At 39.9% G+C, this 71,842-nt stretch overlaps 3 protein-coding genes across 3 annotated transcripts in view; 1 reads left to right on the plus strand and 2 right to left on the minus strand.

The window, feature by feature from the left end:
* The first annotated feature begins 1,701 nt into the window (after positions 1–1,701).
* ITGA2 (integrin subunit alpha 2) lies at positions 1,702–54,232 on the plus strand. Its single transcript, XM_054397737.1, has 29 exons — positions 1,702–1,853; positions 13,148–13,257; positions 14,381–14,472; positions 18,286–18,400; positions 18,772–18,899; positions 20,085–20,233; positions 21,270–21,420; positions 21,751–21,916; positions 23,133–23,206; positions 24,643–24,781; positions 26,763–26,908; positions 28,767–28,910; positions 31,272–31,475; positions 32,267–32,403; positions 33,863–34,002; positions 35,402–35,553; positions 36,588–36,698; positions 37,270–37,352; positions 38,079–38,220; positions 40,120–40,212; positions 41,271–41,347; positions 41,441–41,524; positions 43,503–43,605; positions 44,608–44,718; positions 45,226–45,330; positions 46,708–46,821; positions 48,957–49,046; positions 53,268–53,384; positions 54,143–54,232. Exons 1-29 carry the CDS (start codon positions 1,702–1,704, stop codon positions 54,230–54,232), a joined length of 3,519 nt encoding a protein of 1,172 aa, XP_054253712.1.
* Positions 54,233–60,302: 6,070 nt separating this feature from the next.
* Positions 60,303–66,830, minus strand: LOC128979489 (molybdopterin synthase catalytic subunit). Its single transcript, XM_054397732.1, has 5 exons — positions 66,794–66,830; positions 64,795–64,930; positions 63,918–64,071; positions 62,824–62,947; positions 60,303–61,643 (listed from the first exon to the last, which is right to left on the minus strand). The coding sequence occupies exons 2-5, from the start codon at positions 64,913–64,915 to the stop codon at positions 61,575–61,577; spliced, it is 468 nt and encodes a 155-aa protein (XP_054253707.1). The 5' UTR covers positions 64,916–64,930; positions 66,794–66,830; the 3' UTR covers positions 60,303–61,574.
* LOC128979490 (molybdopterin synthase sulfur carrier subunit-like) overlaps positions 62,913–71,842 on the minus strand; it is an 11,318-nt gene continuing 2,388 nt past the window's right edge. The window contains exons 2-4 of the mRNA XM_054397733.1: positions 69,327–69,451; positions 66,794–66,940; positions 62,913–62,947 (exon numbers count right to left, since the gene is read on the minus strand). Coding sequence (XP_054253708.1) covers positions 66,814–66,940; positions 69,327–69,451 — 252 coding nt within the window. The 3' untranslated portion in view covers positions 62,913–62,947; positions 66,794–66,813. The remainder of the gene's footprint in view (positions 62,948–66,793; positions 66,941–69,326; positions 69,452–71,842) is intronic.

The following is a 71,842-nucleotide window of genomic DNA, read 5'->3' on the forward strand; positions in this document are numbered from 1 at the left end:
TGAATGCAGTTCTACCTTGCATGTTTGTATGTCTAAGTTTTCCTGTTTGGACAACTGTTCAGACTGTTTGGACTGAAAACAAAGGCTTCTGGCATCATAATGAAATGACTAAAAAAATGTAGGTTTTCTGATGCAGTAGATAATCTGAGTTTTGTCGCAGTGCGTCAAACATTAAGTTGCAGAAAGAGACAAGAATACAAACAGTGTTAGAAGTTCATTTTCACTTTAATGAAAACTGGCTGGCTGGCCAAACCCGAAGAATTGTGGCGAATGGAGTTAAATCCAGTTGGCAAACGGTCACAAGTGATATTCTACAGAGCTCAATATTGGGACCAGTTCTACCTAGTATCTTTTGAATCATCTGGATCAGGGGATTGAGTGCACACTCCTAAGATAATACCAAGCAGGTTGGGAGCATTGATCCTCATGAGGGTAGGAAGGCTTTACCAAGGGATCTAGACAGGCTGGTTCCATGGAGTAAGGCCAGTTCTATGATGTTAAAAAAAGTTTTGCACTTGGACCTCAACAACCCTGTACAATGTTGTATGCCAAGAAGGCCAGTAGCATCCTGGCCAATACCAGAAATTTTGCCACTTAGTGGGGTATCACTTCAAATACTGTGTTCAGTTTTAGGCCTCTCACTACAAGAAGGACATTTTTGTGCTAGAACATGTCCAAAAATGGCAGCAAAGTGGGTAAAGGGTGTAGGGCACAAGTCTTAAGAGGAGTGGCTGTGAGAACTGGGTTTAGCCAGTTTCTCGAGGTTTAACTTGGAGAAAAGGAGTCTGAGGAGAGACCTTCTTCCTCTCCACAGCTACCCAAATGAGATTGTAGCGAAGTGGCTGTCAGTCTCTTCTCCAAAGTAACAAGTGATAGGACAAGGGGTAATGGCCTGAAGTTGAGACAGGAGGGCTTTAGATGGGGGGAAAAGCATCTTCACCAAAAGGGTTGTCAAGCACTGGAACAGACTGCTCAGGAACGTGGTGAAGTGAATTACTACACCTGGAGGTATTGAAAAGATGTGCAGATGTGACAGTGACATGGTTTAGTGGTGGACTTGGTAGTATTAGGTTAATGGTTAGACCCAATGGTCTTAAAAGTCTTTTCCAACCTCAATGACTCTATGATTCTAGTGTAGAAGCAGGCTACTGATGTGTTTGATGTGCCATAATCTTGACTTATGCCTTAAGGTAAAGGAGAATAACAGAACTTTAAATTGCATATCTTGCCTACCTTGTGCTAAAACATTTCCATTAGTAATGCTGCAGCTTCTGCTAAAGCAAACAGCAAATGAGTCATTGATCTCTGCCCACAATATTATAACATACGTAAAGAGTGCTAGACAGCTGTTATACATAGACAGATGTACTGTAGGGGAAATCCTGATTTTTAATTTTTTTCCTTCTCCTTGCACATGTTGTGAGCTACATTTCATTTTCACTCAGAATCATGGAATGGTAGGGGTTGAAAGGGACTTCTGGGGATCATCTGGTCCAAAGCCCCTGCTAAACCAGATTCAGCTAGTTCAGGTTGCACAGTAACTTTTAGAGGGAAGTTTTGAAAGTCTCTGTAGAAGGAGATCCTGCAACTTCTCTGAGCAGCCTGTTCCAGTGTTCCATCACCCCAAAACAGGGGTCAGGGAAGATGACACAGATGAAGAGCCTTTTTCACTGGGATCAAAATTGTTCTTTAAGTACTTCTATGATAATCATAATCTTTCTGTTAACAGGCTTTCTTCATAACTGCTGTGAAGCTTACAATGTTGGGCTCCTAGAAGCAAAAATATTTTCTGGTCCATCAAGAGAGCAGTTCGGATATGCAGTTCAACAGTTTGTTAATGAACAAGGCAAATGGTAAGCAGCTTGTTAAATGTCCATTTAAAAGGCTAAGGGGAAAATGTTGCAACTTGGTTTTGTTTAATACTTCTGCATTTTGTTTAAATGTGTACCAGTCAATTCCTTTTTATATTGGAATTACCTTTTTACAAATAAGTAACTGTTATTAAAACAAAAGTTGAAATACTGTAAATATGTATGCATGTGAATGTTCAGGCTTTTTACCTTTACTAGTGTGATCTGACAACTTTCTTAATTTTCTACTTTCCAATATATCAGTTTCCTCAGAGTCACAATTTCTGTAGAATTTTAACTTACTTCATTCCTTCCTGTACCAATAGAATTTTTGTTACGCATTACATGTACATGGAATATTTTTCCATTTTAACGTTGTTGAGATTAAAACAAATGAAGTTCTAGTTATTAAAATTAAGTGAACTTAAATCTATAGCATTTTGACTCTGATACAGTTTGCTTCTCAGGGACAGCATATTTGGATGGATATAATAAGAGTCCTAGCAGAGGCCTTTTGTCCACTGCATCTCTTCAGCCATGAAACTTGATGTGAAATCCACTATTGCCAGTACATTAGGCTTGATGAGTAATTAGTAAAATATTTTTTCCCAGTAATGTTGGTTTCAAAAATAATTTTAAATTAGCCCAGAGTAAGCCCATTTAGTGGCAAACATATTGTTTCCTCTTCTGCAGCCTCAGCAACCACAAAGTTTAAGGTGTCTTTCATGGCAATGATGTTATATCTATAAATAGTTCAGTGATAACTCAACTACTTTAAGTGGTTATTTACATTATATGATTTTAAGTCTGTAGTGGAAAGCTAGAGAAGTTGCATACATTAACATGAGCTGAGACAATATTTTAGATGTATCATTTTCCATAAACTGAAGCAGTGTCAGAACCTAAATATCCATGAGCTGGTATGTTTACTTAATTGATGATAGACAGATTGTAAGTAACTGAACTTTTTACAGTGGAAGAAATATGCCAAAATCTGAATCCATGGAAATGCATGTGAAAAGTGTATTTTACACTTAATGTTTGGAGAAGAAAAAAAAAAATCACCAAAAAGAAATGCTGAGCTAGCTGAGACATTTATGCATAGCCCCACAAAGAGACTATGCAGTTGCAATTGCTTGCATATGCAAATATGTAAGACTACCTAGATCTCACTGAATCTTCAGCATTACTGTTTACCATTGGTGATGAGGAGGAAGAGTAGAGCAGGTCTGTGTCCTCCAAACTGAGAGCTCAGTGTTTTCTTTCACTCCATTTGGTAAGCTCCCAACCTACCCTCATTCCTCATCTGATGTAGTAGCTTCTCACAGTGTTTCTGCCTGCGTTAATTATGTGTTTAGTCACCCACAGATCAGAGCTCTCTTTTTTTTAAAACTTCTGTGTGAAGCCATTGAAGGAGAACAAGAATGTCTGCTGAAGGGAATTGAATGCTTTGGCTTATACATGGAGATACTGTCTTGTGTTTTATCCTTCTTGTAAGTTTTTCTAAAGCTTGCATTAGCAACGTTAGGTTGCAGATTCACCCAAGCTATTTATGTTTAATATTTCCCTATTTCATTTTTACTTCTGATGGAAAAACTCCTCCACTACCATTTTATTGAATAATGCGTGGTAGAATTCAGGAAAGAAAGTAATTCTGGATTAACTTTTTTTATCTCCTCCCAAGTCTATGAATATTATGAATCTGGGAAACTTTTCTGTAGATAGGCACTTTATTATTTTTTCATTGACTGCATGATATCTGACCACAGCTCAAAAAGTCAGGGAAATTTTATTAGCTCTTGTTTGAGTAACCATGACTTTTTAGAGACTCTTCAGTGAAGAAAAGCTCTTCTCAATCTCCCTCTCAAGAAGTCATTAGGCAAGCTTAAATAAAAAAGCCAACCATGTCTGACTCTCTTGTTCTCTTCATTTCTGGGTTTTATTGCTTTTTTTATCTTTTTTTTTTCTTTCTTTAGGACAATACAGCTTTTTTCTTGTCTGCATTATTTTAAAAAGAAACAAAAACCAAAACAGCAACACTGAATCTGTTTAGCAGAGTTGATTCTAGTGTAAGGAATGCAGGGGCTGCAGCCTGTGTTCAGAATGCTTGTTGACATGGCTGACCTAGGATTTAGATAAACAGTCTGAGCTTTGCGTAAGATCAGGATGCTACTTTCTGCTGAGGGGGAGCATTTATCATCCTGTTTATCATCCAGTACTACTGGGATGGCATCTCTCTCCAAGGGAGAGGTTATCCAAAATCCACCAGAAGCTTCATCACATCCTAGACCTTGCTTTTGTTTAAAAAAGGACGTGGTACTGTGTTAAACACAACTTTAAAACCCCTCCTGTACTGTTTTAAAGAGCAGAAAGGAGAGATAAAGAAAAAAACAGCAGACACTGGTTGTATTATTCAGCTATATTTCTGGGAGGTACATCTCTGAGGCAATAAAGGCTATAAAAAATTACGAAGAGAGGAGAATTTTTGTAGAATTGGGGCTCCATGCTTCAGTATGTTATCAATTCTCTGCAGTGATGAGTTCAGAGGGAAGAGGGAAGGCAGTCCAGCCAGGAGCTCAGAGCAGCCGAAGAGAGAGCTGGTACATACTGAGAAGCTGTGACATAAATCAGCAGGGAGTTTGTGTCACACTTCCCGAACGGAATCCTCTTTCTGTGGAGTCAGATGATCCAGGATAATTGGACAACGGTGCATTGATGGACATTGTGAGTGTGTGATGCTCATAAAAAAGGACAAACATGCAAGTCAAGCACAGCTCAAGTTTTTCATGGTGTCTGGTGAGAATTTCAAAACAGGCACTCTTTAATGATCTCAACGAAAATTGTGAACACTAAAGAAACTTGTCAATTAGAAAAATTTAGGCGGTCCATCATAGAAGTAATTGGCCACAACAGAAACACTATTCTGTTTACGCTCTGGTTCTCCCTGTCATGAGATCATCTTTATTTGAACCTTAAATCAAGACCAAATTCTCTCTTACTTTGTAAATATAGTCTTTTAGAAAGGTGGATTGTACTGTGGCAAGTTTGCCTTGAATGTGCGTGCCCTGAACAGCAGGTGAAATCACGCTTTACAAAGGTCAAAGTAGAGTGGATTTGGTTATCTATCTATCTATCTATCTATCTATCTATCATTAGTTTCAGATGAAGAAGATTGAATAGCTATATATATCTGTTAAAATGCTTTTTCCTACCAATACGTGTTTTCCGTATGTGGACATATCCCACTACAGAGCTAAAATCTCAAGTCTGCTGTCAAGATGTTTGGTATCCAGTTGCAGCCACTCTTGCTCAGTTGCATCTGCATGCTTAGGATTTGGAAACTCTGGGTCTTGTTTTGCAATTTATGCAGTGGGATTTTTCTTTTTAAAAATATTTTGTTTCATTCCATACCATGTCAGTAATGACACCTTAATGGGCACTTCTGTTACTAATGTGTCTCATAATCATTGCATTACTTAAATAGCTTTAAAAATTACTACATACTCTCACTAGTCATCAAAGCCCAGCAGACTTTCTCATGGGGTGATGTATTGCCTCCTTAGACTGATAAGATATTTTGCTGAAAAGGCCACACTTCTGTAGCAACTTTTGTTGAAATCAATAAATTTTCAAAGTCTTCTGATTTTAATGAGGAGGGTAATTTCTGCCAACTTTTTTTTCTTAACAAAATGCTGCCATTGTTACAGCTCCATTTTTCAGTGCCAGCAACACTGTTAACTTTGAGTTCTTTGCCCAGCTTTTGCTTCCCACAACTGTATGTTTGCCTTTTTCCTGTGCAGCGAAGCAGCCCTGCACAGCTTCTGTGTTCTAGGCCTTTAAACTTTGACAGTCAAACTGTTTTGCAATAACTCACTGTAGTTTTTGAAGTTCTGAGTCTTTTGACTGAAGGATTCAAAGTTTTAGATGATAATAAGTGTTTTGTATGCTCAGAGAAGCCTCTATGAAAATGAGGAGTTTTCTGGTCTTCATATCTATTCACCACTTTCTGTAATTCTAGGGAAAAGGGCTGGATGATTTAAAAGGTTGTCCTTATTTGAATTAGAAGAAATTCTGTTAAGTGATCTCACTTTTCAGCTCAGTCTCTTCCAAGTAACTTCACTATCTGAAGTTAACAGCATGTTTTTGCAGACAGTGTCTGCTTCTAATAGCAATAGTGCTCAATGTTTCTAGTTAATAGCAAGGATTGGTACTCAGACCAAGGTCACTGCTAAATCTTGTGTACTATGTAGGGGTGCAGAGTAAAAGCCTGCACCTGAAGATAGGAGCAGACAGTTCAGGTGACCTCAAAGTGACCAACAAGGTGTTCCATTATATACACATCACATTCAGTTTAAAGCTGATTGATCACAAGAGTCAAACTGTATTCTCTTCTTCAGTGGCCATTGTCTGAGGATGACTCTCTCTATTCTGCCTTCAATCATAATCCATGTTTTACTGAGCCCAGTTTCAGAATCCATCTCCTGCCTCTCGTTCCTGGTGTCCAGTATGGGACTTCCGCTACAGCGTTAATGGTGACAGTGAATAATTGCAATTGGTGGGGGTTAGGCTCCATATCGCTTTTTTACACATTTGCATGTATTGCATTTTATTTTTATTATTGTTTTCATTAAAATAGATTTCATTTTCCAATTCCTAAGTGTCTCTCCCTTATTCCTTTTGTATTATGCTTTGGGAGAGGAGAAGGATTAATAGAGAGCCTGTCACATCTGTTGTAGCCCTAACCCTTGACAGATGTCCTTTCTACTTCCATTTTCCTATTTCCTATTAGCCATCTTTGCGTTTAAAGCAAAACAAAAACAAACAAACCAATAACAAGAAGCAAACCAATAAAAAAAGCAAACCCATAAACCCAAACAAAAAAAAAGAATACCCAAACAAAAAAAACTCCACACAAACCCCAAAAAGATGCCAACCAACTGAAAAAACCCCACAACACACTAAAGGGCAAATGCTTGTACAGAGAAAAGGAAACTACAAGCATAAAATATGCTCTGGCAACAGCTGGGAATTCATCCATTCACCATGAATTCTGATTTTGTTTTATGCTACATCAGACTTTGCCAGTTACTAGCTGCGTCATGGTGTAATTTTCCAGAAATAATTCCTATTGCACTTGGATCTGTCACTCCTACAGCCTGTGTGGTATGGCATTGCTGCTGAACTTTGTTTGACTTAATGTAGTTCCATTGCTTTGCATGCAGTGTGGGAAGCTGGGTAATAAAATTGGTGGTAATATTACATGGTAATTAGTACAGTTTTGTGTAAAGACAACACATAAGGAAGTTTTGTAAAATATTTAACTCGTTGCTGAAAAAGATCCTTAATTAATACACTATGCACTTGGAAACAAGCATTTTCAAGTATTTTAGTACTCATTTCTTGCGTTCTTTCCTGATACATTCAGTTTCACTCTACTTCATATGCATCCTATTCAATCAGAGCAATTTGGGGTTTTGGGGGGTTTTTTGGTGTTTTTTTTGGTATCAACATGCTAGCTAGATAATCTCTTGCTTTCTTCACCTCTGATGTTTTGTAAAGATACACCTGTATTTTCCCAGAGCGGTATTGTGTAATTCTGTACTGTAATGGTTTATGTTAATTTTCAAAGGCAAGCAGGATTTGCTTATTTCCAATACAGATTAAGTTTAGTAAGCTTAAAGTAAAGCACAGGATTGTTTTGATTGGGATTAAATTAACGAGGTGGGAATTATAAAAATGTAGTTATCTTTACTTTCCTGAAAACCCCACCCAAAATTACTCACAAAACTGGTTAAATTTTATTTGCAGGTTCTATTTGGTCACGAATGGTACAAGGATGCTTATAGGCAACTTTAGTACAATTTAGAGAATTCAGAAAATGGAAGAGGCCAAGCCACAAAAGAGCTTTACCCCACTTACAAAATCAGAGACAAGCCAAGACCATAGGGGAAGTCAATGAGTCGGATTTTACTCACGAGGATTGTGTAGGAATTTGGAGATGGTCCCTGGATCTCTCCTTGGTGGCAGCCTCCAGAACTGCAAGCTTTATAATCCAATTTGTGAATCATGTGGCATAAATCCAAAGGCAAAGGGACCCACCAAAGTTAAAGTGTCCTTAGACACAGCTCCCACAAGGCAAATCTCGTGGAACAGCACTGCCTGAGCAGTGCAAGAGAAGTCACACCGCCAGCCTGTTTCCAGCCAACAGCAGGCAGGGTCGCTCCAGCACAGGGCAGGGAGCAGGACCCCAGGGTAGGCACGTCTGGGGACAAGCCAGGTCCGGGTGCTGCAGGCTAACGTCGCAGTGAATCTAGCGAGTCCCAGCTCAAATCCCTGGAAACCAAGTCCAGAGCGAGTCCGAGACTACTTTCTGGTCACTCTATTTATGATTTCCCTAGACAATGTGTCCCGTGTCAATACATACCGGGTGTGAAGAATCCAGCCAATTACAATTCCAAATCCCAGTGTGGGCTTCCCCCACGAGTGAATACATGTGAGGGACTTCAGCTCCAGGACAGAAGAAAGGTGCCTTTCTACCTTTCCCCACCCAAGTCCCCAGCGGGAGGATAAGGCAATTTCCTACTTTTGTCTTCCCCAATTCAAATCTCTGCAGCTGGAGGTGGTGGAAGAGGGGGTTGGAGCACCCTACAACAGCGATACAAGAGACAGAGTAAAGTGATTTCCTAGGACCTTTAAGATTGGAAATGAAAAGCAGAGGGCTATGCTTGCAGAAATTGGTTAGTAACACTTCCTCTGCAGCTTACTGGTGGCACATCAGACTAGTTAAGTCAAACAAAGTAAGGGACTTAACAGCTCTTAATTTCTCAAAATCAGTGTCAGTAGTCACTTTCAGGTGTTAAATTCTGTGTATGGGGTAATGTTTTTTGGCCTACAGCACTGAGATTCATAGACCCTCCAAATCTACGAGTGAGGCTAATAGTGAAAGGGGAAATAGTATAACAATTTCAAAGTATAAGGAGTGTTAAACGAATGACAAATTAAGTTTGCTTTGGGTGGGGTTGGCATAGATTTAGTTTTGGGTTTAAAATTAGACAAGTTTGTCTTGTTTGGCATTTTCTGTTTGCATCATGCAACAGCTACGAAGTTAGTTCTAGAGCTAGTGAAATTAAAATACAATTAAAAATACTAAGGTCTAGAAGTAAATCATAGAGTCATAGAATTGTTAGGGTTGGAAGGGACCTCAAGGATCATCTAGTTCCAACCTCCATGCCATGGGCAGGGACACCTCACACTAGATCTGGTTGCTCAGAGCCACATCCAGCCTGGCCTTAAAAACCTCCAGGGATGGGGCTTCTACCACCTCACTGGACAGCCTGTTCCAGTGTCTCATCACCCTCATGGTGTAAAACTTCTTCCTAACATCCAATCTGAATCTACCCACTTCTGATTTTCTCCATTCCCCCTGCTCCTATCGCTGCCTGACATCCTAAAATAGTCCCTCCCCAGCTTTCTTATAGGCCCCCTTCAGATACTGGATGGCCACAATAAGGTCTCCTTGGAGCCTTCTCTCCAGACTGAACAGCCCCAACTCTTTCAGTCTGTCCTCATAGGATAGGTGCTCCAGCCCTCTGATCATCCTCATGACCCTTCTCTGGACACATTCCAGCACCTCCATATCCCTCTTGTAATAGGGGCTCCAGAACTGGACACAGTACTCCAGGTGGAGTCTCACCAGAGCGGAATGGAGGGGGAGAATCACCTCCCTTGACCTGCTGGCTATGCTTCTCTTGATGCGGCCCAGGATGTGATTGGCTTTCTGGGTTGCAAGTGCACACTGATGGCTCATGTTGAGCTTCTCATCCACCAGCAACCCCAAGTCCCTTTCTTCAGGGCTGTTCTCCAGCCAGTCACTGCCCAGCCTTATATCACTGCTTGGGATTGCCTTGACACAGACACAGGACCCTGCACTTGGTCTTGTTGAACCTCATGAGGTTGGCTTGTGCCCAGCTCTCCAGCCTGTCAAGGTCCCTCTGGGTGCCATCCCTTCCCTCCAGCGTGTCTGCTGCACCACACAGCTTGGTGTCATCAGCAAACGTGCTGAGGGTGCACTCAATGCCACTGTCCATGTCACCAACAAAGATGTTGAACAAGACTGGTCCCAGGACTGATCCCTGAGGGACTCCACTTGTCACTGGCCTCCATTGGGACATGGACCCATTGACAGCCACTCTTTGGGCTGTCTGTGGGTAACAGTCTGAAGGACTGACAAGGGAGGGAACTTTATGTATGACATCCTTTACCTGGGCACCAGGGAGACAGCAGGCTTCTCTATGAAGTGGGTTTGGTCTGCATACTGGGCCCTCTGCTCCCCTTAGCAAAGAGTCACCTACAATATGACCCTTTGCTTTTTCTTTTCAGAGTCAGTTTTTATGGCTGACCTGAGGCGAGTCAGCCTTGGTGGCACTTCTGGCCATTGTGGCATTTTTGGCTTTTGTGAGCCCTTGTCCTTGCTCACGACCAGTTCCTCCTGCAGAGCCTCGTACCTGTTCTGCAAGGGCACTGTGGGTGGTGCACTTCTTAAAGCAGCACGTTTGCTCTATTTGTGTCATTTGTTTCGTTGGGTAGCTACCTGTTCCCGTTGACCCTGCACATGTGAGTTACTACAGTTAATGCAGGAAGGCTGGCGGGCTTGCTGATGAGAGGATATTGACTCCTCTGCACCACTAAGAGTCGACTCTTGTTCTATATTTGTAAAGATCAACTTGTGAAAGTTATCAATTTTCTTCTCACTCTCACTGATGCTTCTTAGCTCACTCACCTCTTCCGCCTACCTAAATTAGGTGTCAAGAATGATTGTTCCTTGGTATAAATATATCTGGTTTGGAACTAGCGTTGAGGTCAGAGAAGAAAGGAATTTTGAGAGCCCACATTACTGCTAAGTGGCATAAAACTGATGGAGTGAGCACAAATAGGCACACTGAGGTGGAGAGAGTTGTGTTTTCTGAAGTCTATGAATGTGTTTATCTCTAGTTTTTGTCAATAGCATGGGTGATGGTTGGAGTTAGGCTTCGATTTTGGGACAGGTAGTGCTCAAGCATGCCTCTCTTTTCCCCACAGTTCTCACTTTGGGCCTCAGAATAACCCATGCCTGCAGAGCAATGCCAGTTCTGTGAAGAGATTTACTGTAAGCTTCACAACCAGACAGGATGGTGCAGAGGATATTTCCAAAATCCATTAAGGTCATTCTTTGAACAGTAGCTGTCTTCTTATAGGGTCTACAGATCTCTCAGGGTCTACATTTGCCTTCTGGGAAACTTAGGAAAAACATAAAAATATTTCTAAATGTACACAGTGCAACGTTCAGCTTGACAGTTAATGCTGAAAAGCTGTTCCTGTTTCAGATATTACACATGAAGTGCTGCCATCGTTTCTAAATTGTTTCCTGTTTCCATGTAAACTGTTAGCTCCCTCTCTCTTCCCCATGGCCAGCTAGCATTTTATAGCTGTAAAATAACTCTGTAGTACCTAACAAGGGGGATGACTGTAACACCGTGCCTTGCCCTGTCAGTCACTGTTAGCTGGCTCCAATCCTCTGTCACTGCAAGGCTTTGCAGATTGTATCTTTTGTTGGCAAAAGACTGATGGAGTAGTTTCACATGAGCTCTGGTTACTCAGTCCTGAGCTATGGTTGTTTTGGTTTCCACTGTGCAGAAAAGGCTGTATTCCTCAGAAAATAGCAAGAAGATTGGAGTCCTCCTCACAGCCAGTGTTAACATACACTGTTCTTATAGAGGGGCATGTTAATATGAACCCAAATTGCAAGTTTAGGGGTGCTGAAACTACATAAAATCCTGTTCATAGTGTCTGCATAATCACTGTTTCCAAACAAGGTAACTGAGAAAGAGATAAGTATTTTAAAAATGCTCCTGTACACAGAAAATAGATTACCTCCAACCAAACTGGTAAAAGAGTAACATTTGTGCTCTTAACTTTGTGTTTAATTGAGATGAAATAAGCTTTTTAAAAATGTGGTTAGCATTATTTTCTTTGAGAAAGCTAAAAACAACTCAGACTCTTGATTGTGATCTAAAACTGCATATTCTCCTAAAGCTATTTTATTTAAACTAGTTATAAGATTGCAGCAATAAAACACAATGATCTCCATAAAGTCAATATGATATACAGCAATTGCTTTGAAACATAATAATTTCATAACGTGTTCTTTTTATAGTGCAAGTTATTTGCATCAGCTACCTTTAAAATCTTAGATTGTAACAACTTTGTTTTTAGCACCTACTTAGAAATTTCTTATGAAACTTCATATTCTGTACTGGGTTCCTATTGCTTGTTGGTTTACTGTTCCATAAATGCATTAATTACTAGCACAGATTGTTCTGTATGAAAGGAAAGTCATATAGCTGCTGGAGCTACAGACCCACAGTCCCTGTTGTTTCATCGTTTATTTAAATTTTTTTGTTGTTGTTTAGCTCGTCTTCCTATGATCATGTTTTGTCTCCCTCTTATTTCACTGCCTGTTGAACTGTATAAGGAATTGTTGTTCTCTTCCAAAGCGTTGTTCTCTTCCAGCCCTGTGTGGCTTTATACTGTCTATGAGAGATGTGTTGAAAAATGGGTGTTCTGAAGCAGTATTCCCAGGAGGTGAATTAATCAGATTTGTGAAGGCTTTCAGATAAAAATTAAAGGGCTCTTGAGGAGCAGATATTGGAAGGGAAACCTTATGGCAAATGAAAGAATGAGTCAGAGACAGTAAGTCACTTCATATTGTAGGCATAAATTATTATGGGTCTTAACTTCCTTGTTCAAATTAAATACTTCGTGCAGAAGACTGTTAACACCTGCAGTGTTTTCTTTCTGACTCAGTGTTTTCAAGGTGTGGTAGTGTTCAGGCTCAGACATAAGGATTTAACTGTTTCTGAGCAGATCCTGTAGGAAACGCTTCTTATCAGCTGAAAGAATAACTTAAGATGAATCAGTTAACTGCCAACTTAGAGGACAATAAATTCTCAATACATATTTTTAACTTGTACGCCTCAGTACATGTTAATATCTTTGCTGTGTTTCTTCTGACACGCTACATAATGCCACAGAAACAATAGTACACATTTGAGCAGCCTAATCCCTAGATGTTTCTCCATTGCTAGAATCCAGTCTATTAAAGTCCCAATAAAGCCTCTGTGCAGCTCTGGAGAAGACTCCTGAGTGCTTTAGATGCTATGTGTGGTAAAAGCCTCTTTACCTAGAGTGTGCTATGTAGTAATGCTGTGGGACTTTTCCAGTATCATTTAAGACCTAATTAAGAGTTTCTCTTACTTTAGGTTGTTGGTTGGTTCACCCTGGAGTGGCTATCCCACTAACAGAACTGGAGATATCTATGTGTGTCCCATTGGTACATCCAAAACCACATGTGAAAAATTGAATTTACAAGGTAAGATGTAATGAATAAGGTCCTGTAACAATTGTTCACTTTTTCCTTGTTTTTATAACAGGACCCTTCTATTTTATTTTATTATACCATGTCTCTGCATATCTCAGTCTCTGTTGTGTGCCTATATGTGAGCGCGCTGCAAGGACTCAGTGCCAGATACTGGTCAGAGTTGGGTGTGTGTGAGCAAAAATTGGTGCCTGCCACTGGAGTCAGGCTGGAAGTGTGGGTGCCCCAGTTTGTAAGACCCCACTGCTGAAGCCACTAGGGTCTCAGCATTTGCTATAGGACCAGTTGGGGTCTTTAACATCTAGCCATAGGCTGTAAATGCTGTGTCTCCTAAAACCAGCTGCTAGTGAGGACAAGGGCTTAATGCTGGTGAGGGGTTGAGACTACAGGCCACAGCCCATGAAGCCTGGTGTTGGCTTGCTGGGGGAGTGAATGTTTCTTAAGTCTTCCTCAAGCCATGTGTGCATTTCTGTTCACTAGACAACTTTCAGCTGAACCAGCCACCTTAGTGGGGGCTAAGGTCCAGGTGTCAGGTGAGTGGGAGTTTCACGCTGCTATGTCCAGGGGAACTTGCAAATGTGGAGTGTGTGAGGGACAAGTGTGCAAGTGGATATAAAGCCTTCTCTGCCTCCGTGTGTTTGCAAACTAAGTATAAAATATTACTCACCTTTGAATGCAGTGAAAATATGGGGCAGCAGAGTGTTCTGAGATGCTGAATTTGTTTAGTAGAGGTGTGGAACATTTCTGTCCTGCACTGTTCCTTTCAGCGTTTTATCTAAAGCCTGATCAGAGGAGTCTGGTGTCCTGAGGAATGTAACAGTAGCTGCTAGGCTACTGCTATTCAATCAGCCAGAAGTACTCACTAGGTAGATGATTTCTCTCTTATACCTGCTCTCAAGAGAGCTGAAGGCACTTTAAATAGTCTATAGTTACTGGCTAGCAAATTTTTAACAAAGATTGTCTTTTGTTTGTTTTGTCTCAGAATTTTATGCAGCCATTTAGAAAAGGCATCTCTACATTCTGAGAAAGTAAGCATTCAAAAAGGAATTCTAACTTACTAAATTGCTTCTTCATATTATTTTCTATTCTGTCATTACTTAATCTCTTTTTATTTCAGCTTTAATAAATATTCCAAATGTGACTGAGATAAAGGAAGGTATGAACCTTGGCTTGACTCTGATACAGAACTCAAAAACGGGAGGATTTTTGGTACGTACCAAGGACTTACTCAGTACACATGGAAATTAATAAACAGAACAAAGAAACATTTTTTGATAAGTCCAAGCTGAACATACTTTATTATGCAGCATAGATTAATACATGTTTTGCATATTTTAAAATATTCCCTCTTCCTGTCATTACCTGTGGTCCAGAATCAGGAAACTTAAGAATTTTCTCCTTAGTCATTTATCTAAATATCCTGTGGAAGGGCATGCAATTAAAGATTCTGTAATATAAGTCAGATAGGACAGGCATGATTGTTTCCACCACGGACATCTTTAGGGTAGCCTTGTATAATTCTGATTATGCTTTCAAATGGCAGTGTGGGATCTCTTCACCACATGCACTTGCACAGTAACTATTCTCCAGAAATGTTAGGCTTCTAGTCCTGTGGATCTGTGATATGTTTTCTGTGGTTAATGAACTGGAGGAGCATGCATTTTGTGTGTGTGTGTTTTGCAGATCACTCTCCTTGGAGCCTGTAAAACAGATTTAATAATTAAAGGACATTAATGGCTGTTTAATATATTTTTTTTCAATCTTAACCATAAGCATGAAAACTGTTGCAGTGAAGGTGTATACCAGTTTGCATTTTAGGCCTGTGTAGTAATTACATGAAACAATAAACTACGGTCAAAAGAACTTTGAGGCTCACTTTAAGCTTCATTTTTCTCTATTACATTTTCCTAGTAATAGCAAAAGTATTCAAATGTTTATTATCACCATCAGCACATAGCCCAGATCATTGAAGTGCTTTAAAAGTATTTTTAATTCCAACCTTTCCAGCAGGTCTCTTGGAGTTAGAAACGTTAAAGATAACTTCAAAGTACAGCAACAGTGCTCTTCTCAACTGTTAGTTTGAGAAGATACTGATTTAACAAAATCTTGTTCTGTCTCTTGGGTAATACCTTTAATTACTAACACCTCATCCATTCCCCACTTTTAATCAGTACCACTAATTGCAGTAATTTAAAACATGTCATGCAGGAAAATTTTTATTTTCTAATAATAACTTGAACTTTTCTCAGGTAAAAATAATTCCCTGATCTATGCAGTATTGATTGTCTCTTCTTAAACTGCATAAAGTAGTAAAATAAAAAGCTGCAAAATAAAAAGCTGAATGTTAAGACATGAACAGATAGCCATATCTTTGGCAAGAGGAGTTCTTTTTGATATAAGGAGAATGGGGTACTGGAGGCAGGTGCTTCTCTGTGACTTAGCCTGAAGAAGTATCAAAAGCCCCATGACTTTGTTGTGGCAAGAATTGGGTAGCAAGCACAGACTGTCTGCTCATAATTGCCAGCTGCTGCTAAGCCAGGGCTTTGCTCTGAAATGCTGTTTCTGGCATCTGGCCTCTCTGATGGGCTCTTTGGGTTATGCGTTGGCTTCTTCCTTCCAACTCAGTGGGCTTCTTCCTCCTTTGGCTGCTTCTCTCTCACCCTCCATCCACTTGCACCAGTCTGTGCTGCATCCCTAGGCTGCATGGCTGGAGCATGACCGAGCCTGGTGTGTCTGTGCCACAGCTTGAGAGTCCTGCTGGTTCAGCTGTTGGATTCCCTGTGATTTCTTCCCACAGGTATCCTAAGTAAAGGGCAGTACTTTCCACACACTCATTACATTTTTCTGAGGCATGCTTAATCATGTTGCAAAGATGTTTAAGAATTTCAGTAATGGTTAACAACTTTTTTTCTGGATGTCTGATCTAGGTTTCTATTAGTTTGTTCTGGGAGCAGTGCTCTACCTTTACTTTGAAAGAACAACACCTGTCTGCTTACGTATAAAAGCATCTCTTCCATATTTTGATACTTGATGATCATTCTGCTCTGTCCTACATTTCAAAGCAAACATTTTTTTTGACTGAAACTTTTTAAAAAAATATACCTTTTTCACACATGAATGACCAGATCTGTGCTGTATTCCACAGGAATCTTTCCAGGGCAGTGTGTAGTATTTGATATTTCCCTGTCTATACTGCAAGTGCTTGATGTCAGATATCTTTAGGCCATATTTGGTTCGCATTCTGGCTGCGTGCTTATGGCTGCTCGGCCATCAGGCAGTGCCCAATCCGCCTACTTATTTCTCTTCCACCCAGTGAGATCCCAGTTTATGTCCATATTTCCTAACAGTCCTTAAGAGCAAGCCTATGCCCCTTTCTAATATTTCACTTTCACTTTTCAAGTTCATCAGTTGTTATGTGATCTTCCAGTTTTTCCCTGCAGTAACAATGCATATTAAATTTTTGACTGGAACAATGCTAGAACATTAGAGCTTTTCCTTTTTCTTAAAAGTGAAGATTAGCAAAATTTATTAGAATATTTATATTTATTGCTGTAGCATCACAATTTAGAGTTACTGCTAGAACAGAAAAAAAATCAGAAAATGGGAGAATGAGGTTGATGTAAAAAGAGCTGTAATTTAAAAATAACTTAAAATTAAAGGCTAGTAACTCCAGCTTCATAGTTCTGATATAGATGGTTTATTTTGTACCTTTAACTTTTGTAAATATCCAACTTTTCCAGTAAAATTAATCATGCCCCATATAGCAACTACAAAGAGCACTTATGATCAGATCTAGAGAAAAGAAGCATATCTACTTTAAATCTAGAAAATCTGCCATCTTGTCAAATAAGGTAGTTTGTTGTTGTCTACTGTTTGTAAACCAGTGTGTGATTTAGCTCATTTTGCATTTCTTTGGGTTTTTAATGATTTGTTTGTTTGTTTTCCAGTATTCTTCAGAAAGGTCAATAGTACCATTCACTCACTTTTCTTCCTATAGAGATGGTGCATTTTCTGTTTTCGAGGCTCTCTTTATAGGGCAACAAGGAAGTATATACAAAAAAAGCTTACCATTTCATTCAGAACTGTTGGACAGAGGTTATGCAGAGGTTATGTTTTTCCCTTGAGTTCCTAACGTGGTTTCCTTTTAAAAAATCCTCCCCCACTTCAAACCCCACTTCAAATATTCCCATGACAAAATACTCAGTATGTCTTTTTTTTTTTTTTTTTTTCAATCTGAGTACTTTTGTACCTGTCCTCATAATATCAAGGTGATGCTTGCATGCAACTAGCTGGTTCATACAGCTGAAAACGTTTCCTTTTACAGAGATAATCTTCAGCAAAGAAGCAAAATTATTTTCCCTGAAAGACAATGAAACACATTCTCAAGGGGCGCATGACACTGGGGCCAAATTTCTCCTTTAAGATGAAGCTCAATAGGATAGTTCATACTGCGAGGCTGCACCCTCACTGGGGTTGATGAAGTAAATATTTTGGCAAATTGAATTTTCCTTGGGAACAAGCCTTCCCAAATATAATAAATATATGTGTTTGTACACACACTGATCACAAACTCCTCAGCCTGGTCGCACTGTTGATGGCAGTCGGACCTACCGCAGGAAAAGCTCTTTGCAGCGACGTGCATGCTCATGGCTCTGATGCCACCTCCTGGTTAGTGGAAGTACTTCTGTGCATACCTATAAGCGATGTGCAAGTGCCGACCCTAGAATTAAACCAGCAGTTTGCTGAGCAGGTGGTTTAAAGCATCACGGATTCCTTGTGGATCGAGTCACACTCTCTAGATGCTGTAGCTTTCATAAGGAGGCGCAAGGATGACCGTGAATAGAACAGGCTTTCAACGAGAAAGCCTGTGGAAGTTCACCGTCACCATGATAGCAAAGAATTTGGCCTGATAACTCAAGAGGGCTCCTCTAATCCTGCAGTCCTGCTTACTGTGTTTTGTATATGGATAAGGTGAGATGAGTAGTGTTATTTTTATAGCTTCTTTTTGTTGTTATTTTTAAGACTTGCGGTCCTTTGTGGGCACAGCAGTGTGGAAGCCAATACTATGCAACAGGAATCTGTTCTGAAATCAGTCCAAGTTTCCAGTACCTAAGAAGCTTTTCTCCTGCTGTTCAAAGTAAGGCAACATGTGCAAAAGAGATTCAATTAGAAGACTTACCAAATGAAATCAACATATGTTATGTTGGGGACTCTTAATTTGGGATTGAAAAAAAAACGTGCAAAAAGCAAAGACCTGTGATTCACATGTAAGGACTGACAAATTTTAACCTAGTGCTGATATGAATTTGGACTTACTTCTCTGAAATCAGAGAGATTGCAGTAGTGTGGACTTAAAATCTGCATATGCTTTTATGGAGTCCTCATTCTGGCAAAACCTTCCTGATCTGAGGTGTTGCCTGTGTGAGACCTAAATAGACACCTCTGGATTTAACCAAAGAATTTTAAGTATATAAGGAGGTTTAATGCCATTTTTTGTTTTTGTTTCAGAGTGTTCCTCTGTCATAGATGTTGTGGTGGTTTGTGATGAGTCAAACAGCATTTATCCTTGGGATGCAGTCCGAGCATTTTTGAAAAAGTTTGTACAAGGCTTAGACATAGGCTTTAACAAAACCCAGGTAGGTCAAAGATATCTTTAAGAAAGACCCTGCCCTTCCCACCCTCCCCCAAAAAAGATGGGTTTTATTAGCAGTTTTAAAGGAAACCAAATGTGCTTTATCATTAATTACAGTACCTTCCCCAAAGCTGTAGATTACATGGTTGTCCTTTGTCTTCCAGTATTGGGATTTTTGTCTCACAGCCGATCTGTTTCAAAAGGGATTAGTAATTTGATTCAAAATATAAATGAACTGAAATAGAAGTCTAAATTGTATCTAGGGCAGTCAGACCTCTTTCCTGCACTGTGGGGATGTGGTAAAAGTAGAACAGATTTTTTTAATAGGCTTTTTATTTGGCTTTTACTTTCCAACTGCTGCATCTTTAAAGTAGAAGGTTTTGCTGCTTGATCAGTATCTATGATCTTTCAGTTCTTTTTTCTTTTATTTTGATAGTGGGCAGGAAACATATATTGCTTTTTTTTTTTAAAAAAAAGACCACATAAAAACAAACCCACAACATTTTCTGTCTTTACAGTTGTCCATTTTATATAAACAATTCTGGGAACAAAGACTGGGGGACTGGAAATCTCTCTCCCAAAGACTTCCTTCTTCCTTGGGCTACCTTGGTCTACTTTGGAAGTGAGGTGCCTAAAAGCTAGGCTTCCTGCTCAGTTCTTTCTGAACCTCACCTTTAGCATCTCTCTTTTTCGCTTTCATACAAATGTACATCTTAGCATATGTCTATAGCTTCACCTATATTAAAAAAAAAAAGAAAAGAGACTGCAGTGCTGTCAAGTAATTAACCTTGAGGATTTCCTTAGAAGAGATCAGCTTGAGGTGCTGTAAGCTTGACTGGGGTGCTGTAGAATTTTAACTATTTCCTTATTTTTCCCAGAGCTGCTGCCTGTATTTTTACTGTCCCTCAGCTCTTCCAGAATTAACCAAGTAATAATTTAATGCCTACTTTTTCAGACTATTTGCATTAACATATTGTAGTCCATAATAAATGACATAAGGTGCCAGAACATGTCGATTTCTTTGCTTTCCAAGCATGTTAATATTAATTGATTTTATATTTATTGAAAGAAAATGATAACCCCCACATGCATCTGCATATTTTTTACTCCAACCCAATAAATAAATAAACAACATGATTCTATGTAACTGTAACGCATGGTAATTTAATGTAATCTCTTTAATGCATAGGTGGGTTTAATTCAGTATGCTAACGATCCCCGTGTCGTGTTCAACTTGAATACATATCAAACAAAGGATGAGGTTGTTAAAGCAATGGAAGGAACATATCAGAAGGGAGGAGATCTCACTAATACTTTCAAAGCCATTGACAATGCAAGGTAAAACACATCAATGATTGCTGTGCAACAACTGTAACTTACTTTACAAGAAAATGAGCACATGCTGAATTTCATTCCCACTGGATGTTCACATGCTTGGACCCTCTGCAGAGGTTCCCAGTGCCAGGCAGAATCCTTCAGTTAGATTTACAGTGTCCCATGAAGAGAAATACAGGAATATGTAAACCAGGCTTGCTGAAAAGCATGTCTTTAGCTATTGAGTTAAACCCTGCACAAAAGTAGTTCTGGCATCCAACAGAATTGTTTGGACTGTCATAGATGTCTAAGCATGACAGTGCATCAGACACTATAAAGAAGCTTTTAGGAAAGAGAAAAAAAACACTGAACTAAAGTTTATGCAAAGATTCAGTGGAACCAGTAACACTGATGTTTGCAGGTCAGGTGTTGATTGATAGCAGAAAAAATACAATCTCTTGTCAGTTTGACAGCTGCAGCAGCAGCATGAAAAATAGCAAGCAATTAAAACAATGTGCTGTGTGTTAGTACATATGCAGCCAGGTCTGTTAGTCAATAAGAAGGTGGCATTTTGCTGTTCAGTCAAGGATAGGGCACTAGGCCAAAATATATGCTGAATCAATTGCCCTCAGGATTATGGTTAGGAAGAGACTTCTGTTTGCAGTTGTGTTGAGGAACATGTTTTAGTATTCTTCCTCTTTCAGTTAACTTGGTGCAGACAATTCCTTGCTACTCTGGTATTACAAAGCATTAATATTTCTGACAAAAAAAGCCCTTTTGTTTGGAAACACTTGTACAAAAAATATTGGTTCTATTGGAAACAGCATCCAGGCCTGCTTGGGGTTTTTTTTGTACTTCCTTGATTAGGTTTCTGATGGCCTTTTGAGCACTGCTTTGTGAAGAAGCTATCAGAAGTGTAACTGAAAATTCTTACTACAGATCTAATGTAAATTAATATTTACTACAGATGCACCTTGTTTTAAGTTAGACCATATTCATTATATCTGTTGAGTTCCATCTATTAGAAATTGATTTGTGATAAACAAAATATTTTTAACAGACAGTATGCCTTCTCACCTGAGTCAGGAGGACGTCCGACAGCCACAAAAGTAATGGTTGTTGTGACAGATGGTGAATCACATGATGGCTCCAATTTAAAAACAGTGATAGGTAAATGCAATGAAGACAATATAACCAGATTTGGCATTGCTGTAAGTAATAACATAATTATATATATTATTGCAATTTTTGAAATACTATTTTTGTTATGTATGTATCGGTTTTGTGTATATACTTTCTTTATACCTCTTATGGACAAAAATAACATACTATGTATATATATGTGTGTATGTAATGCATGCATTGTCAGACTGATGAGACTGAAACTAGGTTAAAATCTTTATGAACTAGTGAAATATCAATGGTTAACTGGATGAAAAAGCAAACCCGTTATTATTTGATCAGCTTTGGTGGCTTTCTTCTTTTGCCTTGGTTTATGTATTTTACCTTCACTTTTATCACTTTGTTCTTTTTTACCCAAGGTTTTGGGATACTTGATCAGGAATGAGCTTGATACCAAAAATTTAATTAGAGAAATCAAAGGAATTGCCAGTCATCCAACAGACAAGTATTTCTTCAATGTGTCATCTGAAGCTGCTCTATTGGAAGAAGCAGGAACACTTGGAGAGCGTATTTTTAGTATAGAAGGTAAATACTCATTGTCTCTGAAAAATTAGATCGGATTCTCCCTGCTGAAGAGCTAAGGACTTGATTTCACTTGACCTTATTCTAGTAGTGTGAAAATGACGGGCAACTGGAACTGCATCTGCACCCTGCTCCCCGCCCATCTGGATTGCACGGGTGTTCCCCCAGTTACTCCACCCTTAATAAATCTAACCTTCAAGTTAGTTTCTGAAATTTGTGAGAAATATTCCCCAGATGCTGAAAATTTCAGTCAAGTTATCAGCTTCAGGCATGCACCTGGGGCTTGTCCAAATACCTACAAATGTATTTGGAACAGAGGAGTAAAGGTATCTATATGCTTGTCAGATTCACCTGTGTGAATGCTCTGCAAGAGTAAGTTAGCAGTTACAGAACTGAAAAGCCCCAGTAGTGCAATCTGTGTGCTGCCTACCAGGCTCCATCCCTAGCATCAATCAAAGTCCTCCATGTACTCGTTGGAGGAAGGTGCTGTAGGGGTGAATCAGAACCACACTGTCCCTGCAAAAGCCGGATTTTTAAAACTGAAGTTTAGACTTGTGACCTGCACTCAGCCCACTCTAAGGAACTTTACATGGCCGCAGCTCAGGATGAAATTGTTCTTTGTATTTCACCTCCATCTGTTCTTCACTAGGCCCATGCTGCTAATCGAGGTCAGTTGAGCTCCTCCTCTTCAGCTTTGCTGAGTACTCCCATTGCTTAAGTCCTATCCATCTAGTTTAGGAAATATTCCTGGGTGTCACATTTCTTTCAAGATGATTAAACTGGGGTTTTTTTAAGTCCTACATAAAAATAAGCATTCACATTCTATTTGAAAGTTGTGAATATACAGTGGTCAAAGCTGCTACCTTTGGTGCTTTATTAGTGCTTTCTAGGAAACATAAACAAAGAGATGAGCTACAATGACAAGACTGTGCTGATTGATTGAAGCCAAATTTTATCATCATCATCTGCCTTTTTTTGGATGCAATTTGTAGCATCATGGCTCCATCTTAACAATTTCCCATTAAATTCTCTAAATATTCTACGGTTTATCAGCACTCTGATTTCTGTTGTTTGAAAAAGCTGGAAATACTTTAGCAGAATTGGTGGATTTGGAAAAAAACCCCATACAATCCATAAACAACTACATGCAGAGGTAGCAAGGTTGAATCTCTTGTGTGGTTCTATAGAGGGAATTAATCATATGTGACTGTTTTACCAGGTACAGATCAAGGTGATACATTCCAAATGGAAATGTCACAGGTGGGCTTCAGTGCGTATTACTCACAAAAAAGGGTATGTGAATTTAATTACTTAATGATACAAATAGACGTAATTATGTAGACATAAAGGTCTAGAAGGGCAACAAAGTAAGACAATTAAAACACAATGTCAAATTTTATTTTATTTTTTCACAAGCAGGAGAATGTCAAATTGTCCTTGGTTTTCTTTATTTTATTTTGGTTTTTTTTTTTTTTTTACTTGAATACCACAAAAATTACTTCTAAACATGGTGTATATCTGTAAAATGAAAAAAATATGCATTGATATGTGAAGTTAAGTAAGAGGTTTTTTCACGTCGTTATTTCAAGATGCATTTATCCAATGATTTCTGAGTTCACATAGCACGAAAAATTAATTTTGCTCCAAGTTAATGTTTTGCAGTTGAGTAACTCAGAAAAAATGAAAATGTTGTAAAATTGCTATATTTCTAGGCAGTCACCATGATATAAACAAATAAGTCTGAAAATATTTTCCTAATATGTATAAAATTAATACTATTTATTTAAAGCATATTTCACTTACAAATTGGAATAATAAATCATATACATTTTTTATGCTATCCAATTTTGAAGTTATCTTGACCAAATAGGTCCTCTTTGTAAAATTCAAGTGTGGTTTGAGCAGCCTTCAATTAAAAGTGCGAAAAGGTTGTTTCTTTCTTTAGCCCTTAAAGATGAATAGTTTTCAGGTAGTCCTTGTACCTGCACAAATCGTGTGAAGTTTTAATTTACTAAGCATTTGGTGCTTGGAAATGGCAACAATTAAGAAAAATTGGAGAGTTCTTCAGGAAAATTACACATCCTATTTTTATTGCAGTTTTCTATAACAGTATCTCATTTCAGTAAAGAATTCTAATACTGTGAATCATCTAAGGTGTTTTTTTCCCTGTGTACTAGTCTTAAGGTTAAGTATTTCTGTATTAAGTATTCTGTATAATAAGCCATATTATTTTGGATTTTAAATGTAACTGTTCTCTCAAGGATGTATTGTTTCTGAAAGAAGGAAGTTTTGTTTCTTTTTACATCAGCTTTTGTGAGCTGTTATTGGCACTTTGATTGTCAAAAAGGGGGCTTTGGCTTTTTAGTTCTGTTTGTGTGACTCTTAGTCATCTGAGGATTGTGAGTGCATGAAAACATAGACTTGGCAAGCCCAACCTCAGGGTGGGCAGGCTTAGGAAATTATCACAGTGTTTAAATAAACCCATTTTATCTTGAATTTCAGTGTCCTGGAAGCTAAAGCAGTGACTTATCCTCTTGCAGTAGAGAGGTGACAAACATTCTCAATACAGTAATAAAGTTCTGCATGTAAGGGGTAACGATAAGCAGCTCCCACCAACTGCTTGGACTGTACATTATTACCTTAATCTCAGTTGTAAATTTTGTATGTTAGCTTGACTCACACTTTCCTAAAATAGGTAGTTCTAAAATGTTGATTTTCATTTATTAAAGGATGTTCTGCTGCTGGGTGCTGTTGGGGCCTATGACTGGAGTGGAACAGTAGTTCAGGAATCTTCAGACAGATTCACCACCTTTCCAAGCCATGTGTTTGAGAAGATTCTAAAAGATAGAAATCATAGTTCTTATCTAGGTAAGAGGCTGCAATACAAATCAGAAAATGTATTAAACCTTTATTAAGATATTAAAAAAAAAATGGAAAATTTAACTTCAGCCTGACTCCTTTTAAGAACTGATTTAAGAATACAAAAAGAATTTGCATCCAAAAAGATTTTATTTACTGGTCAACAGATCATTGAATGAAATCTTCACTGTGTTTTTAAAATTCTATTCATATCAATGTGATAAACTGAAAAAAAAAAAATCAGGCCATGTCACACAAAGATAAGAAGTCATGGGATTTAAAAAGACTTCTTGCTGTATCAATTGACCATTATGGGTACACTCTGTTTTAATATTTGCATGTACTTCCCCAATTACTTATGGATGCAAAGCTGGTTGACTTGATATCATTTCATCCGTGGTTGTTCTTCTTTTGGCGTTTCTCTGTTCAGTTTATAGTTTCAGGAGTATTGCTACAGTTTAATAGTAGTTTTATTTATGACCCCCATATATTTTCTGATGCATGTTTTTGTGACCTAAGAAGCACAGTCACTTTGTCTTCCAAGTTCATTGAAATGTTTCCTGCAAACCTATAACATGCCTGCTTTGACAATTCATCCCTGAGTAGTGCTATGGCATTAAGAACCTATGACTTTCTTATCCTTGAAGTTATTTAATGTGTTGCTATTTTTGCAACTAACTTTCTCCTTTCCCTATAGCTTAGCATTGCTTGCATCCAACACAACAAATAAATCTAAATCTAACCTAATAAGCAGTAGCTCTTTTTCATGTCTGACTTTCTATTTCTCCCTTCTCTAGAATAATTCCTAAAAAGTAAGGGTATTTCCTTTCAGCACTTCTCTACAATGCACTTTTAAATTATTGACCTTAATCATTTTGGAAGAAACAATATTATTGCTTTTTCTGTCCCTTCATTTCCTTTCTAACTCCTTCTGTCTGCCTGTAAATGCTCTTCTGTACCAGCTTTCTTTCTTGGGGACCCCAAGCTGAAGGGCTGATAGCACATCACAGCTTGCTAGATAGTCCCTGTTTTGCGCTGCACCCTCTCAATTGAAATGGCTGTATGGTGTATTAATTAGGAAAAGGTGACCTTAACTTGCAGAATAAATTCTTTTTTTCTTGTTGCTTGCTGAACCTCTAGTCTAGTGTTTGAATACAGATGAATTAGATGGGTGTATGTAATGACTGAGGCTTACCTTTCATACAGTGCTCCTCACATTGTCTGCAGCTTGCTGAAGACCTCAGTATTCTGCCCAGTCACTAAGATTTTGTTACTCAGTTTTAGTCTTTATAAAGTATGATTTTTATCTCCATTAAAATAGGTTTGCTGTAATTAAACCACAGAAATGTAAGGTATGTACTTATATATATATACATAATAGACACTAATATAGAGTTGATACATGTTTAAAATATTTACAGGTATTAAAAGATGTTCCCTGAAAGCAAATAATGTTAGAGTAATGGGAATGAGGATTAAAATGTTCAAAGAAGTTCAATCACCCTAAACCCTTCCACTGACAAGTTAATAATATAGTCTGTTCTATTTAGCCAAAGCACTGGGATGTGATTTGGTGAACTGTGGGAAAACACACTGCAAGCTTTGCAGAAGCTAGGTGTTCCTCTCTAGTTTGAAGGGTGGCTCACATGTTCATCTGACTCTTGTCTGTATTTCTTCATTCCAAGGATGCTCTTCACACTCTTTTTCCCATCTCTTTCACAAGCATGACATTTTTGTGGTCTGAATAGGCTAAACTATTATCCATGCTATTCTGCAAACCTGCTTCAACTTGATTTGTGTGTCATTGTTCTCTCCAGAAGAATATTGCAAATTTTATGCATGTGTGACAGCTTAACTTTTTGTCTGGAAGCATCGTTCTCAATGACTAATGTAACAGATTGACTAATCCTCTGTTCATTCATGGATAACCAGTTGACAACTTGTAGTTAGCGGTCTCTCACACATGTTAAATGTTGATTTCTCTTCCCAGGTTATTCTGTTGCTGTTCTCTCGACTCAAAACTCTGTTCATTTTGTTGCTGGTGCACCAAGATCCAACTACACTGGCAGAGTAGTGGTTTATGATGTTGATGGTGATGGTACTATTGCAATTGTGCAGTCCAAAAGAGGCGAGCAGGCAAGTATATTTTGGTCATGAACACGGATTTTGCAGGCATCTGATATTATTGGCACAGCATTAAATTACAATGCATTTGTTTTGATAATTCCTCTTTCTTGCAATACATTTAGAATCCACTTCAACTTTTCTCTGCCACTAGGTACTATTTCAGTGTACCTGATCATTAAACATTTTAGGAAGAGTAGTGGATTGAAAACTCCATGGAACAGCAATGTGCCCTTGTGGCCAAGAGAGCCAATGAGATCCTGGGATGTATCAAGAAAGGTGTGTCCAGCAGGTCTAGGGAAGTTCTTCTACCTCTCTACTCTGCTCTGGTGAGACCACACCTGGAATACTGTGTCCAGTTTTGGGCTCCCCAGTTCAAGAGAGGCAGAGACCTGCTGAAGAGAGTCCAACAGAGAGCCACAAAGATGATTAGGGGACTTGAGCATCTCCCCTATGAAGAGAGACTGAGATCCCTGGGGCTGTTTAGTCTGGAGAAGAGAAGACTGAGAGGGGATCTGATGTGTATACATATGTGAGGGGTGGGTGTCAAGTGGAGGGGGCCAGGCTCTTTCTGGTGGTTCACGATGATAAGACAAGGAACAGTGGATTCAAACTGGAACATAGAAGATTTCACCTCAACATGAGGAGAAACTTCTTTACAGTGAGGGTGACAGAGCACTGGAACAGACTGTCCAGGGGGGTTGTGGACTCTCCTTCTGTGGATGCATTCCTGTGCAGACTACCCTAAGTGATCCTGCTCTGGCAGGGGGGTTGGACCCGATGAGCTCTTGAGGTCCCTTCCAACGTCTGATACACTGTGATACTGTGAAATTACCTCCCAACTAATTTGAGAGAATTATCCCCCAAAATAAAATTGCTAGACTAGCTCAGTGGGATGAAAACATAGGAAGCTATATTTACAAGCAAAACTACAATCTATAAATATAAAATGCAATGAATATGTACAAAATATACACTAGTTACATGTATTTACAATTTATAAACAACACAAGAACTCCCCTGGACAAAACCGGGGGTTACCAATAGCTTTTCCCTCTTCCCCCCTCTTCTAAGAAAAGAGAAGAGAAAAGCAGAGAGTAGCTTATTAGTACTTAGCTACAAGAAGAGCACAGCCAAGGTCAGCAACAGCCAAGCAAAAGCAACTAGCTAGTATGTGCTTGAGCAATTATCTGGGAAAGAGAAAAAGTTAGTTTATACACTTAACTTTGTTAGTTATCAGAACAATGGGATTATTTAGACCTTAGCATTATTTTTCTTTGGCACCCAATGGTAATTTATTTACATTCTTCCACTTTCTACTCAAGATCTGGGGAAAATTTCCTAGACATCACCCTAAAACTGCCACAGGAATTCATTCAATTAGTGGTAAAAGATCATTTACAAAGCTACTTAATGTGTTGTTCTGCCAACACTTCTAATTAGGAGAAAGTCAGCTTCACTCTGCCTGAGAAGATGTGAAGCAGCTGATAATCAAAACAGAGATTTGGAAGCTCATTCTCTTTTTCTGCATTTGGAAAAGAGCGGTAATCTTAGATGGTTTTGGTTTTTTCTGTTTGTAAAGTAAACCTGAGAGTAAATCAGAGTTTTGGTAGTTTCATGTTCACAGTTTAGTATAAAAAAAATTATACCTCCCTTATCTTATTCTGTGTTTGCATTCTTACTGCTGTGTGGTAGCCATAGTAGCAGCTAGTAGGCAGAGACGCTGGACACATGGTAAAGATATGGTTCTTCAAACACTGGAGTATGTTATGCAGTAATTTCATTCCAATGGGCAGTTTCAGAGTCAGATGCTAAAACGTTATGCTTTACAAAATCCATATACAAACATGACTCTTACTACTAATTTCAGATTGGCTCCTACTTCGGCAGCGTTGTGTGTTCGGTGGATGTTAACAAGGATTCTGTGACAGATGTGCTACTTGTGGGTGCACCGATGTTTATGAATGACCTGAAGAAAGAGGAAGGGAGAGTATACATGTTTTCCATCACAGAGGTAAAAATGGCATTGTAGCAAAGCTGAATCAGCTTCCTGCCTCTCTATCCATGACAAGTGCTACTATTTTCGTTTGTGTGTTCCCTGGACTACATTTTTACCAAGAAACAAATAGTCCAAATTAGTGACAGTATCTGTTCTGTTAAATCAGAGTTATAAGGAAAACAATCACTGGCCCTACACCCAAATGATGCAAGCAGAATCACTCAAGCTGTCAGTGCTTAGTGCTAGCTTCTTTCAGACTGGCCACATGCATGCTAAAAAGCCTTTGGCCCTGGATCTCTTCAGGGTTTCTTAGCAACCATTTTGAGTTTCTTTTTCAATGTATTAAAAATTATCACCAGTAGTGGTTTTTGTAATGAGAAATGGAACATGTATTTTACCCAAGGTGTGGCGTAAGGGTGGGTGTAAATACTTGCCAAGCCCACCAGTTAGAGGACTGTACATTTCTTAGCACAAAGAAGGTCATTACAGAATCCATAGGTTGGAAGGGACCTCTTGAGAACTTCTAGACCAACCCTCCTGCCAGAGTAGGTTCACCTAGAGCAGGTTGCACAGGACAGTGCCAAGGCAGGTTTTGAATGACTCCAGAAACTGAGACCCCCACCCCTTCCCTGGGCAGCCCATTCCAGTGCTTCAGCACTTTCAAACTAAGTTCCTCGTCATGTTTAGTTGTAACTTCCTATGTTCAATTTTGTGCTTATTACCTCTTCTCCTGTCTCTGGGCACCACTGAAAAAACAATGGCCCCATCCTTCTAACACCCACCCATTCTGCTTTCTCCTTTTTTTTCTAACACCTCACCCATTCAACTTTCAGAGGAAGCTGCAAACCTTCCCCACAACTGCTTGTATCACGTAGTGCGTGTAATTGGGGAATAAGGTAGCTGGAACAGACCAAGATGGAGTCAATAAGCAAGTTAGCAACTAAGCACTATTAGTGGCCAGGGTCCTGCTGCTCTAGGTGGCTCCATGGTCCTGGTTTTAGGAACTGTACGCAGGTCTAACGTTAGGCACTTCTCTGAAAAACTTAGCTCAAGGCTTTTGCTAATTAATTGTTCACCATTTGATTTTGGCAAATCTGTTCAACACCTAACAGATTTCCCAAAGCAGTTTTCATAAATGCTCTTCTGCCAGTTTTCTGCAATGTATGATAGAGTTTCACACTGGATGATTGGTATTACTCAGGTTGTCTCCTTTGCTCAGTGAAGCTTTATTACTTGTCTGATGTTACTTGATTGACTGTTTTTTACTCAGATCTGTAGTAGGTGTTTTCAGAATACCTGTATCAACAGTCCTGAAATCTCTGGCACTTTTGAACAGTCTCTTGATCAGTCACTGGATATGTAATTACAGAAAGCAGCAGAGCCTTTTCACTAGGTAAATTGCAATCACATAAATAGAGAGGAATGACTATCCTTTTCAGGAGCAGCTCACAGTCAGGTCATCCTGGAATAGGAAAATGTACCCTAAAGCAATTTCAAGGTAGACTGAGGTGCTGGAATTGGAACTGCTGGGAGCTGACATTGGTCTTTATGATTATGGAACTACCTAGGAAAACAAAAATAAAAGGATCTCTTTTTTTGTGTTTTGAAAACTGAATACATTATATGACTATCCTTACGACTTTCAGCATTTGTCAAGTGCTAGGCTTGAAATTATATAAAAATTTAGAATAATGAAATCATGGGGGTTTAGGTTTTTTTATTTCTTTTTTGCACAAATAATACTTTTCTGGTCATTTCTTAATAAATAACTTGGATGGTATTTCTAAAACTTTAAGCACAGAGTGATAATTAAAGTTATAGGTGAGAGTGGTATTTGCTAGAGACTTGAGTTCAAGCTGGTGTAAATGTGATTATTTTACTACAAAGATCTCTTAAGTTTTCTTTCTTTGTTGGCACCAGAGAGGTCAGGAGTTTAGCATTTGGACTCATGTTTTTTGCATTAGTTTAGTTAGGAAATTCCATTTCTGTTTCAAAGAATTATGTCCAGTTACATAATTTCCCTTTGCATAAAAACTGGTAATCCAAAACTGGAAACTGTATTTTTCAATGCATTATGAAACTTCCAGAACAGTCAGATGAGGACAGTGAGAGCATTTAAGTTTCATACATATGGTTATATTTGCTGCTAGTGCTTTGCATAGCATGCTTTGATTTTGCTGTGCACTGCTTGCCAAGACTCAGAGACATAATACAAACTGAATGGGCAATACAATGGGGAAGGAATTCAGGACTGAGCAGTCCAAGGGGAATGTACTGGAAAACAGAAACAAAAAAACAATGAAGATAGATAATCCTCCTGTCTAATCTGGTGCAATGAAAGCTGTGTTCTTGCTTTTTTCTTTTTCCTTTTCAAAGGGAATGTTGGATCAACAAGAACTCTTGGAAGGTCCACAAGGGTCAGAAAATGCTCGGTTTGGATCAGCAATTGGAACACTTGCAGACATTGATTTGGATGGCTTTAATGATGTTGTAATAGGTGCACCATTGGAAAACCAAAACTCTGGAGCAATTTACATTTACAATGGATTTCAAAAGACTATACTTAACAAATATTCTCAGGTAAATAACTTTGTTACATAATACATATTCAGTGCCTTTAGATCTGCTAGAGAAAAATAGAGGGATTTTTATATCTTTTTCACTGGTTACTGTTTTGTTCATCTTAAAGAGGATGCTGTTGTTCTCATGCCTATATTGAGCTTTGTGCCTCTCCTTAATTCAGTATGTCCTTGTTAATGTTGTGCTGCTGGTAATTGAAGCATATAGAGGAGAAAAGGACTTTCAAGATGCTGCATCTGAGCCTCTCATAATATTTGATGCTTGAGTATGAAATAATCAAATTTCATAAATATTTTTGACACCCACTATGCATTATTTTAGCATTGATATAAAGCAATTAATATTAGATAAATCCCAGATAAAATTAGATAAATTATAAGTATGTTGTATTAAAGGAAAAGACATTTAAGGGTCTTTGCATATCCTGTATATTAATGTAATGATAATTTTAATGTCCCTTTCCATGCAGACTTTCTGTTTGCAGAAAGTATTTGTTAGAAGTCTTGTTAAGCTTCCTATTCTTTTGAGTTTTTTAAATTCCTCAGTGTGAGATGGAAAAAGTTTCCAGTAAGTTAGTTGGTGTACTCACAAGAGAGAAAAATCTAGCCCATTTTCTGTTTCAAAAGAAGAAAAAGTCTTTTAAAAGCATCTGAGAAAATATTCACAGAAGCATTTTGTCCACACAACACATTGCATATACAGGGAATATTAATGAAAATCTATTGTATAGGCTGCTATCTGCAGACTTAAGCATACTTATGGCAAACTAGTAATTGAACTCTCTTTCCCAGAAAATCTTAGGATCGGATTCTGCTTTTGGACAGCGGCTCCAATTCTTTGGAAGATCAGTAGATGGCCATAGAGACTTAGATGACGATGGCATTACTGACGTATCAGTTGGTGCTGATGGAAATGTGGTTCTGCTATGGTTGGTAAACTCTCCTAGAAAGGAAGTGCTTAATGATTCAGATCCAAGCTGAGCATTTAGTTGATTAAACAGCAAAACAAACACACAAACCAAGAAGTTCTTCCACTACGTGTATTCAAATCTAACACACATATTGTCTCAGTGCTGCTATTGTAACTAGCTGATGAACAGCATTAAACTAAGCCACTTTTAAGCAGGTATCATCAAACCATCAATGGCCAAGGTGGGGGTGAGCAGATCCACGACATGCAGGAGAAAGGTGGGTGGTGGGGGCTGCCAAGAGGGACCTGTGTAGGGGTGAGGAGGGCCAGAGGACGCATCTGCCTGCTACTGCTGTGCAAATATGTGATCCAATGGGAAGATGCAGCAACAGGGAATGGGGCATGTGTGAGTATTTGTACAGCATGTTGTACTTTAGAAGCTGCAGTATAATTTTGATAGCTGTGCCTGAGACAGATGAGACCACTTCCCACACAACCCGTATGACCTTTACTGGGTGATAGGCTGATATGGGGGAGAGGGTTATTCTGCAGGGTAAAGGCAGAGAGCAGTGAAAGAGAGGTGTCATGCACTTCTGGCAAGAAACCCATCCTTTCTCGCATGTGGCCTTTGCTAGAGTAATCTGAGTACTTTCACAAAAAAAAGAACATTTCACAGAACCCATACCTTCTGCATCTCTAAGTAGTGTGTGTTTTCCTGTTTGCTTCAGGAGCTAAATTAAACTGCAGCTTGCTTTCCTATCTGTTGCTTGTCTTTTTGCCTGAGGTTCCCCATTGAAAGAAGAAAAACATCTGGCTGAAATGCCACTTATTTCATAAGGAAACAAGATTATTCAAAATCAATGGTCAGTTTGTAACTTCGACCCACAATAGAGCTGCTGCTGGTGTTGGTGGTAATTTCATTAAAGAAAATTACGCTCTTTGGAGTACCAGCATTTATTTAGATTTGGTTAATGAAGACACTTTTCTTTCACTCTGGTATTTAGTCTGATTAACGAGTTTCACTTTTGACTAAAGTGTTCATTTTTACTTGTAGGGTTCCTTTTGAAACTGCTCTTTTAATTACGTGAAAGTAGTTTTTCTGAAAAATAAGAATATTAATTAAAATAAAAAACTATCCTTCTTTGCTTTTCAAGATGATCTCAGAAACCTCCTTAAAGCAGCAGAAGGTTACTTATTGGGAAAACAGGAAAGGGCTTTGTTCTCTGTTATCACAAGGGAAGGATTGGAGCATTAGGATAAAGACATTGATTATCCATTAATTTGACATGATAAATTATTTATTGTCATCAGTAAATTCACTTACATGCAAAGAAAAAGAATTGTACTGGTGCTATTAAAATATATTTACAGTGGGAACCAAAATACCGATGTTACATTTACAGGTAATAATACAACAGCTTCTTCATTACCCTGTGCTCTTGAAAATCACATGTAACCTTTTAAAAAATATTTTTCAGGTCACAAAGCATTGCAAATGTGTCCATAATTGCCTCATTTAAACCAGAGAAAATCAGTCTGGTGAACAAGAACACAGATATAACTGTCAAAATATGTTTTCAGGCTACATTTAGACCTGCTAAGAGAAGTAATCAAGTGGGTAAGAGTATTTCAATGACTTACAGTTTCATAGATTCATAGAATGGTTTGGGTTGAAAGGGACCTTAAAGATCATCTAGTTCCAACCGCCCTGCCATGGGCAGGGACACCTTCCATTAGACCAGATTGCTCAGGGCCTCGTCCAGCTTGACCTTGAACACCTCAAGGGAGGGGGCATCCACAACATCTCTGGTTGTAATAAGGCAAAGGAGTTATAGTTAGGCAAAGGAGACCATGTGCAATGGAAACAACTGCAGCAAAATCAATGCATTTTCACATTAAGAGGCTCTTGACTGGGCATTATTCAGCAATAAGTTTAAGGTCATGTGTTTGTTATTTTAATCTCTACTGCCATTTCAGACAATTTTAGATTGCTTCTAGACTAAAGACCCTGAAGAAACAGCATGCAGCAAGTTCGATACTGATAGTATTTTACTCAAAACAAGACAGTGAAAGCTGAGGCAGTCTTTACATTATTTTTTTACCAAAGTCCATTATTCAAATGAAATTCTAAAGATGTATTTGAATATCAAGAAAGGCAGAATGAGTTTAAGACTTCAATGCCTGAGAAAGTGTTATTAAGACCTCCTTTCATCACTGGCTCCATAATATTTGTAAAGTAAGGAACTGATAGTATTCTTGTGTTCTTGCGGTTCAACAACCCCAGAACATGCCAGTACTGAGAACACTTTTTTTTTTTTCCCCAACCTGCCAATTGCAACAGCAAACTGCAGACATTTCTTTCTTCAGAAAAAAATAAAGAAATTGCCTCGTACTCAGTGCAGATGTCAGTGGGGAGAAGCTCTTATTTTCAAAGGACAAGAATGCACCAAGTATTTCTGAGACCAGCACTGGCCTCCCATGAAACTAGTTGCCTATCATGGATAAACACCAGTTGGACAGGTTTAGTGCTGTGTACAGTGCCTTTTGGAACTGTGGATTTTAAGCTACAAAATAATGGTCAACTTGGTCATAATATGAAGAGGAAAAGAAGATAGAAATTATGTGATTGAAGAGAAGATGCAGATTCATTATAGTCTCCTTAGAGTTCACGAATATTATTGCAAGGTCTCTTTGTCTAGCATAATCCTGTCCCTGCTAACTGGCTTCTTGTCTGAGCTGCAGGCTTGGTCAGCTACAGTAGAGACTGGGTTGACTGCCATTTAATGTGCTCTTTGTGGATGAGAACTTACATCAGGATTTGAACCAGTATGACTGCTTTGGAAAACATAGGAGAATTTTTTTTTGTTTTGAGACTGCTCTGTATTTAGCAAGCTATTAAAAAAAAGTAAAATGTTTAGCACGGTTTGGAAAGCTTGTCCACTCCATATTGCTGAATGTAGTAATGAGATCACAAGCAGTCATTCTTGGCAAAAAGTGTGCTGTTGTTCTTCTTGTAGCAATAAAGTACAATGCAACATTGGATGCAGATCTCCAGTCTACTAGAGTAACTTCTAGAGGATTATTCAAAGAAAATAATGAAAGGTACATGCAGAGGCATCTTGTGGTACGTGATGAGGAGAATTGTGTTCAAGATGTCTTCAGTGTACAGGTAAGTGCAATTGGATGCAGTCTTACGTGACAAAAATGATCAGAGGAAGATATTGATGAGTTTTATATCTGTAAGACAAATTTCCTGCATGTTGTACTTCATGATTTCTGTTTCTCAAATCCCCCACAACTGAGAAATACTTAGTAAGATTCTGACTTCAAAGAATCTAGTAACTGTCAAATGCAGCACAGCTGTTTAGGATGGAAGAGGCAATTCTGAGTGATACAATTCAACCCTGACATTACACAGAGCCCAGTCCATAGTTTCAATAGATTGTAATTTTGCTCTGAGTAGATTCTTCTGTAAGAATTAAGACATGCTAATGTTTTCTCTCAGAGTAACATTTCAGACAGACTTCTGGTACTTTCTAGCCCTAGGCATACACTTGCAAAAATACAGATAAGCAAGTCCATCTTTCTCCAGAATTAAAGCCTGAATACAACCCTGAGAGTTGCCTTAAGCCCCCTGTGTGATTATAGGTGAGGTAAAGGACTTTAATTCCTGATTTGCTTTGCAGTGCAGGTGTTGTTGACTTGCTGATCACATATGTTGCCATTGTGGAGCCATGAGCCATAGGGCTATAGGAATATTCATCCACTAGTTAAGAAACAGAAGAAACATGAGGTATATTGTGGTTTAGTGCAGCTCAGGCCCAGCTGCCCTCTATGATGGTAAGGTGGAGCGGAACAGGAATTTGACTTCGGCATCCAGGTGAGAAAGTAAGTCACCTGGTGGTGACTTTTGAGGACTGGCTTCTGCAGCTGCTGAAACTCTATGTGTTCCTTAGCCCTAGAAGTGACTGTGATGAATAATCTCCAGGAGTCCTAGGGAAATGAGTTTTACTGCAGAAATGGCACTAAAAGGTGTTTAGCAAGATGAACCCACATTAGACAATCTCACAAAATTGTTTTGTTTAAGAAATAAGGCTTTGGACAGTTACTACTTATTTAGAGCAAGTATGATTTTACTATGCATTCTCAACATATAACAGAATGCTATATTAATAGCTATCATATGAACCATGTGCTTTACAGGAACCTTCTGATGCAGTGAATTCACTCAGTCTGCGCATTGACATTGGTATTGCAAATCCTGGCTCCAGCCCTGTCCTTGATATATATTCTCCTGCATCTGTGGCCTATAGTGTAAGTATGCAGACTTACTGTTGAAAAATGCATGGCTGTACACGCATCCATAATGTGTGGCCCCACCAAGTACCAAAGGGGTAGATGAAAGTGAAAACTGGTGTTCTGGCTAAGTCACTGGGTTGAAAGCAGGGAACCTGGCCAAGGGTGTCCCCCGGTTTCTCTAATACCTTTTTCTGCATTACATCAGCTTGCAGAATGCACACGCACCAGCCACCATGTCATAATAAGCATGTTGCTTGAGCCATGTCACTGCTGATGTGAACTTCTGGTTGATACCAAAGATGAACTATGTTAGGTTAGTTTATCCTAAAATAGAGATGGGATCCCTTTTATTACGTCTGTTGTGGGTTAATAATAAGCTGCTGACACCATTATGGACCAGTTGACATGTAATGACATGCTACTCAGTGCTAACTTCTTCATGTCAGCATTTTTAACACCCTTCGGAGGGATTATCTTACCTGCAAACCAAGAATGTGCTTCATCTCAAAGATGTGTGCACTTTGCTGTCAGTAGAGAATTTTTAAGTTGAGTCCTGTCATTCAGGAAATCTTTTTGGTTTTCATAGATTCCTTTTATTAAGGACTGTGGTGAAGATGAAGTTTGTATCTCTGATCTTGTTCTGAATGTTCAGCAGAAAGGAGATTATGGGTAAGAGCTGAACCAGGGAATTGTTGGGGTTGGGTGTTTTCACCTGTCACTTTGTAGTTGTTGGATGAATGTCTAGATTAGAATGCCTTTCTAGTTCAACATCTACTTAGAAACAGCAAAGGTAATGAAATCATTAACCTTTCTGTCTAAACAACTAATCAAAGAAAAAGAGGCATGATAGGAACACAGCTATGGGACTCTTGTCACCCACTGAACATTCAGAATAATCGTGTCTGGCTGGTTGCTGTCAGTTGAGGGGGCACACTGGAAAGGCAGTAGAGGCTGCAGCAGCCATCTTGGTTTCTCCCATGGGGAGTAGTGAGAATCCTGCAGCAGGCTGTGTCACTGGGGAGCTGGGGTCAGCCATTCGGGCAGCGCATATTCCAAGATCATATACAGATGTATGAGATACCTCTTTCCAGAGCTGCCATCCCAGTCTGCTGCCTGTTCTCTGCCCAGCATCCTACTAGGGCAGAGCCCTTGAAAGTTCAGCAAAGTGACTTTGAGCATATGTAATCGCTTTGAGAAGACACTAATTCCATCAGTTTCAAGAAATACCATCATAGAGTGTCTTATGTCAAGGGGCTTAGAAAGCAGAGCATTAAGTGTGTAGAACGTAGACAATGTCTTACTGTGCTTGTTATTTGTTGTTGGCTACAGGCCATGCGTTTCCATGCTCCACCTCTGGTACCTCTGTTTACAACAATGAACTTTATTTTCCAACAGCAAACAGCATTTTGTTGTCAGCAGCAAAACCAGAAGACTAACTTTCAATGTGAAACTAAGAAATAAAAAGGAGAATGCATATAACACCAGAATTCAGGCTACATTTTCAGACAACTTGTTTTTTGCTTCATCGTCTTTGCCGGTATGTGATAAGATACCCAACCTGTTATTGCCAGAGAATTTCAAGGTTCTCAGATAATTTATTTTTTAATTTCTTTCTAGCAGTGCCTAGTGCCTTTCTACTGTGTGTGTAGACCTCTCTCCCATTTTGTTTTCTTGTATACCAGAATTCTTTCCAGTACATCAGTTTATTTAGGTCAAGGGGAGACACTGCCAACTCAGGATGAAAGTTAACAACCTGTTGAGTTTGACCTCACCTCAGTATTTCAGTAATCTTTTCCTTACTTTAGGCCTTGGCACCCACATCTTCTACTTGACTCTTGATAATGTGCCTTAATGTAGTTGCTGTGACACAGGGAATTTGTATTTGATAAAGTGAGTGGGCTGCATTGATGATACAGCCTTAAAGCACAGACTCTGGATCTAGAAATACCATTGCTATGAAGGTCATGTTCCAGCTAGACAGTTAATCGAATTGAAATGATTGTTATACCAGAAGCTCTTCTTCCAGCAAATTTTGTTTGAGAAAAGGGAAAATAAAGGACTTATACATAATATTTTGGGGAATGCAGTAAACCTATAATCTCAACTGTTGCTCCTAAACAATTCATGAAGGATGAAATCCATACTTCAGTGCTTGGCTTAGGTGGTCATTCTGCTACTGGAGAGGTGCATGATAATCCTAGGTGTGGAATCCAGAGCAATGCTTATACTGAAGGAAGAGGAGAGACTGGAACATTCATCACTACCCAAGAGCAGCATTTTCCTGAACAATGAATTGGCAGAAGTATTTCGCAGAGCACTGAGGGTGTCCCTCTACCTCCTCATTCTGTTGCGCAGTTAAATTGACTTACTCCACTCATGCCAAAAGACCACACTGGAGCTAGGATTTTCTTTTCCTTTAAAAGTCCATTTACTTTGAAGAAGTTCAGCCTGCAAGTAAAGCACTTGACCAAAAATGTGCCTGCTTCTAAGCAGAAGGAAAAGCATAAGCTGAGAACATCTGGGTGTTGTCTGGGGTTTGTTTCAGGTTTTTTTTATAGAATTTTTTATAGATGGTAAATGTCTGCTAGGGATGCTTGTTACAAAAGACAGCACATTTTAATGAATTCTTTTCAGAGTGATGATAACTGGCAATGGTCTATGCGTTTTTCTTCGATACAGGACAATGACAAGCTGGATATTCTGCAAAAGTAAATAAACTTACTTATTGTGGATTTTCCTACAAAAAGTACAGTAAGAGTTCCCCTCTGCATGCTAACTTCTACAGGAAGATACTTAATTAACTGTCAGGTCACATAAATATGTCTGCAAAAGTTCTGTAAAAATGATGTAAAAATACCACTGTGGGACTTAATGTTGAAACTGACCTGTATTTTCTACTCTCTATTCCTTCTTCCAAGCCCAGTTGTAACAAATTGTAACAAGCTCATTGTAGCTCACAAGGCATCACATGGGACTGGTCCTTGTCTCCTTTATCCTGCATTTCTCCTAGCCCTGCCTATGCCCCATCCCTCTCTTGCATCTCTAGGAACTGCTGTCATAACATACAGGTACAAGCTAGAGCACAGGATGTTCCTCCTCAACACGAGGAGGCACTTCTTTACAGTCAGGGGGACAGCGCCCTGAAACAGGCTGCCCAGAGACCTTGTGGAGTCTTCTTTGCTAGAGACATTCAAAACCCACCTGGATACGTTCCTATGCAACCTGCCCTAGGTGATCCTGCATTGGCAGGGGGATTGGATTCAATGATTTAGGGAGGTCTTTTCCAACCCCTAACATTCTGTGATTCTGTGATAACAACTGTTTTTCTGCTCCTTAGCATAATGCTTGTCCAGTTGAAGGTACAGACTGGGATCTTCCTCTCTGCTTTATCAAAACCTAATATTGAGATGACTTTTCTGTCTTATTTTCTCTGTAGAGTGATGGGACTGAAGTCTCCTGTCAGACAGGAACAGCACAAAGTACAGTCATTTGTCAAATAAGCTATCCTGTTTTCAGAAGAGGACAACAGGTACAGCTAGTGTGTTTAAATAACCTTGAATAATATCCAAAAGCTTTTTTTTGGTTTTGTTTTCCCCTAAATTTGCATTACTGTTAGCGTTTCTTAGATTTGGCAACAGTTAATATCCTTCTGGGTTTCAGAGGTATAAAAAGGCAAATTCAGGGCTAAAAGTTTTTGACTTCTTGCTAGATAAAGGTAAGAGGCTTTCCAGGTACATTTGTTCCTACCCACAGCTTTCAAATGCTGCTGTAGCACTGTAATCCTCTAGAGTGAGGGCTGGGAATAGAATAAAAGAGCATAATGTGTAGTCTTCTGGGAACTGACCATAGTACCAAACCAATCCTTCCTGCTGTGTAAATGTGGGGTAGCTCCCTCTCCTGCTTCTGTGAATCTCGTCTCTCTAAAAATGCAGTAATGCTTTGAGAAGAGATGGGTGGCCCACACAGCCCTAGGACAGGTCATTTATCCTTTTTCTCATATATACTGTAAAACTCAGGATATTCATGGTTTTGTGGAACTTAAGTCTTCTATTCCTGAAGGGCAGAACGGAAATAGGTTTCTATTCTCTAACACAATCAACAAGAGCAATAAGAAACTTGCTAGAAAAAATAGAAACATGATGTTCTGTGGCAGGGGGTGCAAATAAATTTTAAAAAAAAGAAGTAATTGCATGTAAAAAGTTAAGTTTGTTCTGCATTTTTAATGGCATTGATCAAAGCAGACCTATTAGAACAACTGGAGGAAAAGAGTGAATACAAATCTAGTGTTAGTGCTAGTGTTTAAAATCATGTAATTGAAATAATCTTGAACACCTTTTGTTGTATCTTGTTGCTAGTTATACACAATTTAAAACTAGAAATAGCTCATGTTTGTATACCACTGCCAAATTGTAAGGGAAAAGTGAAAACAAAGCAATACTGGAGTATTAGATAGTACTGTAATATTACACAGAAATTCGTGGAGAATTCTAGCTTGTTGCAGATATGAATAGTTATGTTGCTAATGAGAAGTCCGGTGGATGCTGTACCATAAACTCATTTATTATATGTTCTTTCTCTCTTCCACAGGTATCCTTTGATATTAGTTTTGATTTTAACCTAAAAAATCTTCAGAATGTGGCAGTTCTAAGTTTTCGTGCATTGAGGTAAAGTACATAATTGTATGAAAGCAACTATTAACACCTTATTAGGTATAAAATCATAACACTAGACTTAAATGTATGTGTTTTGATGAACAGTGAAAGTAATGAAGAACATGAATTGGACAACCAGGTCAGCTTATCAATTCCTTTGCGATATGATGCAGAACTTCACTTCACAAGGTATGCTGAACAATGTCAATATTCACTGTCATTTTGCCAGGACACTTGAATATAGTAACACTATTCAAAGATCACTGAAAAACTTTGTTTTCATTTTGGAAGTCTTAAGAAATTCCTGGTTTGTTAACAGCAGCAGAATACACATGGCAGATTCCCCCTTGCTTGCAGTTGTGTTGGGCATTGGAAGCAGCACATTCCTCTTTCCCACATGTTTCCCCAGATGATGCCTCACACTTATCCCTTCCCCTCCTGGCATAAGCCCTTTCCTCTCCTTGAAGAAGTCAAGTCAGGGTTGTTGTAAAATGGATCCCTTACTCTGAGAAGGACAGTTTGTAAGCAACAGCAGATGGGCAGGGAAGGAGAGACAGACAGACAAAAATCCCTTTAAGATTGATTTTCATACCATGCCTGTCTTATCTTCAGCCTTGGAAACCCCTGGTGATTTGGGATTCATTGGAACAGCAATTAGTCTGTTACTGTTCAAAAAAGGAGGGATTTCAGTTACAAACTGGAACAGAAACAAAAATATACTGGTTTGACTCTCAGATCAGAATATAATATGTTACTTTTCATCAACAAAAATATTTATCTTTCCCAATTACTGAATTTCTATGATAAACTGTGTATAGATGCATTTGATATACTTGGTCATCAATTCTAATTAAAAAAATGCTTTTGCATCCCAAAGCATTCCAAACTTTGTAGACAATCTGGTAGAAAATAAACAGTAATTATTCAAATAATGACAGAAATTTGAAAAAGACTAAGCTACTTAAAAATGTACCACAGCAGTGAATTCAGGAAATGAATATTCAGAGGTGACCAAAACTACAAGAACTCTTGGCTAGATAGAAAGAGGAAGGCTTGAGCCTGGAATAGGAACCACAGTGGAGTAGATTAAATTAATAACCTGCTAACAGCATTTTCAGGATATTCAGAGGCCCTGCATTCACCACAGATAGACACACTAGTTTCAGAGTTAAGAAGAATTTTTCAGGTTATTTTAGTTACAGAGAAGCATTTAAGTCAGTGATGTAAGTTCTTTCAGCTCCTTTGGAAAGCTGTATGAGACTTCAGCAAAACCAGTGTTTGTTACTAAAGTTAGCAGTGGCACAGAGGCTACAAGAGCATTGGATTGAAGGGCTAGCACAGCAACTTATGCAGTCTCCTGGGAAACTGAGATGGTGCAGACTTGAATCAGCAGACTTAATTAGCTGAGAAATATGAACAGAAACTCAATGCTTCAGAAAAGGTCAGACATGGAGTCTGTAAGACTTACTTAAGGGAAACCAGAGGCTTGAATTCAAGTGCATCTCCTGAGTAAGACAAAGTGCAATTTCATATGCAAGGCATGAAGGAATCCCTATTGCCAGAAAAAGATTAGATATTCTTGCAGTTGAATCAGTTTAAAAGAACTAGAGGAAACACACGTTAAGCCAAAGTACAATTTTAAATGCTTCCTGTAGAGTTAGCTCATTTTTATACTATTCTGCTTTGGAAACACCTACCTGGAGATAATTCTTTCTTGAGGCAGGCAATACTGCCAAGGAGTAATCTCTTAAAATACAAGGGTTGAGACAAAAAGTTGTCTTGAAGTTTTTCTAGGGAAAATCTCTTAACCTGAATTTTCAGGAGAAGAGCTGGGAGTCAGTCTTACCAGTGACTCTTTTGAGAATAAGGAAGTTGATATTGTGCATCCTGGAGCTTGCATTAAGGGACTGAAACCCTACAGGGTGCAGGAGGCTGAGCGGAACCTGTGTCTGATGCAGTCCTCCTTCATATGTTCACTCCAGCTCTGGGGTTCAGTACACCATGTATTTTCTTCACCAACTTTGTAAAATTTAAACAGCAGTACAAGCAGCCAAGCAACTGGTTTTTGCCTCTGACTGTACATCTGACCTGTTTCATGAAGGTATGTCCAGTAACATGTTTTCAAAACTATCAGATTGAAGCATAATGTTTTATGGTTGTTAACTAGGCTTGCCAGCATCAACTTTTATGAAGTATACTCTGGTCGTAACATTCCTTCCATTGTGAATCATTTGGAAGATATTGGCCCCACCTTCAATTTCTCAGTTAAGGTTAGTGAATGTTTTTAGCTCTGGTTTAAGAAGCTGTCTCACCTCTTTTTGTAGCCTGGTATCAAAAAGCAGTTGAAAAACATTCCTGGTTTCAATGTCTGATTTTGATGCTTTTGAATTGGTCAAGTAAGGAAAAAAACCTGCAGCTAGCTGGAAGATATATGTTTACAGTCTTTATGAGGTTAAGGATGAAATTTGCACTTACTGCACAAGTAGAATGGGGGAGGGATTGGTCCTGTACTGTTTACATTTTTAGAAGATGGTTAATGCTTAACTTTAGGCCAAGTAAGATTGCTTTTTCATAGAGCATATTTGTCTTCCACGGACTTGATAAAGGAAACACTGTAACACAGTGACGGAACACTGGAACAGCCCAGGGGGGTTGTGAAGTCTCCGTCTCTGGAAATCGTCAAAACCCACCTGGCTGCGGCCCTGTGTGATCTGCTCTAGGTGATTCTGCTCTGGCAGGGGGGTTGGACTAGATGGTCTTTTGAGGTGATTCTGTGACTCTGTGAAACCAAGTCTTTGCAGGCTTGGACTTTGAAACTTGGAGTTCAGCAAGGGTTAAGTACCCAAACCGGATACACAGAGCCAGATCAGCATTTATTACATAACTCAGAAAAACATTAGATCCAAATATGCAATGTGGAAGAAACTTACATTATGTTCCATTTTCATTCCTGTAACCGCTACTGAAAAGGACTAAGTAACAGGACTGTTGGCTGTGGTAGAATTTATTCTTTTCCAAAATGTGTTTAATGGAGCTAATACAAGCTTTGCTAAGGAAACAGACAGGGATCTGAAGCTATACAGTACATTTTCTGCTTGACTATTGCCATAATGTAACTGCTATTCTGGTGTCTTAGTATAAAAAACAGTGATGCAAAAGGAGTCCATTTCTTCCACACTCATCCATGATTTCTGATTTTCTTTCTATATCACATAATTTATACATATGTAAGTATAGCTATCTGCATTAATTGTCAGTTACTTGCTTTGCAGGTAACAACAGGAAGTATTCCAGTAAAGATGGCATCTGTAAATATCCATCTTCCAGAACTGACCAGCAAAGATAACCCACTGATGTACCTAACTGAAGTCACCACAGATCAGGTGAAGCACTGAATTACATAAACTACTGTGTTCTGGGGTTTAATCAGTACTATAGTTATAAATTATTTCTCTCATAGTGTAGCTAAGATTCAGAGAATTTATGCCCTTTCTCTTTGTCCCTACTCATAAAGGAAAGAGGAAGGACTGTGATGTTAGCAGTGCACTAGTCTATTACTTGGCCCATGTGGGTTATCTTTACAGTCAATGTCTGACTTTTCATGTGATTCTGGAACTTTCCAACTAGGTACTTCTCCAAGTTCCTTGGAAGGGTATTTTAAAAATTGAATTTTTACATTAGACCCTTCAGGTCTATCTAGGGTGGAAAAAAAATACCCTGAGAGCTGTCAATTTTGACCAAAACACCACATACGATCTCTTAGTTTCCTAAAGTACCTAGTGTTTTACAATTCACAATTTAGCCTTTCACAGCCACCAGAAATACATATTATTATGACTCTAAACTCCTGAGTATGATGTTATCCAATTCATTCATGCTATCTTTCCTAGGCCAAAGGTGTTACTTGTCAAGCTCTGATAAATCCACTACAAATAGGCAAAAGACCTTACTCTGCCTCTTTCACAAAAGAGAACTTCAGAGCTTCTAAAGAACTGGTAAGTAAGACTCAGGGCTGCAGTACCACAGGATAGGGGTGCAGAGCTAATTCTTAGGAGGCCACTGCTGTACATGCAGGGACAACTGTGGTAGAAGTGACATTCTTCACTCACAGTGCAGGCGTGCAGCCTGTGGATGTTCTCACACCTTAGAAGAAAAGGTGCATGCTCTTCACACCTGTGTTGTGGTCAAGGGGAGGAATAAATTAATTACCCTCACAACAATAAATGATAAATGATAATGGCAAATGGGTATTAATAAAAATAGTAACCCTTTATTAATGAAATATGCCAAAACTCATTAAAAGGATCATTGTACAGTTGGAAGATATATTTACAATGGAAATATGCAAGTCTTAGGGCAAATACAAACTATTCTACGCAAATTAGGAGGCAACAACTTGGAAAGAGAAAGTCCCCAAGAGAGATAGCGCTTGATTACAGCAGGGGGAGGCTCGATAAGAACCACTAAACCCAAAGGGCAGTGAATTAGTTACTCACAGCTAGTTTCACCCACATGAAGGATGCTGCTGCTGCATTATTAGCTTTGGGGCGCTATTGTAAGGCACAGCACAGCAGATTGCTGGCAAGAAAGATTTCCTGCGTGGTCCCAGGCTGGTCTGGCTTCAGCGGACGGCGAGCAGTTAACGATGCTCTTCTCAACAGGCGCTTGCTTGGTTTCTGGGCAAACTGAGGCACGGCACAATTCTAGTGGCAAGGGGAAGCAGGCTAGGCAGATTCGATTAGGCTTCTAGGCTTGTGGCTTCTCCGACTTGCATGTGTATGGTTTGTGGCTATATCCCAGACTCTGGACCAGGTGCTCAAGGCAGGGCAGGGCAACTCAAGGCAGCAAGGCTTGAAGCAAGGCAAGGCTTCATCAGGCTTGAGCAAGGCAAGGCAAGGGTGACTACCAAGTCACTTGTATATATACAAATTGCCAGAGATCGGTTGGTCCAATGGGGCACTGAAGCTAACGTGTAGCTGCCCAGTGGAAAAGCATTCTGCCAGGCTATAACCATAAAAGGCAGAAGCAAGGACCTTGTATCTGGGGGCACAGTGGTCAGCTTACGTGCTGTCATCCCAGATAAACAGCTTGTTTACCAGACAGGCAGGAGTCCTGTCCCCTTTGTTCCTTTTCCTGTGTTGCCCTGTTTTCCTGCAGGAGGGAGAGGAGAGAAAGGGACCCTGTCTAGACCATCTTAAGGCCTGTCTGGGTTTGTACTGGGCCATGTCATGGCCCTGCCAGGACAACCTGCAAGCACTTAAATTGCATGCACCAAATGGCAAAGGCCAGAGCAAAAAATCTTGTTCTTAAAACATTGTGAAAGTGTATTTTTAACGCATACTGTTGCCTCTCCTTGCTCGTTTCCCTGGAAGAACTGTAAGAATGTGAAGTGCAGTACCATCACATGCAAACTGGAAGATGTTCTGCTGAGGGCAGAGTACTTTGTGAACGTGTCCACTCGAATCTGGAATGGAACCTTTGCTGCTGTGAGTATCAGATGTATTTCATGAAGGATCCAATACTCAAAATATATCAAAGTTCAGTAGAGACCTGCCAATCTAGAAAGATCTTCCTTTATGTTGTTGTGCATGTATTTCCATATTGAAAACTTGGATATAAAAGTAAAGTATGTGATTAAACCTTCAGTTCAGCACAAAACATAAGGAAATGCTGTGATAATGCATATTCACAGCTGAAGAACACATTTGCTGTGTCTGTTAAATTCATTCAGGAGAACTACAGTTTCCACAAAACTCAACATAGGACAGCAGAGCACAGTGTCTTCGTAACTTGGAAAATAATGCTGCCTTTTTTTTTTTTTTTTTTAACATCATGGCCTACATAGTGATCATTTTAAGTCACATCAACATATTAAAAGCCTTTTAGTGTTGCCAGTTATATTTGATAGAGAAAGTGTGGGGAAAAAAATGATTTTTTATTTTTATTAGAATTGATGTCAAGAAAATAGTCCTTGTTTTAAAGACCTACAGGATGCTTAAAAATATCCATCAAGAGCATCTTGACTTTCCCATTTTCAATCACCATGTTTCCTTCAGGATATAACTTATCCTGAATTAACAGGATAGGCAACCAGCCAAAGTGTCTTGGGATTCCCAGATTTGCCTAGAACATCAGAAACATGACACAGTCTCCTTAAGGTGTCTGGCAAGTCTTATGGCAGGTATTGACATTTGACAGCAAGATGGTTGTCAGCTTTAGCATTCAGCTCTTACAAGATTAGGTTGATATTGTGAGACACTTATGCAAGTGTATGAAGGAAAACATCTGTCTTTAAAGTTTGTATTTTTCAAATGAGCTCCAGACCAGAACTGTCAGGTACGCAGAAGGTGGAGACCTGAAGAAAAGGTAGCTACCCTCTCAAGAAAATGAATGGAAATAATTTATCATTGGGTGATGAGAAGGAAAGATCATGTCACAGTTTTACTCTCATCTCCCATTTTGTTCTTGTCTGTTTGCCTGTAAGGGTTCAGCACAAATAATCTTGCAAGCACTAACACACACATAATCGGTCATTGTCCAAGAAGGCGACAGCAGGCTTACCAGTACCTAAGTAAGCTGTGCTTAGGAATTAACAAGGTGCTCTGGATAGTGCTCAGGCAGGTTGCTAAACATTTGGGAGTACAGGAGAGACCACGTGGGCAGGTGGCCACAGTGTAGGTGTGCAATAACTGTATGGTGCAAGGCTGGTCAGTTCAGCCTGTGTTTGCTGCTGTGGACCCGCAGTTGCTCACGTTCCCTGTGTCAAGTCTGCCATATCTAGCCCTGCCATGGAGAAATGGCTGAGGAAGCAAAATGACATAGGAGGCACTGCATTTGGAACAGCTGGTGAGTGCTCCTGTGCTCCCACTAACCTTAGGCCATTCCTGGTGGTGCTGTAGGAAGAGCTCTCCATACCTGCCACTCAGGAAGAACAGCCCCAGTGAGCTGGCAGTGTTTGCAGAGACATGCTCCTCTCCTCTCAATACATGTGCAGAGGGAAATGGGATCTGGCACAAGATCTCTTTTCAAATGGGAGTGAGCTTTTGATTCTTGTCATCTTCTTCATTTAAGCTGAGGGAGTGAGGTTAGAATGGAAGAGGAACATATATTGATAGGGAAAAATAAATGGGCGAAAAACCAGAAGCATTGGACAGAGGAGACGGGGGGAGGAAGAGAAAGACTATCCTGTTTCCACTTCTTACAAAGGCCAGAGATATATTCCCATCTGTCTTTTGTTGCTGAGCACTTCTTTCTCACTGCTATTTTTCCCACATTTCTTCCCTGCTAGCAGCAGTGACAGCTTTAACTATAAAAATTGATATATAAGTAACTCCTTTGGCTTCACTTGAACTGTATGTTGAAGAAAGAAACAGTTCTCCAGTTTCATTGGTAGTTATTAAGAAGAGCAAAATTAAGTCTGAATTACTGATACATTATTACTTACATAGACACATATTTTAGACAAATAAAAAAGATCATTTTCATTTTCTTAATAATGTGATTTTTTTTCTAGTTCTGAAGTCTTCATTTCAAACAGAGAAAAATATTTTAGGATGTCTATATTCTAATCAGTTTGCTCTCTAATAGAACATAACAGGTGTTTTTTAATCTTCTGTTTCAGGTAACCTTCCAGACATTACAACTCTCTGCAAACGCAAAAATCGACACACATAACCCTGAGTTATTTGTAATTGGAGAGAATACCCTAACTGTAAGTGATAGATAAGTGTATTTTTTATAACTTCTCTTTTACTGTTTTAAAGTGATAATATTTAATTTTCAGTGTCCTTTAGGAGTACAAACTCTGATGACTTTGGATTATGTTGAACTAATGTATCCTGTTGGCCAGGGATAAGTGTTGGGCCTAATCCTAATTCAATATCTTTATTGATGATCTGGATGAGGGGATTGAGTCCACCATCAGTAAGTTTGCAGATGACACTAAGCTGGGAGCAGGTGTTGATCTGTTAGAGTGTAGGAGGGCTCTGCAGAGGGACCTTGACAGGCTGGTCAGATGGGCAGAGTCCAATGGCATGAAATTTAACACATCTAAGTGCTGGGTTCTACACATTGGCCACAACAACCACATGCAGCATTACAGGCTGGGGACAGAGTGGCTGGAGAGCAGCCAGGCAGAAAGGGACCTGAGGGTACTGGTTGAGAGTAGGCAGAACATGAGCCAGCAGTGTGCCCAGGTGGCCAAGAAGGCCAATGGCACCCTGGCCTGTATCAGGAATAGTGTGGCCAGCAGGAGCAGGGAAGTCATTCTGCCCCTGGACTCAGCACTGGTTAGACCACACCTTGAGTACTGTGTCCAGTTCTGGGCTCCTCACTTCAAGAAAGATGTTGAGTTGCTTGAACATGTCCAGAGAAGGGCAGCAAAGCTGGTGAGGGGTCTGGAGCACAAGCCCTGTGAGGAGAGGCTGAGGGAGCTGGAGGAGAGGAAGCTCAGGAGAGACCTTATTGCTGTCTACAATTACCTGAAGGGTGATTGTAGCCAGGTGGGGATTGATCTCTTCTCCCAGGCAAGCAGCAACAGAACAAGAGGACACAGTCTCAAGCTGTGCAAGGGGAAGTTTAGGCTTGATCTTAGAAAGAAGTTCTTCACAGAAAGAGTGATCTGCCATTGGAATGTGCTGCCCAGGGAGGTGCTGGGGTCAACATCCCTGGAGGTGTTTAAGAAAAGACTGGTTGAAGCACTTAGTGCCATGGTTTAGTTGATTAGATGGTTGTTGGGTGATAGGTTGGACTTGATGATCTTGAAGGTCTTTTCCAACCTCGTTAATTCTGTGATTCTGATTCTATATACAACCTCTCCTATGTTACTAAAATGCTTTTATTTCAGCCAACTGCTATACAAACCATTTACTTAAAATCTTTAGTTCTCGAATAGCAAAACTCAGAAACTTCTGAAATTCGTTTAGCTTCCTATTCATGAAAAGACCAAAATTTGGATTGCTTTCTGTAATTGAATTAATTACATTTTTGTAAGTCTGATTTATAGTCTTATTTCTCTAAATTGTCTGGTTTGATATGTTTATAGACAGATGTTTGGCACTGCTCTCCAGCAAATATACTTAACCTCTTTTGTTAAAGAATGTGGAGTATTTTTTGCCTTTGAAATGGCTGTCATGTGGACAATATAGACAGAGTTAATCCCAAGAGAAGTCTCCAAACAATCACTTTATGAGTGATGAATCCTTCTCCCAAGGTCTCCATCTGCTATATACAAATGACATTTGAAGAATGGTGCTGTTATAATACCTAGAGAGCCATTTGTAATACTGAGTTTAGATTTATTTTTACAGTATTTACCAGCCTATTTTATCCATTAAAATAACTGCCAGTCAAGACCAAAAGGCAAATTAGTAAAGGAATCAAGTATCTGTGAGAATGTGTGGTGTAGCCCATTCTAAGGTAATGAAAATACAGTTTAATATGCATGAAGTCAATTATTGATTGATCTGTCTCAATGTGGACATAAGACTATAATTCAGTACTAATTGTTGTCATTGTTTTCTCATCTTGTGAAAAACCTCTAAATATTTATACTCAGGGAAACCTCCAATCCTTGAGATAGCAGAGGAAAAATATAGCTCTGGAAATAATAACATGCGTTTGCAGAATAATTACATCTCTGTATTTGAAGTATGCAGAGTGTTTCACCTTTGTGGCATGGTAGTATTTCTGCTAGGAGATCAAACTCATCAATATGCAATGCAAGTATTACAATTAATTGTACAGGCTTTTTAGTTAGATCACAAAACATGTATTACCGGGTATTTTTACACCACTGGAGCATGGCACTGCCAAATTTACATTGCCAGCAGTTCTGTTGATTTCGTGAGAACCAGAATTTAATTACTCAAGTGATGGTTGATGAAGTCTGTCTCAGCCAGACATTAAAGCACCTGTAGCTGGGACTTTCACAGCTCTAAGGCAGTGGCTGAACAGACCCTGAAGGTTAGCCTCAGGACTGTTAAGAAACACAGTGGATTTTGGTGAGGCTTACAGCCTGGTCCTCACTCAATAGCCTTTTGCCCCATTGTAAGTCTTAGAAATTGTGCCAGCTGGTTGAGATTCACTCTCCTTCAGGGCAGTTTGATTTGACATTTCAGTGATGGAGTCAGTATCGAACACTGCATGTACTTCTTGGCAGGCCAGCAGTCATACCCAGTCTTTGCCCTTCACACTTCCTTGGGGCAACAAGCAATCAGAGTTTATTTCCCTACTTACTTACTCTGCTTTATTTTAGATGAGGGTGGTATGATTCATGTGACTTAATGTCTGCATTAGTCATCTACATCATAATCAGATGTTCTATAAGTCCTAGTCCATAGAAAGAACAGGTGTTTCTGAGATGCAATTCATCTCAAGAATGATCCTGAAAATAAGCAGAGTGAATTAGGCTGTGAAAGTCCCTGTCCTCCTCCACTGGAAGCCAGGGAACTATATTGTAGGTATAATAGCACATGAAGTGAATCCCAGCCACAGTTTGACTTCAGGGAAGATATTTATTTACCTCTCCAATAGTGGCACTTCATGGTTCATCTAATGGAGAAAGCATTACTAGGCAAACTGCACATATCTATGAAATTGGGTCTTCAGTTTGGACAAGCTGGATTGCTGTGTAGCCAAATGAATTAATACTGCCTTGTGATGCTGTATGGAAAAGCTGCTTAGGTATCTGTGCGTAAAAGCTTTCAGATTTTTTTCCAAGTCAGAAAGGTCTGCCAGATGGAGAACAGAAAGTTAACCTGCTATAATCATCATCATAGCCATTTGGTTAGAAAATACACGAAGTCATATTTGCCTCAGCGAAATGAATATACGTAGCCACACCTAGCATAACATTGGAGCCTTCCAGCTGAAGTGACCTAAATCACTGAGATGTCAGTCCAGCGCAAGCTTCCCAGAAAGCTTAAGATTAAATTACACTAGACAAATGCTCTGAGCAGAGCAAGCAACTCTGAGAATGTAAACCGACATAACTTATTTTATCATGTTTCAGGAAGGAAAAAAATCTTTATGCTAAATGCATGTAGTTTCAAGATTAAATGCAAAGATCTGACAGTTCATAAATATTACAGCAATGTTTGCCTGAGCAACTATGTTATATGTTAACTATATACTTTGTCATATTCAATCCAACTAGATAGAGTAGCACCTGAAAACTAACTTCCAGAGACTGTATGCTGTTCTGGTACTACCTGTAGTTCAGGAAGCATAGGTGTGCTAGAAACACTCCTGTTTGATCCATATGTCTTACAGCAAATTCATGCATTTAACTCAGGAGAGCACAGATTAACATGAGAAGACCTGCTAAGATGTTAGTGGTTGCTCAGAAGGTAGGAACAGCAAAGGACATAGAGGGTACCTGCTCAGTAGAAGGGGAGAAATTTCAACAAATGCACTGAGTGCATGACAGCGTCTGGCCTCCATGTATTAGTATTGCCCTCTACAGCTGCCTGCTACTGATAACAGGGCTCTAGCAACACCTAACTGGAAGCAGTTCTGCAGATGATGCAGCTGAAGTCTGTTTTGAGCATATGGGACTCTATACCAGGCTATTCCCTGCAGGCATGTAAGCATGTCTGGTTTACCTAGTGATAGTGTGTCCATGAACTATAGGAACAACTCTAAAAGACCTCTTGTTACTGGAGAGTCAGAAAGCTGACAGGCAGTTGACTGTTGTGTATGGGCAAGATTGATGAGGGCCCCTAACCCTTAACTGGCGCTGCTGTGTGCCATGATGGTGCAAGCAGGTACCTGCGAACACCAGTGACAGGGCTGTAATTGCCTGATGTGTTCCAGTCATTGATCTGGAATGCGTGCAGTCCAACTGTTCCTCATTAGTGAAGTATTTGGTTTACAAATCCAACTTTATGTGCAGTTAACATTAACCCATAATGCACAATCTCTCTGCTTTCAGATCCCAGTTACAATAATGAAGCCAGATGAGAAAGCTGAGATACCAGTTGGTGTTGTGATTGGCAGTATATTGGCTGGACTCCTTTTGCTGTTAGCATTGGTTGCTGTTTTGTGGAAAGTAAGTAGGTGTTTATATTCTTAAAAAGAAAAGCAGAAAGGGATAAATACATTTATGCTATTTTCTTTGGAATATCTCTTCTGAACAAAACCACATACGCTGTTTGGTGGTATGAATAATACTGCATTGACATTACACCCTTGATGGGAAAATTTGGCAGAGCTTTACAAATCAAAATTCTGAAATGGGTCCCCACAGAAATTTGCAACATAAATGATAAATGAGTTTCCAATGGTTCAAAACAGGTGGTGTGGCATTTACATTTTTCCTTTTGGCACTGCATGTCTCCTTCCATAACTCTTCCAGTTGGGCTCTGAACTCCCATGATACTCTCTGTGGGCAATGCTGGGGATCAGAACCAAGGAGGAAGAGGATATGCACTGAAAGAAAACAGAAGGAAAGGCAAGGGCAAAAAGTCATTCACAAAAGATACCTAAATTAAAAGGAGATCAAAGGACTCTCTTTATATGCCAGGACATTGATGCTTAATCGGGCTCCTTGGCACACCAAGGCAGCATGGAGAGGCCTATATCTTGTCAGGGAGACAACTGGCTACTCAGCATTGCCGTTTTGGCATTTAGTTGAACCAGGCAGGCGTTTAAGGCACGGCTCCTCTTCAGTCAGGAATTGCCTACAAATCAAATGCTGTGTGTGCATGCACACATGCGTTTCTACCGTCACACTATTCAGCTTCACTGAGAAAATGATAACTATCACTGACTCAATGCAATGTGGTGTTACTTTAATACCTCTCACAGCTTGGCTTCTTCAGGAGACAGTATGAGAAGATGACACAGGATATAGAAGATGTTGATGAAATTACAGAACTCACAAAGGACAAAGATTGAAGATGATGAATTATGTGGATAAAGAGAAGAGATCTGAGCCACCAACAGTAGTTGTGATCCAGTCGTTCCTTCAGCTGGAGTGCCTTAAAGCTTAGTAACATTTACACATTTTTAACGGAAGCGTCTTGTTATAGATGAAAATATTTTATAGATTCTACTCTATTATAAGAGTAACTGCAGGACAGTTTGGGGTTTTTTTCAGAAATGATTTATAGTGCCCTTTCTTGTGAATTTTTGCTTTTCAAACAAACTTAGCCCGTAGAACTGGCAGGTCCGGAGTTTACAGTAACATATTGTGCCAGCAACCCTTCTCCTGATCCACTGCAGAGTGAAACAGAGCAATTTATTTCAGATTATTGTGGAAAAGCATCAGTTCATAATTCAGTTGACAAGTACCATATGTGTAAAGGACATTTTCTATTAAGTTGATGATGAATGTGTGGTGAATATTGCTTCCAGACTGGGAGAAAAAAAAAATTTCTTGACTAGCTCCATCCTTATTGTTTTAGAGAAATAATCTGCACCAGCAAACCTTTGTCTTAACTAAGCTATAAAGTAGGAACTGCATGTGAAAATATCTGTCTGGGTGCAACAGGACAACTTGATGGGCAAACTGGTTGAAAAGTTCACCATATTCCTTGCACTAAAGTCACAGCTAAATTACTGAAGTGTGTTGTTTTGGGGAAACACTGCCAAATGGTGTAAGTGTGTTCTGCACACTTCCTCTGCAGAAAGTATTAATTTCATAATCACACCATGTTCTCTGTAATGTTATGATTGAGTTTTAGATTTCAGTTTGAAAAGCACTATCACTGCTGTTACAGGGGGCTTTACGCTCACAGGCCTTGTGACACCAGTGTAGCTTTTGACATAAATAGGGAAGATAGTCAAGAAACTTGCCTTTAATTCCTTACTGAACGATTTTGCAAGGCTGAGACCATGAAGTGAACTAAAGGGGATAATGACTGAGGAAGTATGCATGTTAGGACAGACGACAATGAATATCTAAGCTCTGTAAACTGCTGTACTTGTTTCTTTAGCATCTCAGTGTCCTCAGGAGACCAAAGTTCAGTATGACCTCCTTATCTGTCACATTTCATTTGATCTCACATGTTCATGTCTTAATAAAGCTAACTTATGTTTTATACAGTAAAGTACTGTAGGGGAAGAAGCTCTGAGCACAGTTGGGTGACTTTGTATTGGTTACACACCTCAAGTTTATCACATGCCGTTACACCACCTGGTTTTAATGAAACCTCAGTCTTAACAAGGCCTGAACTGTAAGACTGGTAGCTGTTGGGAACTCGTCTTCTGGCTGCCTTTGTCTCTTCTGGCTGGCAGTTCCACTTGTAAAGGATTGTGAGAGAAGAAGAGTGTGATGTCATTATGTATGCTGTCATAGAAGGCGATTGTTTCCACCTCAAGGTGATCTGTTTAAAAACATTTAAATGTGCCTTATTCAGAACCCAAAGTCACAATTTCTTTGTCCTCAAAGATAGGTTGTAGGCACCTTTCAGATTATTTTCTCAATACTCTTCAAAAGTTAGACTTGACCATGTTTGAAAGTTTTACTCAAATCTTTTTAATCAGTAATCTGCCAGGAGCCAACCATCTGTTTGTCAAAATACAGCTGGATTGTGCTCAGTGTAGTTTTATATGTTTTGGATTCATTGTGTATCTATGAAATGTTCTGTTCCACAGTTGGGTTTAATATTCTCAAAACCAGTCCAGATTGTGATTTCAATTGTCAACAAAAGTTTTGTTGACAAAAAAAAGAAAAACCTAAAGAGTGGTTTTCTTTTCTAAAAAAAAAAAGAGAGAAAAAAAAAAGAAAAATTGTGTAAAGCTAAAGAATAGGCTTCTGACTTGTAATTACAAAATCTGAGGACAAATGCTCTGAAAGTAAGGATAAAAATTTGTGACTCAATTCTTGTAGAAGAAAACAAACCCCTACACCTATATGTGCAGGAACCTCCTTACATAACCACAGGGTCATACACATCAGGCCAGAGGGGGAATTTCACAACACAGCAGATGGCAGCATCTTTCATTTATGGTGCTGCTTGCAAGGGAAATTCAGGCATTCAGCCAGATTTCCTTCTTCCACCTTTGGTGCGAGGTACAAGTCAGTATCTGACATCTAACATCTTTGGGGATAACAGTTGATAAATAAGGTGAATAACTCAATTCACTAGCCTTCAGAAGATTTTCCCCCCAGCCTGGACAGAATACTTTTTCCCAAAACAAAGGGAAAGCATAGCAATGGGTAAGGTTTTTGTATCCTAACCACTCCATGTTACTAGTTTATTTTTCTTTCACATTTAATACTTAATTGTCTAATTCCGTTTTTGTAATGGATGAGTCTATTGCACTTTCAAGTTGGCACAGCTGCAAATAATGCAGGAAATGTTGTGTATATTTTGTATTATGTGCAAGGGGGTGGTTGCCTTTTTTTGTTTTTAATCAGTTTTACTTTTTTTAAAAACAGCACATTACAAGTGAAATAATATTCTAAAATACTGAGCTTCAGCACGTGCTTCTGTTTGTGCTCACAGCAAGAAAAGTCAGAAATACCTTCAGGAACTCAAGTTACATCCAGTTCTTGTCTTGAAATCTAGCTGCTGATTTCTAGAAGTACTAGCATCAAGTCCAAAATCACAGTTAGTTTCATATGAGCCTATATGTAGATCTGGGATGTACGAGTGAGTTTATAATCAAACTGACTGCTGAAAGCTAGCCTGTAAGCTCTAAGGGAGCAGGGACTGTGTCAGTGTGGTGCCTGAGTGCCTAACAGCATTATTACAATAAAAACAAGAATATTGCTGAACACAGACTCATTTATTTTTAAACAGCATTCTAAAATGTGGCTTAGTACATCTTTGTTCTGCTAGCACACAGTGAAAACCGTAAGGGGATGACTCCAATAGGTATGCAAAGAAGCTCCACTTTAAGTTTTGTAGGCTATAGTCGTAACACTGCCAATAAGCTATATTGTAGTGTGTCAGTTCACGTAAGAGCAAAACATATTTCAACAGCTCTGGCTGAATAGTTGCCATTAAAACCTTACCAGGCCTTCCTATAAACATGGGGTTTAAACTCTGGCATCTAAACTTACAGTGTATTCTGCCATTCTTATGCCTTGCATATGGCCAGAACTGGTCACCAGTAGCATGTCCTTGCACCATCTCTAGCCCCTCCCCAACATACACTGGGAAAGCTGAATGTGATATTTCAGTGTGAGCATGGTGGGAAGGGAAGGAAGAACGTGGCTGTGAATAGGAAAATAATCATGGCAGTACCTGCCATCTAACAACTAGCCACTTTCAGTCCTCCATACTGTTAACAGCAGTACATAAACATTCAGGCTACCAATTTTAATGTCCATATACGAAACCAGATAACCCTAATCTTAAGGTACAAAACATCTTTGACTAAGTAGTGGTATTCTGCAGAACTGAAAGCCAGATGCCTTACATACTGACTTGTGTGTCTTACGCTTTGTATCCAAAGCTGAGGTACAACAAAATCTCGCAGACTAAATTAGAAAATGATGTGAAAATGCATCTCAAGATCTACAGCTAATTGTCTCAAACTTCTGTTGCCTTTAAAGGTAATAAAGTTGTTTTCACATGTTTTCACAGCTTAAGCTGAGTCTTGCCTTTTAAGTCAACCTTTCTGCCCTTATTTGTGATCAGTTATTTATATGTAATCACAGGCTTTGTTGTGCTAGCAGTTTTGAAAATGAGTTTTTCTCCTCTTAAAATAATTGACACAGAAATTTTAAAACAGAACTTCTGAAAGGTAAGTCAGGGTGCTAATTTTAGTAACATTTGGTAAGATCAAATTGTAGGGTTGTTTTGTTTTTTATAAACAGGCCTAAGGAACTCAAAAATGGTTTATAGTCATCAGCCTATTCTTAACTCACTTTCTTCAAACACCTCTACAGGATGCTTAAGGGAAGAGGCTCAAGATCTCAAGACTGAGTTTTCAGTGCTCTTTCAGGGACGAGAGGTAACATTGTCAGCTTTCACAGACGATTTTCACTTCATTAATAGTTTTCACATTTTTTTTCCTTTTAATATCTTTGATGGAGCAAATGAACACATTAGTCTATAAAACAACAAATTCCCTGAAGAGCTATGGGGAAAGGAAGCCAAGAGAAGTAACAAAGATCTAATTTGAAGTTCCACAATCTAAAAGCTTCATTCGTGAGTGCAGGAGTGAAACTTTCCCTAGAGACATCCGAAGCAAGCACCTGTCCTTGTCTGCACAGCCAGCACCTGGCCATGCTGGCAGCCGCTCCTCCCACACAACTGTCTCTCGGCTGCCATCTCCTGGGTAGGCTCCTTATAACATAGCCCCGTCCCCCTCCAGCCGTTTATTTCACGACAATCCAACCATTACTGCTTTTATAGTACGTATCAGGCTGAGCTTCTCTTGAGAACAAAGCAGAAGGAAAAATCAAAATCGGAAAAGGAAACTTAAGCAATGCAATGTCAGTATACAGGCATTCTGCCAGGCAAAGCAATGGATCAGCATATTCCAATGTTGCCAGTCAAGATCAAGATGTCTTTTGTGAAGGACAAACTCTGGCTCTAAAGACATGTACTTTCCTTCCCCAAACACCCCTCATCTGGCAAATCTCAAAAAGAAACACAAAATGACCCACTCATCTGTAGCAGCTGTTCCCAGAACCATCTGTCTGCACCTTAAGCCTCCGCTTTTGGAGCATGCTATGCCACTGCTGGAAGATCCATGGAAGGATGGGATTACCCTCCCCTATAGCTAAGGCACAGGAACAGCTGGACTTGTCCCAGAAAGCTAGGACTGCATTGTCTACTGCTCTGTAGCTGCCTATCATCACACTCATAGACCTCACTGGTGCACAAGGTAGCCCTCAGCCTAGTTCTGCACGTATGGAAACCAGGACACAAGCAGCCACATCTTTCCCTGACATGCAGTCAGAGCTGGGATCCATCCCCTGGCCTGGAAATTTGGAAGCACTTCGTGGTCAGTCCACACATCCTTGGGCAGTTATCTTCAAACGTTCATCCTCTTAGGATAATACTGCCCCAGCAGAGAGGGTAGTCCTACAGAGGGAGCTGGAACATTGAGCTTGGAATATGGATTTACATTTCAGTGAGGTACCTCTAATTATGCACATCATCCCTCCTAAGGGCATTTCCATTTCGCTTTTAATTGCCAGCTGAAGAACCCAAAGTTACACAAGACTGATACATCATTGTTCCAGAACAAAGCAGTACTTGCCTCATGCACAGCTGGGGACACAAAATGACATTTCATTGTTTTGACCATGGCAGCATACACATTGTAACACTCAACTGTGACTCAGTACAGCATCTCTTCCATTCATTGTTCCTGGTCACTGTGGGGAAGTACACAATTATTCTTTCTCTTCTTTTCTGCATCCTTCTTCCCAGCTGCATTGCTGATGGGGAAGGTGCATTTAAGGTCACCCTGGAAAAAAGCTTCCAGGAGACTGCAGTACTAGAGAGGCTTTAGTACAACAGAGGAATTGCCTTAACTGTTCTAAATACCACTATTTTTCTGTATCAGAGCACAACACCAGTACACAAGCATACATAGATTTTACTTCATTCATAAAGCAGCCACTGCAAGCTATCCTTTTTTTTTTTTTCTCCTTTTGGAATTAGGACATAGTTGCACAGCAAACACAAAGGTGAAAAAAACACCACAAATTGGAACGTGACATTCCAACAGCAGAGAGCTTCTCCTAAGTCTCCAAAGCAACACAGAATTCAACTTTGAGCTTGCTCAGCTTTGCCTACATAAAAGGGCCCACATCGTTTGGGGGCTTCATACATGTAAACACACAGGGAGCAGCTGCAGTCCTGGAGAAGGATTCACTCACTTCCACTGAATAAAGTGCCATCAATAATTTAACATTTGACAGTTTAACAATGCTTCTGCCTGAAGTTGGGGTTTTTTTGTTGGGGTACATTGAAACCAGACATATTAAACATTACTAAGTATTAAAACAGATTGAGATCACTGGGGGGAAAAAAAGACCAATACTATTTTCCTCATTTTATTTTTGTACAGATAGGAACTGCTTGTAGATTCTTATTGCAGATACCATTAAATGGATTATACAGCTGAGGGCTTAAACATTGTGTGACACAATGAGACATAAACTTGAGCAAATCATTTTACTTTACCTCATTTCCATTCCTTTATACCTATCTTGTCTACACCGAGTCCCAGCATGAGTTAAAAGTGCCATACACAATAGATTTTGAACACCTGACAGCTAAACACTGCCATGGCTCAGATAAGCAGCCCACTGACATACTATGTCAGACTCTTTTTAAATAGGTTTCAAAAAAAAAAGTAACATGAGAAAAACTGTATTAAAATTACGAATGTGACTATAAATGCATACATAAATAGCAAAAGGTTCAGTACAGGGGCTTCCCTTGGAAAAAGTAATCAATTTCACTAACTTTGAATCCTAAAGTCAAACTACTAAACCCAATTAAACTTATCATAAGTTTACAAGACTACAAATTATAAGTTGTCTATTTGTAGTAATTGCTGGTTTGGTTTTCTGTTGGGTGTTTTTGTTTGTTTGGGGGTTTTTGTTTGTTTTGGGGTTTTTTCGTTTGTTTTTTTTAATGCAGCACCATACAATTACACAGCCAAAAAAACTCCTTCAAATTAATCATGTCTAGACATTAAGTAGTTACAGGTTTGCCATGTTACTGCTAATGCAAGTTTGTTGCTGGTAGAGTATTACATCCAACTTTGAATCAAAGTCTGTCCATATTATTTTAACACAATGGATTTGTAACACCAGCTGCACAGTAAAAATGTTTCTGTGAGACAGAGCTTCTGGAACATTAGCACTATTAAAAAGTTAGTAACTCTGGGGTATAGGTTATATTTTCTTCTGTGTCTCTATCAAAATGTTTAATATATTTCAAGTAGCTTTCCTGTTACAAGAATGTCAAAATAGCATAAAGCTTGCAAACTGATTCTACAGTCATAGAAAACCTACTTAACATTTTGAGATTACAAAAATTTCCAGTTGTCCTCTTGTGACCTCCCATGCAGACAGTGAAATAGTACCTGAGTATCAATGTAAAGGCATTAAAACAGCTGGTATCACAGAGGGCTGAACACTTTGCCACCAATAATTCTGGGGAAGATTGCTTTAAATTCATTAATTCCATGCAGTCCTAATTAAATTATTCATATTGAAATGCCCACAACTACTTATAAACATATGGATTATCTGTAAAAACCAAAGCTAACTAGTATGCTTATTAGGAAGAGTAACACTATTTTTAAAAGAGAACAATTATTTTTCTGAATTTGTCCAAAAGCATTCCTTGTTTTCTTTCCAAGAATATTCGTCTTCATAAATCTCCTGCAAATATAAACAAAGAATGGAAAATATTGTAAGAGTCTGCTACATACAGCCACAAGCCAGGCCAAACAACAGCCATCTTGCTATTATTTACAGATCACAACAGGATTACACAGCCCTTGGCTTACAAACAGAAAAAAAGGCAGCACCCTTAAAACATACTCACTCACATGTGGGCAGATGCTGAAACTTGGTCTGAGCTCCATTACATTTAGAAGGATACATCTATACTGAACTCAATTCAAAAAGGAGCTCTAGAAGAAGTGATACAAAAGTTCTAGAGTACGCAGCAAGTGGGTCTGAATCTGTCCTTTTTACATGCTGCCACGTTAGCCTACCACACCATCATTTTGCGGAAAGTATTCAAGTGTATACAAAATGTCAGTCTTGAAAAAAATAGAACCACAATACACAAAACACAGTAAGTATTAGATCTACAGCACTGACTGCATTACTCAGCAGCAGTCCAGCCTTAAGCAGCAAATTCAGCAGGGCTCTGAGCCCCTGATTATTCTTTCTGAGACAACAGAAATGCAGGCTCTTGGAATGGGCGTCAGAAAAGGGGAGTAGTGCCTACAACATCACTGTTACAGTATGTCAAGCTCTGCCTGGCAAAGAAGGCAGAGGTAATGCTCATTACATTCAACACTGTGGTTATGCAATGCAGCTCTTTCTAGACCCAGGCTGATCTCTCCACACATTGCTGTATGCCCATACTAGCTTTGGGACCTCTGCTCATCCCTTCATTGTGTGCTGTTGTTTAATGCTTTGTGCTTTCTTAAGGCCACAGGGATGAAGGGAAAACAGAAAGACAAGAAACACCACTGTTACTTGCAAACTGGAATGCTGTCCAAAGTAAAACTGACTCAAAAAGTTCTTCCACAAGCCTGTTCAGAACTGATACTCAGGAGAGCTCAGGCCTCCTTCACTTTAACCCCAAGGTGGTGCTAAAACGAAGAGGAACTGGTCAGCACAGGCAAAGGAGGGCATTCCAGGTGCCCAACCTGCTACAGATGGGCTGCCTTAGAAGAAACTCACTGGTGCTAAACATTGCCATCCCGTCAGAAGCAACTACTGCCTGTAACACTTCATCTGCTTCACTGAAGACCATCAACAGCATTTAGCCCAGCTGTCAAAGACTCTGGCACCGGCCTAAAATCAAATTTGTCCCCAGACATACCTTTTTCCATATTGGGACAGATGCTTTTAAGGTATTGATGCAGTATGTTACGGCTTCAAGGGATTCTGCTCTGTGTGGAGAGGAGACTGCAATAATTACACTTGCTTCAGTTACTGGAACCACACTAGGGAGAAAACAGGAAGAACAGCAGCTTTAGCTAATGCTTAACGTGAAGAGAACCCAAAAGTTGTGGCCATGTCACGTCAATACTCTGGCTGCATGCTCTCCTGACTCATTCATACTGAGCAAGTGTCAAGCCATGTCCAAAAGATTATACACTTTTTAAAAGAAAGAAAACCACAACCAAAATCAGTACCAGATGTGAGAATTCCACACTTTAGAATAAATAATCCCACCAGACACAAGCTTTTTTCTTCCATTCTTTGGGGTGGTTTTTTTAATACAGTCTATGGAATTAAGAGAGGAAAACTGCTAACTTGCAACAGTGCACAGGAAACTCATTGAGAGCTGGCTTAATAATTAACAGGTTAAGAACAGCAAGTTCTTTCCTGAAAATGGAGGATATCATTTCACAACAATCTGTGAAAAGAATAAATTAAGTGCCTCACACTACACAGATTTTGCAATGAAACTTAATTTCTGACAAATACTGATTTCAAATTGGAAATTTTTCCTGTTTGGTGTGTTATTTCTAAACTTAAGAGAAGAAGCACATAGATTTGTTTTCCTAAAAGCCACCTCCCAACCTTCTTCTATATTAAGACTGCTCTAGCAAACAGTTCACTAGAAGAGAGAATTAAAAACAAAGTGCTGCCAACCTCAATTTTTTTAAAAAATAATAAATCAACAGCCTCCTGCCTTCCCTGGACTGCAATCTCAATGCCTTCTCACTGCCTTCAAACCACCACACCAGCATCAATGATCCTGCAGGTTAAATCTGCACTCTAGCAACCACTGTCAATACACACAGTTTTTTTAAAAGACTGTTTCTGAAAATTAGTGTGACTGTAGCCACCTTCACTGCATTACAGTTTATAAAGACTCCTGCATGTCCTGCACTGTGTAAGCACTGCCATGCACCAGACAAGGATTAATTACCCATTTACAGAAGGATGTGGTCTGGCCATACATACCCAAGTCTGTGGTGCACTGCAATATGTTTGACTGATAGCCACTTCTGTCTAATATCTCTGCAGATTTTCTTTATTTCGATCTCTGCCATTGAAGTATATGCTTCATATTCTAAGCAAATCACCTTTTTCCCTTCAAAATTATTTCTTGTAGTACCTAAATACAAAGGATTTATCAGCCAAAAGCACTGGGTAAATAAAGTATTATATTTCTGTTATGAATATATAACCTATTGTGTAACAACAGATTATTGAACAAGAGGGATCCTTAATAATTACACAAGATTTTGCTTACACAAGCCTGCAGTCTGCAATGCCGAAGGCTGAGGCCTCTTCTGCAGTAAACTTCTAAGGTGCTATTACTGCATTTGCCCATGCACTGTTTAAGCACTCGGTATTTAGAAGCCAAGTAAGACTAAGGTTTAAGCACAAAGGCCTTTCAAGATTTGTACCATGTACATTAAGCAATAGGACAGACCTGTCAGCCTTGACCTTCACCAGCCCGTGGGTAAAACAGTACTTTAGCTTCAAAGAAGATCTGAATTGCAAGAGCTTTCACACATCCCCATTCCCACTTTGAACAAGCTGTGCCCGAGGACACGAGAATAGCTCCCAAGAAGTCCTGTGCTCCAGAGCTGCTCTTCTGTTCAGCCCTAGGATAGCCAGACTAGCAGGGAAGCTTCTCACCACTTTGTCCCACTGTTTAAGGGCTGCCGCCATCTTGTTCTAAATAATTCAGAACGTGTTTTCTAAACATCCTGGGTTCAGTCCAGGAATTTATTTATTTGAGAAGCATGAGTTTAGGATGTACACAATCTAGGTTCCATTTATTAGACTATTAACACACTCAGAGATGCAGCTTCGTAAATATTAAACTTACCAACGAACAGAGACACTGCCCCACAACATGGTGAAATGACCAGCTCTGATACTTCATCTACAGAGAGCTTTTCAGACTTGAGCTTGATAAAATCTTTTGGCACATCTTTGCTTTCATCCATAGCTCACTAGAAAGGCTGAAACCAAACACACTCTGTTGTTGTTTCTGGCTATACTAGCATTGGCCAACTGCTTTTATTCAGTGTTGATACCCCAGTTTATGCAGAAAACAGGCACCATCTACTTTGTCACTCCAAGAGACCAGTCCCCATGGCAAAATCACTTCTCAGCAGACTTGCTGAGAGAATATTGACTGCAAAGACCAAGCAACGACTTGGGTTTTAATGCATACAGGTTCCTCCCTGGTTGGAAAACCTGGTCCTGTAGGATGAAACTAGGGCTCTCCAGAGGAACCTTGACAGGCTGGACAGATGGGCAGAGTCCAACATGATGGCATTTAACAAGTCCAAGTGCCGAGTGCTGCACTTTGGCTACAACAACCCCATGCAGCGATACAGACTGGGGTCAGAATGGCTGGAGAGCAGCCAGGTGGAAAGGGACCTGGGGGTACTGGTTGACAGCCAGCTGAACATGAGCCAGCAGTGTGCCCAGGTGGCCAAGAAGGCCAATGGCATGCTGGCCTGTATCAGAAATAGTGTGGCCAGCAGGAGCAGGGAAGTCATTCTGCCCCTAGACTCAGCTCTGGTTAGACCACACCTTGAGTACTGTGTCCAGATCTGGGCTCCTCAATTTAAGAATGATATTGAGATACTTGAACGTGTCCAGAGAAAGGCAACAAGGCTGGGGAGAGGTCTTGAGCACAAGCCCTATGAGGAGAGACTGAGGGAGCTTGGAGAAGAGGAGGCTCAGGGGTGACCATGTTGCTCTCTACAACTACCTGAAAGGAGACTGTAGACCAGTGGGGGTTGGTCTCTTCTCCCAGGCAACCAGTACCAGAACAAGAGGACACAGTCTCAAGCTGCGCCAGGGGAAGTTTAGGCTGGAGGTGAGGAGAAAGTTCTTCACAGAAAGAGTGATCTGCCATTGGAATGTGCTGCCCAGGGAGGTGGTGGAGTCACCGTCCCTGGAGGTGTTCAAAAAAGGACTGGACGTGGCACTTGAAGCCATGGTTTAGTTAGTCATGAGGTGATAGGTTGGACTTGATGATCTCCGAGGTCTTTTCCAACCTTATTGATTCTATGATTCTAGTCTGTGGCTGCAGATCAACAGTACAAATCAATCAGCACAGACTGTTAGTCCCTCCTCCCTATCTTGTCCTAAAATCAAATGCAGTTTAAAACACAGATTTCTGACAAACATGAAGCCTGAAATGCAATAGTCTCTCCAGGATGTTCAAGTGCTCTTACTATCAGTTTCACTGATGCAGCAGATGCTTCTAATTTCTCTGAGTAGAAACCAGTCATCAACCCAACTAAAAATGAGGAGAAAGGGGTATTTTGAGCACCAGCAATGGAACAAGCTGTGGTAAATACATGAGGTGGTACTTGAGAGCATGCAAAAAAAGAAATTAAGCTATTCTAAGGACATCTGTTCCTTTGGCAGCAACAAGAAAAATACTTTTAAGTAGCAATCAATTATTTTCCTGTATCATCTTTTCTGTTAAAAAGTGGCAAGAGGTTTCTCATTATTATCTTCTTTAGGAAAGCTAGCTGTCTACTGACAGCCAGAAACTAATAATAAGACCTAAAACCCAAATTCAAAACAAAGCTTGATGCTACTGGCAATTGTCTTCCATTTACTGCATATGTCTTAACCATCTATTGGTGCACAAACTTAGAGTTTCTGTTCAGCACAATGACTCTCTCCAGCAGCAAATGCAAATTGTGCTCTCTCAAGAGCATTGGGTTGGAGGGAGAAAAATTGCTATCACATCTCCGGAACAAGGAAAAGAAAAATTATTTGAAAGTTATACAGAATCCATGAGATACGTTAGTGCACAAAGACACTCCCTAGGAAACTATGCAAGAAGTGATACCTACCTAAGAGAACTTGGCTAGATTCAGCCTCCACTAATTGGTGGGATGATGGCAACCTCGTCTCCAGGCTGCAGGACCAGGAGGTGATCTCCAAGAAGCACGTACTCCTGCCGAACAGCAAAAACCACTTGATCCTGGATGACAGCAAGCCTGAGGGGGATTGGCAGGAGCACAAATAGACTTGTTTGCATTTAAGCATGAGATTTCATTAAACAACAAACCTGTGCACCATCCAGAGCAGCTGAGGTAAATACCACTGAGATTTACACAACTCTGTTTCCAATACACTTTTAAAAAATACAACAAGCACCCACTTCCTACTCTTGCATTTTCTTGTGGTGTCTAAGGAGAAATCAACTCAGTAAAATTTTCATAAGCCAGGAACTAGATTTGTCACAGACCTATATTAGCATAGAAAAGTTCCTTCAGACTAACTTCGTCAGCTTCTAACAAAGAAGTAACTCAATAGATAGCAACCGTCCAATTTGGGATTGGAAAGAAATAGTCTCTCTAGCTGGACTAGAGCAATTTTCTTACACGAACAGAAGCATTGTGGGCTGCTGCTTGTGAGATCTCACAAAGATTCAGCCTCCAAAGAACTGCTCTTGCATAACCTCACAGTTTATGAGGCTTGAGGTCTTTTGTATTTACAGGTCTGGAATTTTCTATTGATAACAAATAGTAACAGAACTAAGAAGGTAAATATGGAGTATTTTCTGATAGATCTATATATTTTTTCATTTCGCATTTGTGAGATGTTGCTGTGAGAGTGCAGTCGCTCTGGTTACCATGAGGCATGAAGTTGCTTTCATTACTAAGTACCATCACACAGTGAGTATGAGGGCCACAGTACTCAAGACATCAGAAAATGAATGCCAACATTTGAATTTAGAAAGTGCAGCCATGATACTGTTATTTTCTGAGACTACAAAATCCAGCACAGACAGTAGAGATCCATATTGCCCAGAAACAAGTTGGCATGCCAAAAGGGCACAAGTAAAACTCATCTTACTTCCTACCAAGCAGATAGACAAAAGTACAAAAGGCACAGGCTGAGCAAAACACAGTAGCACTGACTTAAGAGGGCAGACTGAAGAGAGAAACTGTATGAAAGTAAAACAAGTGAGTAACTGAGCACAACTATGAAATTGAAGTGCCCATTAGAAGGATGGGCTCTAATTAATGTCACTTGCAAGTTAATTCTTTGGGGAAAATGGGTGGAACAGAAGAACTCTGTCAAGGATGCTCAAGATGCAGTTTGAACATCTATTAGCAATGTGAATAGAACTCTGTGGTCAATGACCCACAATTATGTTTTTCAAAAAACACTGGGAGCAGAAGCGTTTTCCAAGAAGGCCACTGTGAAGTAACTGCACATGCAAAATGTACTGCCCCAAGTCATCATCTATAAATGACAAAGTTGTCGAACTGTGGCAAAGCCACCAAAGGTGCTGCTGCTTCTCAACACCCAGTCATAGACTGCAAAGTAAAACACACGCATTCTCTTCCTGCCTCCTCGCCCAAAACACACTTAGTCTCAATTCTCTGCAAGGAAACCACCCCTGGTCTAACACTGGCCTAGAGCTTCTCATTTGGGAACAGATCCCACTGCATCATAGTTAATGTTTCCAATAGGTTTTGAGAGCAGATCCAATAAAGAATGGTGGTGCATAAAAGAATATCCTGGCACCTAAGTCCAAAGTTATATAAATTCCTGTTCATTCAGCACTAAATCCTGAAGACCTCAACCTCTGTTATAATCTACTTTTCTTTGAGGGATCTCTGCTGATGCCCCAACACAGAACCAGTGCCACAGGCGTCGTTACAGTGCACACCTAATACTCATTTAGGACTAGACTCCTGAAGCAGGGGTTTAAAGTGGTTAAGTCTATTTTCTATGTAAAGGTTGAGTGTCTGAAAGCCTGTGGCAGGGTTTGCAGTTGCCTTTCTCACTTGCCTTCCAGAATGTGCCATAAGCTCAGACCAACCAAGACAAGTGATCAAAACAACCTGCACCTTATCATAATTTTTTTACTTTTTGTGCTGGTTGTTCTTGCTGTCTTCTTGTGACATCTCACTCCAGATATCAGTAACACAGCTCAGTTTTCAGGTGCAGCAGTTACTGCACCATGCTCCACATGGATAATGGGCCATGAGTCTTAAGCTACCCCTCAGGTTCGTATTTGAGGTACATTTATTTGACGTTGTCTATCTTTGCATACACACAAAAAATACAGCATTTACAACTGGCCAAAACACAGAACAGTTGCTTAGGGTTACAACAACAGCGTCCTGTAACTACTTTTATAGTATCAAAGTACAGAAATGTGTTCCAGCTCAACTGCAAATGCTTAATTTCTATTTACAATGAAAATTAAAAACAAACAAAAAACCAAGACCAAAACACCACCACCACGACCCAAACCCACCAAAAAAAAACCAAACCCCACACAAAACAAAAAACAAACAAACAAAAAACACCACCACCAGCAAAACCCCAAGTTTTGTGCACCTCTACGTTAACTTTCCAAAATACCTTGGGTGAACTTTGACGATCTCCTCCCAGAGATGCAGAGAGGTGATCTGCGGTGGCACTGAGAGGGTCTCGCAGCGTAGGCCCGCCAGCTCCGCGCTCCTGGCGAAATACAGCACCGAGACCTGCTCGGGGAACAAACGTCACCAGGGATGCAGAGCCAAAAAACACCAAACCGCTATGCACATTAACTTCTCTGAAAATACCAAACCAAACAACCGAAACACCAACAGTTAAAAGCTTCTCTTGGCTTTTTGGGATTGTTTGTGTTTTTTTTAATGCCCATAAACGCTCTCGCGTTCCTCCTGCCCCGACCGTCAGGAGAAGCAGCGAGGGGAAGGCGGAGCCGTGGTAAGTCGGCGCGGATCCGTGTCTCGCTCCTGCTGTCCAGGCCTCGCTCGACCAGCGCCTCTGCCCGCCGAGAAGATATTCTGCTGGAGCCCCGCCGCCCTCCTCAGCACTCGTCTCTCCTGCAGCCGGGGCCCGCTCGCCAGAGGCGCCGGCAGCCTGTACCTACCTGGCAGCTCATGGGGACACTGTCCCGGGGCGTGCAGCCCTGCGCCGCGGCTCACGGTGGCGCCTGCGCCCGGACGCTAGGTGCCGGGCCTGGACCGCCCCCTGCGGCCTGGGCCGGCAGCGCGGCGTTACCTCACTCGGGTGCTGTTAGGCCTGGCTGAGGATGGCCCGTACGGGCCGGGCTACGCTGGACCGGGCAGTGTGGTGTGGTGTGGCGTGGCGTGGCGTGGCGTGGCGCGGCTCGGCCCGGCCCCGCGCATGGGCCTTTGCCCCTCGCGGGTGGCTAAGGAAGGTTGGGGAGCAGGGGCTGTGACTTTGCCCACCAAACACAGCATGTTATTTTGGGGACAGCACCCTAAAAGACCCATTTTCACATGTGCTTAGTCTCCAGAGTACGTGGGAATTACAATTGTTTGCAGACATTAAGTGGCCACTGCCTTGCACTCGTTATTGCATAGACTGCACGTACACCTAATGCCAAAGATGTATCTAGATGCCGACACAGTATTCCTACGGCAGGTCATATTTCTGCGCGGAGGTTGCCTCATCAGATATGCATCTATTCGTGAACAGCTGTACGCGTTCAGCCATTGCTCGTGTGGAAAGACAGCACGGTGTAAGAACGCTGGTTAACCTGCTGGTTTGCACCGGGGAAAAGGGAAAGCAGCATGGTGTGCATTGCATGCGCTGTCGAGGAACGTGCGCAGCAGTTGTCCCACAGGGCACAACTGTGCCCCGACATTGTGTCCTTCCAGGCAAATCAGGGGTAGTTTGTGCAGCTGTCACCAGTGACATGGCGTTTGTCATCAGTAATTGTAATTTGGGCAGGCTGGTTGGTGGAGAACCTCTGTCCTAGCTGGATGCAACACCATCAGAAAAAAATAACAAGGACTCTCAAACAAGTAACTGTGATCCAGCCATTTCACAGGATGGATTAGAAAGGAAATGTACCTTTTTATTTAATAATTCTTGCCTCTGAAGTACAGAGACAATGGGTGTTACGGTGATATTTGGGAAAAAAAAAAAAAAAGAGAGAGAACCACATTTATTTCCAGGGAGCATATATTTTGTACCAGTTACCCAGTACGCCCAATCTTCTGCTGTGAGAAACAAGTAAGTTATTTTTTAAAACTTTATTGCTTTATTTGTGGATGATTAACTAATGTTCCAGGTTGAAACCCCCTCTAGACAGTACATGTCAAGTCAATAGAATGAGCTATGTCATTTTGGATCCATACAATGTAAGTGAAATAGATCACTCTGCAAAGGTGATCCAGCCAGTAGCTAGCAAGTGGCTAGAGCACTTTTCCCGTGCTGTACCACAGGTGTCTGTCCTTATAGTGAAGTAAATGAGTGCCGTGCGCAACTGGAGCAAATTAGCCTGTCAGCCCAGAAAATAGTGAGCTCTGAAAGAGTTATCCATGCATTTAGGGTTGCATTTAGAGTTGGGTCCACTATGGAATATAGAGACAGTGGCTACTGGCAGTAAATTTCTGCATTTTCTTCAAGCTCCAACTAAGTTTGGAAGAATGCTGAGTATTTTTCAAAGGATAGGTCAGTCTTGTGATAAATTAAAAATTCAAATCAGTGTTTGAAATAAAAATGCATGCCTTCTCCAACTTTAGAATCTTAGAGAGTTGCCTTATACAGCTGAATTCTACGGCATTGTTTGAGCCCTGTGTTGCATGACATATTTAAAGGCAGAATTTGTGCCTAGAAAGCACAAAAGAGTAGGCATTGTGACTAATATTCTATTAACAATGTTCTATAACAGGTAGTGGTTAAAAGATCTTAAATGAAAGCAAGAATTAACTTGAGGTGTGATATGGATGTCTGAAACAGAATTCTCCCTCTCTCACTACCTCTTGATTTTCAGTCTTTCAGCCTCAGCAAGAAGTGGAACTACTACACTGCTTGGTTTGCAAAAGTGAATTTTATTCACATTGCTTTTTGTTTATTTGGCTTATTTTGTGGGATTTTAAGGTGTAAAGATAGGAGGCTGT

The sequence above is a fragment of the Indicator indicator genome, chromosome Z, assembly GCF_027791375.1.
Source record: "Indicator indicator isolate 239-I01 chromosome Z, UM_Iind_1.1, whole genome shotgun sequence".
NCBI lineage: Eukaryota > Metazoa > Chordata > Aves > Piciformes > Indicatoridae > Indicator > Indicator indicator.

Coding starts and splice junctions, on each gene's coding strand:
- ITGA2 (XM_054397737.1), top strand. CDS start 1,702: ATGATAATCATAATCTTTCTGTTAACAGGCTTTCTTCATAACTGCTGT. Junction 28,911..31,271: donor ACATGTTTTCCATCACAGAG/GTAAAAATGGCA, acceptor TCCTTTTCAAAG/GGAATGTTGGATCAACAAGA. Junction 36,699..37,269: donor CTGCATCTGTGGCCTATAGT/GTAAGTATGCAG, acceptor TGGTTTTCATAG/ATTCCTTTTATTAAGGACTG.
- LOC128979489 (XM_054397732.1), bottom strand. CDS start 64,915: ATGGATGAAAGCAAAGATGTGCCAAAAGATTTTATCAAGCTCAAGTCT. Junction 64,072..64,794: donor GGCAGTGTCTCTGTTCGTTG/GTAAGTTTAATA, acceptor CTTTGTATTTAG/GTACTACAAGAAATAATTTT. Junction 61,644..62,823: donor CTGTCCCAATATGGAAAAAG/GTATGTCTGGGG, acceptor TTATATTTGCAG/GAGATTTATGAAGACGAATA.